This window comes from Perna viridis, chromosome 14, assembly GCF_037379345.1.
Source record: "Perna viridis isolate PV_CMFRI_1.1 ecotype Kerala chromosome 14, ASM3737934v1, whole genome shotgun sequence".
In the NCBI taxonomy this organism is placed as follows: Eukaryota; Metazoa; Mollusca; class Bivalvia; order Mytilida; family Mytilidae; genus Perna; species Perna viridis.
Window position 1 is genome coordinate 20,531,941 of NC_142458.1, and position 68,341 is coordinate 20,600,281.

At 32.9% G+C, this 68,341-nt stretch overlaps 3 protein-coding genes across 15 annotated transcripts; 1 reads left to right on the forward strand and 2 right to left on the reverse strand.

Annotated features, from left to right (window-relative positions):
- Window positions 1-1,998: 1,998 nt before the first annotated feature.
- On the reverse strand, window positions 1,999-17,205 carry LOC148598576 (uncharacterized). Of its 10 annotated transcripts, none has more exons than XM_088561083.1 (5): window positions 11,453-11,615; window positions 9,588-9,727; window positions 8,982-9,025; window positions 8,387-8,702; window positions 1,999-7,277 (listed from the first exon to the last, which is right to left on the reverse strand). In XM_088561083.1, the coding sequence occupies exons 4-5, from the start codon at window positions 8,669-8,671 to the stop codon at window positions 5,883-5,885; spliced, it is 1,680 nt and encodes a 559-aa protein (XP_088417209.1). In that variant the 5' UTR covers window positions 8,672-8,702; window positions 8,982-9,025; window positions 9,588-9,727; window positions 11,453-11,615; the 3' UTR covers window positions 1,999-5,882. The 10 variants fall into 10 exon arrangements, with proteins under 10 accessions (XP_088417209.1, XP_088417213.1, XP_088417211.1 ...); XM_088561087.1 differs by having other exon boundaries at window positions 8,976-9,025; XM_088561085.1 differs by having other exon boundaries at window positions 11,549-11,587.
- On the reverse strand, window positions 14,817-32,839 carry LOC148598577 (uncharacterized). Its single transcript, XM_088560238.1, has 10 exons — window positions 32,804-32,839; window positions 30,062-31,439; window positions 29,481-29,763; window positions 29,099-29,251; window positions 28,544-28,737; window positions 17,754-17,968; window positions 16,529-17,615; window positions 15,981-16,260; window positions 15,584-15,736; window positions 14,817-15,253 (listed from the first exon to the last, which is right to left on the reverse strand). Exons 2-10 carry the CDS (start codon window positions 31,424-31,426, stop codon window positions 15,057-15,059), a joined length of 3,927 nt encoding a protein of 1,308 aa, XP_088416364.1. The 5' UTR covers window positions 31,427-31,439; window positions 32,804-32,839; the 3' UTR covers window positions 14,817-15,056.
- Window positions 32,840-41,973: 9,134 nt separating this feature from the next.
- Window positions 41,974-54,304, forward strand: LOC148598578 (monocarboxylate transporter 12-like). Of its 4 annotated transcripts, none has more exons than XM_088561078.1 (8): window positions 41,974-42,027; window positions 43,636-43,722; window positions 44,346-44,410; window positions 47,101-47,293; window positions 47,879-48,022; window positions 48,715-48,861; window positions 50,025-51,179; window positions 52,192-54,304. In XM_088561078.1, the coding sequence occupies exons 4-8, from the start codon at window positions 47,167-47,169 to the stop codon at window positions 52,323-52,325; spliced, it is 1,707 nt and encodes a 568-aa protein (XP_088417204.1). In that variant the 5' UTR covers window positions 41,974-42,027; window positions 43,636-43,722; window positions 44,346-44,410; window positions 47,101-47,166; the 3' UTR covers window positions 52,326-54,304. The 4 variants fall into 4 exon arrangements, with proteins under 4 accessions (XP_088417204.1, XP_088417206.1, XP_088417203.1 ...); XM_088561080.1 differs by having other exon boundaries at window positions 44,346-44,406; window positions 47,785-48,022; XM_088561077.1 differs by having other exon boundaries at window positions 44,346-44,406.
- Window positions 54,305-68,341: the final 14,037 nt, after the last annotated feature.

Below are 68,341 nucleotides of genomic sequence, written 5' to 3' on the forward strand. Positions count from 1 at the left end.
ATTTTTTTTATTTATAATAATGAATGTATTCTCCCAATTTTTGCAAACTTTTGATTTACGATTAAGGGCTATGAGACTTTATATTCATAACTATAGGCTCTAAAGAACCAGAATTACTCACCTGGAGAATTAAAATTATTTCGTCATATCATTTGGAAATGGAAGAGGCCCCTGATATCATTCCTATAACCCAGTGAGCAACAAAAACATTGGATCAACAGTTTCACAAAAATTGGTGGCAGCATTTTTGAGCTATTGTGCAAAGTGCTAACGAAGGACGGACGGACAGACGATTACCTCAATACCATAATATGGGCTTAGAAAAAGGTAAGAGGCATCTGAATTTTGATTTAAAACTGCAGACAGGGATTTTCACGAGAAACCATGAAAAAATTAATTTTCAAAACCGGATGCCAATGACCTCTAAAATTTACCTCAATATGAACAAGAGGCTCCCAGGAGCCTGAATCGCTCACCTAGTAAATTTTCACTATTCAATGGCAATAACTCTTACAAGGAGTCGTCTGAGAACTTCTATCCCTGGAGACTTTTTTAGGCCTTACAATAAGGATCACTTCAGCAATTGAAAGAATTTGGCTACACCTAAAGGTTTAATAGGGAAAAACTACTGTCAGACCCCTATGTTCTATTTTTAGTAACGGCAGCCATATTTTTTGACAGATGAATAATCCCCACTTCAGTTCTATGCAGGATACCCTAAAAAACATTCATACCAAGTTTGGTTCCAATTGGTCAAATAGTGTCAGAGGAGATTTTTGAAAGAAATAACATTAAAAATAGCAAAAATTGTTGAAATAGGGCAATAACTCCAACATGGCTTAACAGATTACAATGAAAATTTGACTACAGATAGATCTCATCATGCTAAAAACTATGACCCCTATGTCAGAATTTAGTTAAACCTAATGGTTTTGGAGATATATGTGAAAAACTATAGTCTGACCTCTAGGTTTTATTTTTAGTAACGGCGGTCATGTTTTTGACGGATCAAAAATCCCCACAACAGTTCTATGCAGGATACCCTAAAAAACATTCATACCAAGTTTGGTTCCAATTGGTCAAATAGTGTCAGAGGAGAAGATTTTTGAAAGAAATAACATTAAAAATAGCAAAAATTGTTGAAATAGGGCAATAACTCCAACATGGCTTAACAGATTACAATGAAAATTTGACTCCAGATAGATCTCATCATGCTAAACACTATGACCCCTATGTCAGAATTTAGTTAAACCTAATGGTTTTGGAGATATATGTGAAAAACTACTGTCTGACCCCTATGTTCTATTTTTAATAATGGTGGTCATGTTTTTCGACAAATCAAACATCCCCACATCAATTCTATGCAGGATACCCCAAAGAACATTCATACCAAATTTGGTTTCAATTGGTCTAGTAGTGTCAGAGGAGAAGATATTGAAAGAAATAACATAGAAATGGCAAAAATTGTTGTAAAAACTCCAACATGGCTTATATTAATACCAAGTTTGGTTCTAATTTTTCAAGTAGTTTCAGAGGAGAAGAGTTTTGTACAATTGTTAACGAACACGACGATGACAGATGATGATGGACACCAAGTGATGGCAACAGCTCACATGGCCTTTGGCCAGGTGAGCTACAGGTAAAAATGCCACTTTTTAGCTAATTTACACTGTAAAAAGATATTTCTGGCATTATAATTTTAGAAATCAATGTTCTTTTTTCACATACCTGCCCATTTCAGGCACGTACATGTAATTCTCAATTTGGAGGTAACAGTACCTTTTTCTTGGTTTCATAATGCAAGAAATTGAAATAGTTACATATCAAATGATACAAAATTTGAGCAGTATTTGTTTTGCAATTACTTGAAGAGTTAAATTTAAGGGTCTTTTTATGGAAAATTCAAAAATTCAATTTTGAACTTTTTTCCCCTTCAATTTTTACAATGAAAACTGCCTCTATGTAAAGCCTGTATTACATAAAGCAAGACCATGTAAATAGAAATAGTAAAGTGAGAGCTTTATTAATGTAAAACCACAAAATACCAATACACATCTACATGTACATGTATGTAACATGACATAACAAACACTAAATCCATACAATAAAACTTTGTTTAAAAATGGTTGGTTTTCAGGCTTTAACCTTTCTATAAATTTCCTGTATGACCCTAATAATTGTGTATTGTGAAGGTACTTTTAATTGTGTACAAGTTTTCGTGGTTTAAGAAAGATTTATCAGTTAGTCGATTCTTGAATTTGTGCATTTGACAACTCTACTAAAAAACAAATGGGAAATTTCTTTTTCATTTGGAACCAAATCTCGTGGTTAACCGAACCCACGAAAACCACGTCAATTGGTACCCCATGAACAATAGTACTTTCACATTGCTGCCATTATTAGGCCTAACATAAAAAGCTGTTATAGCAGTGGAATATCCAAAAAAGGGAAATTCCAAGGATAACAACCCCTTTCATTGGCATTTTTCCTGAATTTCATACAAATTTGCAGATATTGGGAACAATACTAGCACACAATTTTTCAGGAACCCCTCCTCCTTTTCAGAATCTTTGGACTGACTATCAATATGGCAAAGGTTATTCTATATATTGGACATTGTTAGATTATTAAATTATTCAAAAAGATTTTTGATAGAACACCTATCAACCTTCATAACCAAATTTTCACAAAACACTGAATAAATATTGATATCTGCTAACATTGAAAAAAAATTCCCCAAAACATGTTTGTGACAGTAAGATCGATGACCCCCTTCTCATGGGAAATTTTTATTTTGTGTATAATCTGGGAAAAAATAATAATAAAAAAGAAAAAAACTTAAAAACCCATTTTTTTTCAAAATTTGCTCTTGACTAGATCCACATTTAACAATTTTAGTGGAACCAACATTCTATTCTACTGGTACAGTATCAACACTATTAATATAAACCTACATGTACAGCAATTTCCACAAAAATAAGCAGTTTTAAGGAGGTAGAGCTCGAGTAAGGGACTTCACTTGAAATTAGTGATATGTTTGTATCATATTCAATTTCCCCAAATCCTTTCAAGCTTTCCTTTGAAACAGAATTAAATCAGTCCAAGTCACTTTGATGCTTGCAAGAGATAGATGTAAATGGTGAATACAAACGTTCCAATGATTTGTAAGAGTTATGTACCTAACCCTAGGTTTACCTCCTTAAAGTACAAAAAATCTACCATAGTCCATAGCATAAAATAATAAATTTAAAACTGAACATGCAAAATGATCTAAATATAGTTAACAAAATATATCAAGGATACATATGTACACCTACATCCTAAATAAAAAAAATAACAACGAAAAATGTGAAGTAATTAAAAACACTAATTTACTATAAAGATGCTTGTACATGTAAAATTAAAAATTAATAATGCTAAGTAAATGCACTGTACATGTATGTCATTTCATCAAAGTTGAAAGTACATGTATAGAGATTTAATTCTATTAATAAACACTACAAAATATGAAATATTCCCGCTATAATTACACTACAATTTGTGCATTAATCAATTTTCTTGTTCATTTTATACAATATTATGCAAAGATATGCATTTAGAACACAAATACAGGGTTCAAATTAGTGATTGATGGATGTAAAAAAAACTCCATTTCTGACCTAGGAAAAGTAAAAAATAACCTAATCACAAAAATTATTATTAAACCCTGCAATAAATTCCCATATAAGGTTTTAAAAAAGGAGACAAGAAAATGTTAAATAAGCTCTAAAATTAATTATTTACCTGTCAGTGAAACCACTGAGTAATGAAGGCAAAAACATCAAACATGAAAATGAGTCAAAGATTTTAAATACCGTACCAGTCAACAAATATTTTCATAATATGCAGCATTAAAAGATAAATGAACATTGCGGGGTTTATTGAAAGGATACAACATATACTGGTATTGTACACTTAGTTTACTTATAACAAGCTTTTCAGAGCACTGCATGATAAAACCACAGTGGTCAAACCCTGAATATTTGGGCCGATTAAGTAAGAACATAATATTAGTTTTTGACACACTTATGCATAAGGACTTACAACTCATTATGGACACAACAACTAGTTTCGACATTATAGTATATTGCACAAAATTTGAAATTCAAATAAAAATTTTCAAAATCAGACCAAAAATAAAAAAGTCCATTTTTTATGGGGTGTGGTCCCTTTGACCCCTTATAACTTGAAAACCATAAGAAAAATCTGCAATTTGATTGAAACATACATGCAGGAATTTTCATAAAGAATCCAATAAAAAATATTGAAATCAGACCAAAAATAAAGAAGTCAATTTTTTTGGGATGTGACCCCTTGACCCCTTATATCTCGAAAACAAAAGGAATATCTGAAATCTGAATGAAAATTCATAGAGATTCCAATAAAAAAATTTGAAATTGAACCAAAAATGAAATCACTGATTTTTTAGGGTATGGTCTCTTTGACCCTTTTTGGCTTATTTTTCTTAAACGGTAGGGCCACAGCTACAAAGTCCAAATTACATGTAAATATGAACCTCCCTTTTGTGGTAAGTAAAGTCATATGAAAATTTGAAAACAATTGGTCAACCACAACTTAAGTTACCACATGAAAACCAAGTGTCTACAGACGATGACGACAACAGCGCCATACCAATAGGACAGCAAAATTTTTGTGGTGGTACAAAAATTAAGCATCATACTAACATGTATGATGAATAACACTGTTTTAAATTCAAATAGAACTATAGATAGAATGGTCAAAAGTTTGGGAAAAATACTTTTCAACATTTTGGGAAAAGTCTCCAGGGGAAACAGCTGATATTTGGCTGCAATAAAAGGGTACCAAAATAACTGCTGCCCATTCGGACTTCTAATTTTGGATGTTTTAAAAAACTTGCCCATATGACCGATTTGACAAATTTTCTTATTTCTACCCCAATGTACATATATAAGCACATGTACATGTATTATGGATTCTACAAGGACAACACAAACATTTTTGAAAATGAAAAAGTGGCTTAGTAATCAACTACAACATGATAAAGCAGCAGTCCATGAAGACCTCCCCGGGTTTTCCCATAATGCATTATGAGTGGAAATAAATGAATATGAACATGTACATGTAAGAAGAGTTATAAATGTACAGTGCCTATCAGAAAGCATCCTAAAATTATGACCTCATGGGTCAATGACCCTCCTGTAAATTCCTCAATTAGTCAAGGACATAATAATTAAATATGAAAAGGAGCACACTTTTGTCATCAAAGATTTTATTTTTTATTTGGGCCTAGAATTTACAGCCAATTTGACTCATACAGTATCATGGGTAATTTCTAATTTTTAGGGCCATATTGACTCATTTGAATATTAATTACATCCATCAATATCAACCTGGATGGAAGGTTTGTCAACCCACCCCATCAAAATAATCCTGCCAATCACATATTTCATATAAAATGTCTATCAAAAGCTTCTGTAGTATTATACAAGCAGTGATGAAGCTTAAAAAGCTTATAAAAATATATATATATATATATATATACATTTTATGAGCCCAGGAACCCAACTTTAATTGAACCCATACCCATTAACAGCATTATTCTACCAAAAAAATCTACAATGGAAAGCTTCAACATCAAAACAATCACATTTAATGTAACTAGTGAGGTTATATGAGTTATTTTAATCATTAAATAACATTTTTAATTTATAGAAAGAACTCATTAAAACATTCTGTGTATTTAACCAGGAAAGGTGGAGGGTTTGTGTATCAACTCCCACTATAATTGAGTTGGATGGCATTCTATTACATTTTGTACCCAATGTCTTCCAGAATTTAACAGTTGGAAAGAATAAAAGATTTTATTCTTTCTTTCTTTTTTTCTTTCCTTTCTCCTCACAATTAGTCCTTAGATGAGTCAATAGATTACTGCTCTGACGGAAACCCTTCCCACATATGTCACATTCAAACGGCTTTTCATCTGAATGTGTTCTCATGTGTTTCGTCATATCTCCCTTCTGTTTAAATCCTTTCCCACACTCATCACATTTGTAAGGTTTATCGCCTGTATGTGTTCTCATGTGTACTACTAGATTGTAATTCCTATTGAAATCTTTCCCGCATTTTTCACATTTGAAAGGTTTGGAATCAGTATGTGTTATAGCATGTGCTTTTAAGTGGGATGGGTCTTTGAAGGTTTTGTCACACTTACTGCATTGGTATGGCCTCTCGTTAAAATGTATATGCATGTGTATTTTCAGGTGACTTTTGCTATCACTTGTTTTCCCGCATATTGTACACGGATATTTCTTTTTGTTAAATTTTGTCGACTCATCCAGCGGTTCTCCAGTGTGAAATGCAATGTGACGCTTCAAATAAATATTCTTTGAGAATTTCATCGGACATAATGTACATGCATAAGGCTTTTCACCCGTGTGTATTCTAGTATGTCTTTTTAAATCTGATCTCATATGAAACATCTTCCCACATTCTGTACATGCAAATTCTCTTTTGTTGGAATGTTTAAAGATAACATGATTTCTTAATGTTAATTCCAATTTGAAGCAATCTCCACAATATGTGCATTGAAATGGTCTCTCATCTGAGTGGACAGTTTTATGTTTTTGTAAATTACTCAGCTGAGGAAACCCTCGACCACAAACATCACAGATATATGGTCTTTCTCCGTTATGTTTTCGCATATGTATTCTAAGGGAATCAGCTACTGAAAAACTTTTGTCGCATAACGTACATTTGTGTGGTCTTTCACCAGCATGTGCTTCCATATGCCGTTTGAGAGAAATTTCGACTTTGAAATGTTTACAACATATTTCACATTTGTACAAGTTGTCAGATGAATGTATTTTCAAATGCCTCCTGAAGTTACTTTTATTTCCATATGTCTTACCACATACCTCACATGTACATGCAGTATGGACTTCCTTATGAAATATCAGGTCCTCTTCCATTGTAAACTGTTTATTGCATCTTTTGCAATCAAAAGTTGTCTCCCCTGAATTTGTCTCTGACCCCAGCTTTGGCTGACTTTTCTTCCCTCTTTTACCTAACTTCCCAACCCTACAAGTCTTCTTATTAGTAGAAGACCTCTTGCCCCTCTGTTGGACACTATTTTTATCATTAGTTGCATCTGTGAATAATGAAGATAAACTTAAGTTGTTCAACTTTGGTGTACATTCCACCACCTGCATACATGTATCATTACTTGGTTCCTCAGCTTCTTGCTTAATTTTATTTGGCTGTAAAAAATTGTGAAAAACAACATTTAAATAAAAATGCCCAAATAAGAATATAAAATTAATAGGATAATTCATTGGAAAGAGTGAATAACCAATATATGATTACAAGGGCTGAAGAATGCCCAGATTTAAAGAGTGTGTGAAACTTGTTCTGGACACAAGTTAAATCTTAATGCATTCTTCAAGCTGAGAACTCTGACCTTTTTCGATTGGTGGATAATGAATTAACATTCTATGGCAAATATTTTGTGCATTTCAGGACAAGAACTATTGACCAATCAAACACCCTGCTTTGTACTAGTATTACACACTAAGGCTGGATCTTTATTGTGCTAGCACACAGAAGCAACAGTCTACAGGTCACCTTACTTTGATACATTAAACTGACTCCAACCAGTCGTCACTCTATCCCATAAATACTGCATGCTAGGCATAGAAGCAGTGACTTTTCAGTTTTTAATTTTTGGTGTGACTTGGCCTGGGATTGAACACAGAACCAAACACGACCCCTAGATCAGTCTGACCTCACTGGCAAACTTAGGGCCATGGGTCCTGCTTATAAAGGATTAGTTTACAGGACCCATGTCTAAAAGAATTAAGATTTCTGTTACATTACTGTTTTACATTACGAAATGTATCTTTTGATCATACAACTGAACATTTTTTTTTTACTTTCAGTGTAGGCAGTGTTTTTCAACATCTGGAAGTCACATATGCCTTCTCTCATTCTAAGCCAAATAAAATAATAAATTGTATGCATGGAACTGTTAAAATGTCTTTAAGATGGTACATGTACATGCACATCTACATTAACTTGCATTTGTTCAATGTATTTTTTTTATAATTTTAATGGAGAAACCAAACTTCATTTAGTGAAGTCTCTATTTAAAAATATACTAAATTATTACATCTTCATTCTCAATAGTTAAATTTAAGATTTTATCAGGCCCACTTTTACTTCCATGTTAAGAACCTAAATTTAAAAATTCTCAAGCAGAGAAAACAATCAATTTACATGTACATGTACATGTATGTTTCCCCTAGGACAGAATTTTTTTTATCTATCCATTCTGTCAAATGGATTATGTGATCCAATTATTGTCTTTTACCTCTAAAGCATCAAGATCCTGCTCTCTACCATCAGACTGATTTTCCGACATGGTGCAATTCTGTGTCTTATTGTCACATACATGTAATATACCATTAGAATCTGGTTCAACTTCTACCTTGATAGAAATTAAACCAGTACTGCCTTGGTCCTCTGGATCCCTGTTATGTTCAGCCATATCAGGAACAAGCGAAAGAGTTTCTACATTTATATTGGGTTGGTCTTCTTGGTTATTGGTTAAACATGTTGAAACTGGAACACCTTTACCCTGTGAATTGGTCGGCATCTTACAAGTTCAGCATAAATGGTGTATACATCTGAAAATATAAAAATAGGAGATGTGGTATGATAACCAATTCAACTGTCATCCACCAAATACCAAAAAGTAACATTAAGAATATGTATGTATTAAACTTATTTTTCATGTGACATTGCCCAGGTACTATGTATGTATACTTGTATATGATACAAGTTGTTTTTGTGGTACATTGTACATCTATACAAATACATGTACATATAGATATTAAAAATATGGTTCAAAGTAACCATATCAAATATAGTACATGTAGTAGAATATTTGTATTCATTACCCTTACTTGTACATGTATCCACAGGGAAATCTACACACCAAGTAATGTGGCTGCAAAAAAGAAAAAATCATGATAATGCACATTTTTTAAGTAAAATAAAGTCACACAGATGGGATTTTGAATTTTATTGACAATAATAATTGAGTATGAATATAAATGTAATAAACCTTGAAACTCAGATTTTGAAATTGTGGTCAGGAGTTAGGACCGTAGAACCACAAGCTTTTAAGGAGGTAGAACTAGGGTAAAGGACACAACTCTTACAAATCATTGGACTGTTTGCATTTACCATTTTACATCAATCTCATGTATGCATCAAAGTAACTTGGAAAGCTTGAAAGGCTTTGGTGAAATTGAATATGATACTAACATATCACTGACCTTTAAGAGTTATGTCCCTTACCCTATGTCTACACCTTTAAATGGATATCTTTTATCGATTACATTCTTATTACATTGTATATTCTGATTGAAAATGCTCCTTTTTGTGTGTGTCTATTATTTGTTATCATATAGATATAGCAAGATCGAAGGGGTTTTGAACAAAACAGTGATGATACATTTTATGTAACTTATATTTTTGCTAGAATTGGAAGTCACATGTACATGTACCTTCTCTCAGTCTCAGTCCAACACAACCTTTGAAAACAGAATATTTGTGTAACCTGGATGCCAGGGTAATATTTAGGTTCCACAAGTTTCCCTCAAATAAAACCTCCGGTCACCACTGACGCCTTCTGTCTTTTGATTGGCTGCGTGAATATGACTTTATTTTATTTACTTCATACGTTCTAATATTCAAATTTAAAAAAGTAACGTTTAAATATTTCTTTCAAATTACTTATAATACCTTTCGATACAAATCCAAAATAAATAAGTTAACTGATATAATTTCATCTTGGTTTTTACTTTATTTCATAAGCAGCAAGTTACTCATGTATTGTGCATATTCATCATTGATGACCCGAGTCTATACTTTTGCGATCTTCGGGTCGCTTATGATATTGACCAGGGAACCAGATTATGTAATCAGCGTAGTTTTGAAACACTATATCCATCACTTTGGGTTGGGAAATCATTTATCTTACTTCGGATCATTTTTGAGCTATTTCTTTTACCAACTGGGAAACAAAATAAAAGAAATAGCCTGATTTTTTATGTTATTTTAGGCCACACATAAAATAATGTTTGCTTCGCCTTACCCAACCTGGCTTCGGGTAGGTACATGTTCATTGAAAGCTGGAAAATTATTTCATCCCCAAAACTACATATAATTCTGTAAAAACCATGATCAAAGATTAGAGAAATGTTGATTTGAGTTTTTATTTTAAAATCTGTCAGAGAATTTGGGTAGAGCCAATTTTTAAAGCAGGGCCTAATCTAGACATCAATGACAAGGAGAGGTTTTTGTAAATTCTGTTTGAAAAATAACAATATTGACATTTTTGTCTAGGTAATTTATTACAAAAACTTCTCCCTCTCAAAGATAAATGGGAGAAGTGAGCACAAACAGGGATAAGTTTTTGTCCATTTCTCCCTCTAGATTAATCCCTGAAAGGTTGATAGGGTAGAGGAAAACCAACTTAATTTTAATTTTGACCAAAAGCAAACAATTACACTGGCATGTATGTAAAAAGAAGCAATTAACCCCAGGTAGGCATGTCACTCAGACTTACATTGTTCATGTATACACATATATTCCTGACTCAAGGCCATCCACTTTGTCACCCCACCTTCTTCTTAAATCCCTAATGATTAAAGTGACTTTTGGGCAATTAGGGGATATAAATGGATTTACACTGCAACCATTCTATTTCAGCAGTCAAAATGCATTGACCATATATTTACAAGTGATAAACAGTCACTAACTGAATATAACTTTCTGTTGTGACATTTTTCTGTATGCTGATGCCGGATGCATATTGACAGTCTTTTTTTAATGGAAGTTTTGCAAGATCATTTTGCATAAGAGACTCTGTTTTTTCGACATTGTGAATCTCCTAACGTGTGAAATTGCGCAAGATGAAAGTGGGTTGAGCTTGTTACGTATGTAATGAAATGGTGCATGTAGCAGACACATAATTTTATGTTATGTCTGACATACCATGTCTGCTACTGTTCTGTTACAAAAGTAACAAGCCTTATTGACTCTTGTCTCGCCCAATTTCACATGTAAAACAATATCTCTTAATTTCCAATTTCTTGTTTGGCACATCTGACCTACATTAGAGTCAATACTTCAATAGCCCCACCCCTCACTGGCCTCAGGCTTAGCCAACATTACTATCAAAATAAAATATAGAGAAGGGTTGAAAGGTCAGTGGTAATTTGGAATACCTATTATGGATATTGTAAATTTTCTAGGGAGTTTGAGGATTAATTGCCTTTACAATGGTTATCCAAATGATCTCCCAATGCGAACAATGGACCGAATCAGAATTCTTGTAAACAAAGGTGCGCTGTTAAAGTGAACTTACAAAATACGTCTTGACCGACCATTAATTACGCTATGAACAATAGCAATATTTGGTGATATGTATACTTCATATAATTAGAAGAATGGAAATGTTTACCGCAAGAAAATGTCAGAATTTCGATCGAATTTCCTGATTTACAACTGAGCGAAGATAAGACAGGGGATTACCGCGCTCTTTTTATGCTATTATTGACAGTCAACTCGGTCCAACTGATTGTCGTTCCATGTTCCTCCATGGCTATAATGGTCATTATGTTGATTAATATCTTTATGATTTATTGACATCTGTGGGGAAGAAGTAAAACGACAACATTATTAGCAGTAAACAGTAAAGAAGTTTTAATTATTTATCAAAAATAAAAATACTTTTTAAATATGTCGGTAACTTTTTAATTTATATATTGGTATGTTGCTTGTCAGTGGCGGATCCGACAGGAGGATTCCAGAGGATGGTACACCCTCTAATTGGTAAATTATAATGTTGATTTTGTGTAAAATTTAGGCAAAATGAGCGAATGATAGCGTGAACTCAAATTATAAATTTCTGGACCGAATTTCTCTGTTAGTGACTTGATAAATACAATAAATGCGAGAAATTTTAACACGTTTATTTTAAAATTATTGCACATACAGGTACCTAAAATAAATATAACCAATGCAGTGTACAATTGGAACTTATAAGGTCTATATATATATACCCCTAAAATAAATATAACCAATGCAGTGTACAATTGGAACTTATAAGGTCTATATATATATACCCCTAAAATAAATATAACCAATGCAGTGTAAAATTGGAACCTATAAGGTCTATATATATAATGTAATAAAATATTTATATTACCGACACATATACATACAGGGACTGGTCACTCCTGACAAAGTCTATATAATGTATAAAAATAACTGTGCCTCCCCGGTTTTTATACTGGTTAAACTTAAAGAGTAATCAAGGGAATCAAGGTTATAGCGGTAATCAAAAGAATGCAATCCAGGGACAAAGGCCAGAGATGGAAAACAGACATACACAACAAAGAACATAAAGTAACTAAAATCATACATACAAAGTAACAAAAGCAAATGAGCAACTCGGACTCCACTAAAAACTGGGAGCAAGGACCAGGTGCACCGGTAGGGTAACTGTACTCTGCTTTTCTAGAAACACCCGCCGGGTTGCTCATAAAAAGTTAAGTCCGGGGTAGACAAACGAGGAAAGGAAAACTATGACCCGTTGAATAAATCAGTTTTCATGGTGCAGATGGATACATCATAACGATCCACGAGTTCATGATGACGACGATAAAACTTCTGTAGTGATGACTTCAATCTTGTAGCAACATAACCCTGTTCCAGAAACCTATTTGTTAGAGTTCTAGCGCGATACAAAAAGTCTGCGTAGTTTCGGCAAGCTCTGGCATAACGTATGAGTTGTGAAAGCCTATAAGATTTACATTTGACTTTTGAGTGCACACAGGGGGAAAGAACAATCATTCAGGATTTTAGTCATATAAGTTATAAAAATGACAAATTGATAATGACAAAGTTATGATTAACATAACGGGGATGGGTGTGTTCTTAAAACAATAAAATATAATAAAAAAAAGTCAAAATTTACCTCTTAAAACCAATAATTACTGTTTGTTTATCAGTAATTTCCGCAGGGAAAGTTAAGAAATTGGCCATATTCTAACTGTTCAATAAGTATTTCAAACTCATTACTACATATATGTTCATGTCATAAAAAATAACGTTTTAAAGAAGTTTCTTTAATCTTTTAATTAGTATAGTTCATATGTTTAAACAAACAAGACAAAACAAAACAAAAGAAGACAATTTTATTAATAACCTCAGACACAATAGGTGTACATGCAAGAGGACAGTAAGAAGACACAATGATTAACAGTTTACAGGGGTATAGTTTATGAAACTGAAAATTTTGATATTTCATTCTCATTTATTTCATTTAGTCAGCACATTATTGCTCTACGAAGCATGCACATTTATTAAAAATAGCCGTTGCCATTCAGCAGATTTTTCTCTTTTATTTGATATTAATTTTATTTTAATAAATGCAATGGTTTTCACAAATATTGAATGACCAACCATCCTATATGAACCTTTAAAAAATTGATTGTTTTTGCTTATTTGTCTAAGAAGACCCATTTTTGAACGTATTAAACAGAAATTTTAGAAAATTGGCCAATAAACAGTCAAATAGCTGGGTAAACAATAAACAAACACTATTTCCTGCTCAAAATTCTACTTCCACCTCCCCGTGGTGAGCAGGTGACACTGACTAACGGAAGAGGTAATAAGTATTTTTCTCAGGTAAATGTCGCTGAATTTAAAAAATAAAAAGTCGCTCAATTTATATGTGTTTTGTCGCTGAAAAGATCATGTCGCTCAAATTAAAAAAATGCAAAATGTCGCTCAATTCATCATCTCCCAAATAGCTAAGTCAGTGTTCTACATATAAAATTACAATGACTTCTCCATCTAATATACACTCCCTGATGCATATCATAATACATTTACATTGTATGTATAATAATTCTGATAATACCAGCATCTAATCCAAGTAGGATTGCAATGCATGGGACACTTGTAAGCATAAAACTGCTTATAGGTATAATAAAAAAGAAGCCAGGGATGAAAAAAACCCATTTTCCCTGTTCCCTGGAAATTAACAGTAGAATAACAGGGAAAAGCATTACGGGAATTAATATGATCTTTAGTAACGCATGAAATTAGCAAAGCATGTATAACCACACATTCTTTCAATAAGTAGGGCAAATAACTGCACTGGATTGATTGATTATGTGTATCGTATTGTTCGACGTCACGCGCCCTTTTACTTTCTTGACCCATCCGTTCAAACAGCAAGTGTATCTATAGCTTTCTTTTTTTCAATAAAGTATTTTACCTTTTTGTCTTTTTGTTTGTAAATGTATATATATAACATGCCTTTTACCCGAATATATGTTATTACTATTATCATAATTATTATGTACATAAGTCGTACAGAAGACCGTAAACAAGTTGATATAGTAAGTTACAACATATTTAATTCATTCAGTTTGAAATTAATCTGAAGTACAAATGTGAAACAACACTTGATTAAAGCATTAGTTTTATAGGAGAAGTACTTGAATCGGTGGTAAGCGGAGTCAGACGACTTGCTAATAATGATAAATTCAGAGTACACGCTGTGAATAAACTTCATTATATAAAAAAAACACAAATATCCACAAAAATATCGCTATGGCGCCTGTTATATAATAACATTACAACATTTAGTACAAGAATATAAAACACAGCCAATAAAGAATGATCCAAACGATCAGGGTTCAAAACAAAAGTAAAACTAGTAAAACAATTGTATTTATAAAGACAATCATTTTTGTTTACACACACCTTTTTTGTAAAGAGGTATTCTAATGAAATAACACAGATACTGTCCGTGACCAACTATGACTATAGAAAATTGAAAAACAAACGAATAAAAAGAAACTAAAACAAAAAATAACAACATAACTTAAAACAAAACAAAATAAACAAGTAAGTTAGTAGCATTTATTTATTTTCAAATGATTTTTGCGGGTCAATTATGCCAGGTATGTTTTAACAGTTCCTTTAACACGGGCCCGACACACTGGACATTTTCGCATGGCAGGCGCACAATCTTTACAACACACAATGTGTCCACATGGTAGGAAGGCTATTGTGGCGTCTAAATCCAAACATACCTTGCACAGTCTTTGATCTTTAAGCTGCCTGTTTTCTTCAAGTAAAAGTTCGGTCTCTGAAAGTAAGAAAAGGGAGACTGTGATTAAAAATGAAGAAGATGTCAGCTTCCTACCATCATTACGGAATTAACTTTAAAAGAATAAGACCATTTAAATGCTTATACTGGTAGTGACGCTAACGTAACCAATGTTTATCAAGTAAGTCAGATGCATTCATCAAAACTGACATATAATAGGTAAAAATATTTTCCACTTGATTGTTATGTCAATAAACAAACATGATTGAAAATTAAGTTGATTCATACCTATTTTGGCAAATTTCTGTGCAAGAGATCTTCCTCCTTTTTAAAACAATTGCTATGAAGAGTTTTATACATAATACTTACCATCTAAAATAGATGCAGTATCATTGTGTGACGAACTCTCGGCTACACATGTGGTGTTTGCAGATGCTCCTACGCTTGGCAAATTTGACTGAACCAAAATGTCATCACCTAACAGGACGTGCATAATATCTGTAGCAGATATTCCACTTTCATCTAAAGAAGAAAACCTACCGATTTCAGTATATTATTTAATTGTTAGTTGTATGTCCCTGCAGCTATACATTTAATGTTCATAAATTTAAAAGAATTCATGTTAGAATTTTCATAATTTAAGTAGTTTTTATATCTAAATAGAGACCATTATTTCATCATACTTACATATATCAAGTAAATATAAAATGGATTATATGAATTATGGAAATTTTCTAGCACAAAAATGTCAATGACGTAATCTTACCTTTACCAAATTGACGGAGTTTGTCAAGGGCCTCCATTACTTCCCCATCTTTGTATCCCATTTCAAGTACACTCCTGGCGGCAACAGTCTGTAAAATTTCCGGACTGCTGCCAACTTCCTTTGCACAGATAGACGTGTTACTGTTACCAGAAATGGTCGAATTAGCAAGTAGGTTGTCATTGTGGCTTATTTCTGATCTGCTATGAGAGCTTTCAGATGACAGAGTATTGTTTGTAGACACTGTTTGACCATTGCATGAAGCTACCGACTTCTCCTGATCCTGTAACAAAATAAATAGAAATGAATACAATTCAGATATTCAATGACAGCAGCATCCACAATAAATGAACGCTTTCAATGCATCCATTTAATGACATATTTTAACCGGAGAGTCAACGTTATTTTGTGGAGAGAATGGCATTTCAACAGGAAGAAAAAAATATTTGTACAAAAAAAAAGTTTACATCTGTTTGCAGATGCATAATATTATCAAATTAACACTACTCTCCATTAATCATTACTGTTTTATCTGTAGTACATTAACTTACCATTATTTCTTTGTGTTTCCTTTGTACAACATCGATGAATTTGTCCCCTTTGTTCTGCAGTAAAAAAGAACATTTGGGAAACCACCTTGCATGCTCCACCCAAGGATCATCTCCAGCCTCCCAGTTCCTAAGTCCTCCTCCACAGGAAAAACATCTGGTATAATCATTATAACCAGCAAACAGAAAACCAGCTTCTGACATCTGTTGTGCTGTCTGATCCAAATACGATGGCCATCCTTTGTAGGAACTAATTCGTGCTTGCATTGGAGCGTAGTTTGGGTACTTGGGTTTGTCGATAAAAATCCCTAGACCGGCCGGGGACTCTTGGTCCGAAGTCTGATGTAGAGCGGCCGGGGTCTCTTGGTTCAAAGACTGATGTATTTGACTGGATATTTCTGACTGACCATGCTGGTTCCCTCTAGAGATACTGCTACTTCTCATGTTATCCGATATGCATGTGCCCTGCAACGTTTCCGCCTCTAAAATATTACCATTACAACCTTTGGATTCTCTGGTCAATGAACCTGAATAGGAATCTTGAAAATGATACATTATAGCTCTTGCACTTACCTCTAAAGAAGTAGCTGCTGAAATGCCGGCTATATTTCCTGCATTTGTTGCTTCTCTCTGTGGCTCTGGCACATCTGCCTCTATTACAAAAGGACACGATGGATTCAACATTCTGTGTACAGACATCGGGTCGTCGCCAGATTCCCACTTGTCATAAACAACCCCACAAGAATAACATTTAGTAGTTTTGTTTTCACCATTGTTAGGCTTGTAGAAACCAGCACTGGCTAGACGACTCAAACTTATGTTTATTCCTGGCGAAAAGTCACTCAATGATGATAATCTATTCAACAAAGATTCAAATGCTGGGTAAACTGTTGCTTCCGTATTCAGAACTCCCATGAATTCAGATAAATTGCTTATGCGTCGAGGGGCCATTTTCTCAATTTCCCTTGTATTCATATTCATAGTCTGTGATGCTTTAGAGACTTCACCTTTACTGAATCCTTTTTTAATATAATGTTCCTGTACTCGAGATTCAATCTTTTTAGCAGCTTCCTCTATTTCTTTTTTAAATCTAATCAGTTTCTGTTTGTTTTTTAATTTCTCTACATATGTTCGAAGTTCTACAGAACTCGAAATTTTCAAACAAACTAATAACTCTTCTATTTCATTTTTCATGCATTGTATTTTTTCAGATAAACTGTAAGCTGACCTCTCGCATTTTCTTTCAGTATTGTTACATTCTAAAGGTCGTTTTAACATCATATCTTCAGTTATATTCGTCTTTTGTTTTAAATGCAAATTTTCACTATTAGATCTGTTGTATGTCACCGTATTCCTAGATAAACGTTTCACTACTGTTACAGAATCCGTCATTGCAAACGTTGCTTTTCTATTATATGCCATTTTGTTAACTTTACAACAATACTGAAAAAGAAAACACAATAAGTGATACCTGCTGCATATGAAACTTTATATATATCTAAATTCTCATGCGGTTCACGAAGGTTTAATGGCCTTTATCCTTCAATTATAATACAACATCTGAATGAAATTCCCAAGGAATATATATATATAGCGCTTGAAAATTTCTATTTTTATTTTCTGTCTACCTAGCATTTACTGAAAATTGAATATCAGTTATTGTTGATCGAATTTACTTCTAATATAACAAATGCAAATACATATTTGATCTTAAGTAGCATGCATATATATCAAATAAACACTCATTAAAGACGTATGTTATAAAATTACATTTGTTAAGACTTTATACAATTGCATCACACACTCTTCATGAATTGTGTGTTTCACAACATATGTTCCCTATTAAAAATGATTACCGTGGCTGTGTATATTTAAAGTGTATTATAAATTATTATTATGTGGACAAATACGTGACACTTTTAATTAAATGAATTATAACTTTTATCATTATTATTATAACAATTATCATTGACATTGTTGTATACATCAACGTGATAGTTTGACGAATATATATATATAGGCGTATGATACAAAATCGTTTTTATATTTTCATACATTAATTTGTTCATTATAATTATCTTTGTGGTCATACTAATTGTCGCATGGTAGGTGAAACGCTTCATCCCGTTTTACGTCTCGTGTTATTTATTGTACAACATTGCTATTTTTAGGTAAAACATTCACTAACGCTTAGTCAGCAGTTTGTTGATTATAGTTCTCGTTAAAGAAAATTCTTTCTTGACAAACTGATGATAATTTATACCAGCTGCAAGGTAATTTTGTACCCCCAAGTCATAAAAAGACCCACTGGTTAAATATATTTATTGTACATTTTCAAAAACATAGAAATTCCCAAGAAACGAAAGTAAACAAATAACACGTGGAGTACGTATATATACCTACTCTACATATGAATTAAAATGAAGAAGCGTACATTATCCTATCGTCTCTGCCTCCTTTTAATTCTAACCTTAAATAATAATAATAATAATGATAAAAAAAAGATTTTAAAAACGTAAAACTAATACCATCTCGCTGTACATACACTATCAACAATGTTAAATAGATTTTGTTGATAGTTATATTCATATTCATGACGTCACAGATATATATAGCACATATATTTCATAATTAAATGAAATTACTCTACATAGTTGTGCGATAGCTATCGCTTTTATGAGGATCGAGCGATCGGAACTACCCGACTGTCCCGTTTATGGAACTCAAAATAATCTTTTTTTTTTCCATTTCTGTATACTACTAAGGCACCGACCATTTTAATACTGGGGGAGGGGCTGGGATTTTCAATGTTGCTAAATAATATTTTTCTGCTCGTCGTAAAATCATTTAATTTTTTTTCAATAGCCAATGAATTATAATTTTTTTCAGTAGTATGGCAGGTTTTTTTTGTCAGTCAGAATTTACGATAAACAATAAATTGAAAATATTATATGAATTATATAAATATCAAGAGAGGACATATGAAAGTAAAGACTCCAGATAATCATAAGATATTTTATTCCTGTAAAGACCAGACGAAATTAATTAATAGATTTACATCCCATCCAACTCCTAAAACATGACAATTTGTTAAAAAAAAAAAAGTGGGACGTGAATTTCAAAATCAGGGTTTTTTTTTTACTTTAGTTTCATTTTATTTAGGCACTATACATGTAGTATACAAATTTTTTAATTCTTGGTGACCAAAATAATGTTTCTTCTCTGAAACTGATGTGGCTATGGATTTAGAACATGTCTATACACCAAGAAGATAAAACGGCCAGCAAATATCTGGTAAGGAGTAAAAAATGAAAAATATAATCCTCCCAATCACCCCATATTTTGGTGAGAGTTGCATGAACTTTACATGGCCTAAACAAGACATGGCTTTGTCTGTAGCCAGGAATTGGTTAGGATCTGTTTCCTTTTTCTAAACCATAACAGAGCACGAGAATGTTTGGGACTCGTGCAGGCCAGAATTAACTTCTCCTATGATAGCGCGAGAAAGTCTGAGACTTGTGCAGGCCGGAAAGGTTCCCCTGCGATAGCACGAGAAAGCCTGGGACTTTTACAGGGAAGCAGATCAGGATACAACCTTGGCGTATTTCTTGTATGTTCATTGAAGGATGGTGAGAGTGTTGAATTGTGGATGACTTGGCATTTAGTGTTTTTGTAGAGTCCTTGGATAATCTATACTATCTGATAGGGATTCTACAATGTCTTAGTACCTTCCAAAGTACATTTCTGTTAACTATGGTAAGGCCTTCACTCTTATGAGGCTGACTTTATAGCTGATCTGATCAGAACGAAAGAATATTGTTTGGCTAGATCCTTCAATCTCAGATTCCGCTATATAGATGACGTATTATCTTTAAACAATACTAATTTCGGGGATTTGATACATCGAATCTACATAAAAGAACTTGAGATAAAGGATACTACAGACACTGTGAAGTCAGCCTCATATCTTGACCTACACTTAGAAATCGACGGTAAAGAAAAACTATTGACCAAACTTTACGACAAACGTGATGATTTTTCATTCAGAATTGTCAACTTTCCTTTCATCTGTGGCAACATCCCTTCGGCTCCTGCGTATGGAGTGTTCATATCACAACTCATACGTTATGCCAGAGCTGGCGGAAACTACGCAGACATTTTGTATCGCGCTAGAACTCTAACAAATAGGCTTCTGGAACAGGGTTATGTTGCTACAAGATTGAAGTCATCGCTACAAAGTTTTATGGTCGTCATCATGAACTCGTGGATCGTTATGGTGTATCCATCTGCACCATGAAAACTGATTTATTCAACGGGTCATAGACAAAGGGACAAAGACCAGACATGGAAAACAGACATACACAACAAAGAACATAAAGTAACTAAAATCATACATACAAAGTAACAAAAGCAAATGAGCAACTCGGACTCCACTAAAAACTGGAGCATGGAGCAGGTGCACCGATAAGGTAAGCGTCCTCTGCTTTTCTAGAAACACCCTCCAAGTTGCTCATAAAAAGTAAAGTCCGGGGTAGACAAACGAGAAAAGGAAAACTATGACCCGTTGAATAAATCAGTTTTCATGTAACAATGTTTTCAAGCTCATTTGTAGTCATCTTCCTCAATTCTTCTCTTAAATAATATTTTTCAAAAAAATAAGGAATGCTAGACATTAAACTGGAAAAGAAGTTCTTAGTATTAACAATTTGGCTTGTTTTATCAAAACTATAGATAAAAAATATTAAATCAATAAAAAAAGAAATGTCATGTATTGGTGCACAATTCAAAATGTCTAAACTCAGTATGTTATGACTTTTCATATCCATATCGGGTTCTACAATATGTAAACCTTTTAAGACACCCTCCAAAAAGAGTTTTTGAACAAATTCATAATTTCAAGCAACTTTTCTCTTTAAACTTGAAAAATTCTGAAACCTCCTAACCTCTTAAATTGTCTGTCTACAACATCTTGCCAAATCCCTTAGCAACAGTTTGTATTTCTTTCAACCCAACTAAGTTTTAAATATGTACTAAAAGACTCAGTGTGAATCATATTAAAACCACCATCACAAAATTTTCAAATCATAGTGTTTCTCTTAATCATTTCTGTCTTTCCATCCTATATGAAACTGTAAAAAAGTCGATTAATATCATTCATCATGGAAACGTTTTGGTTCGGAAAAGATGTAAGCATATGTACAATTTTTGGTAAAGCTTACGATTTCACAACTGTGCCCTTTCCTAAAAGAGATAGTTAACGATGCTGCCAACTTTTCAATAATTTTGAAATATCATGTAACTTTTTTTTAAAGTGTAGCTCTACCATATTCCCAAGACATAATTAAAACTTTCTGCAAAGAAATGTAAAATCTGTGCTTTTCCCATTACGATTGTAATCTTTACATAAAATATGATCAGAGTATTCTTTACTTCCCATGCAAACTGCTCTTGTTTTTGAATTATTAATTGTTAAGCCTGAATCTTTATGAAAAGCTTCAAATATAATACTACTACCGGATTAATCTTAATTGATAAAAATTCTTCTCCAATGATAAAAAGGATAACGTGACAGGTGATCCCCTTCATGACAGCCTCTCTCCAAATAGAAAAATAGATAAATGCCCATTGTAGACTACACAACTTCTTGAGTTTATATAGAATGACGTAAATCAACGACAAACAGGAGGTCCAAAATTGAAACTTTCTAGAGCTTTAATGATGAAGTTCCATTCAATGGAGTCAAAAGTTTTTTTCGAAGTTAATTAGGAAACGCAACCTTCTCACATCATTTTCTTCTCGATGATGCATAAGATCATAAAGTAACCTGGTATTTTCTCCAATCAATCGGTCTTTCATGAAGCTTTTTTGTGTATCACTAATTATGTGGGTTAGTACATTTTTAAGTCTATTTGTATGTATTGAGGAAACTATTTTCATATCTATATTAAGAAGACCGATGGGTCGCCAGTAACCTATGTTTCTCCTGTTTTTCACTTCCATAGGTATCCAAGTGATTACACACTGGTATTGAAATTCTGAGAAACTATTCACTTCATAGCCATACTTTAGAGAGCGATAAATAAGTACGCCAATATTTTGCCAGAAAAGAATATAGAATTCAGAAGTAAATACTTCAGAACCTCTACCCATTTGACATGTTCTTTAATACTTTACTACGCTCATCGAAAGTCATGTTTCCCTCACAAGATTCACTCATAGGCTGTGTAAGTTTAACGCTGTGATAGAACAAAGAGTTGTCATAAGAATTGTCCTATTTCGACCTTGAAGAATATACGTTTTTGTAAAAGCAGTTGTCCATTTAAAATCTCATCAGCAGTAGACAGATGATTTCCATGATCATAATTATTTCACAAACAGTTTTAGAAATAAAGTTTCCTTTTTTCAAGACTGAAAAATATTTAGAACACTTTCCACTATTTTCATAACTATTAGCTTTAGCCCTAAATATAATACCATCAACAATTTTTTCTCTGTGCTCAACAAGCTTCGTCGTCTTATCAGCAAATGTATTTTGAAGTTGGTCATTAGGGCTCTGATTATATTCATTCTCTCATGTAAAAAATATGATATTCTTGGTATGTATGGTCTACTTGGATACCTTTTAGACCACATCCTGGATGGCGACTTTCCTTCTTAACCTGTATGGAAATCGGTAGTTAATCGTGTGATAGATGAGAAGTAACATCTGATTGGAACGATCATATAAACAATGACTATGACTTTTCGAGATTTCGAAACATTCACCACATAATTCAATTAGCCCTTTTTCTGGAATAATTCAAAAACGTTTACAGAAATTAAGAGATCTTATATTATTACCAAATTTGGGCGTAAATTCCGTTTTCATCTAGCGGTACAGGTACTTACTGCAACATACCGTTCCAAGTTATTTATATCCATGCAAGCTTGAATGATCCACCGACTTGGCTTCTACAAAATGTCTGGTGGGATATTGTAATTGAGAATTATCCTCTGTAGTAGTTCATAATAGCTTGATAGTTATGATGATGAGACAAAATATCAAATTTTGCTCGGAAGGGTTCTAAATACAATCCTGGATAGTGACGAGTTGATAAAATGTACCATGTGCACATTGTTCATTGTACTGCCCAATATTCAAACGCGTTAAGATGAGCTGATACACTCTAAGATAGTAGAGGAGACATATGTGCCTCTGAAATTATGATGTGACTTGTATATGTAGGTCTATACATGGTTAATACCATTCTATTCATAATATTGTTCAAATATACATGTATTATAATGTGGCCAATAATATTGTTCATTGAATCTCTGTTAATTACGAATTGGCAATAATAATAATTTTGTCTATTGAAAAATAACATACATTTTCCATGTGCATATTGTTTATTGCGCGAAGTGCAATAAACAAAATATGCACATGGAAAATTTATGTTATTTTTCAATAGACAAAATTGTTATCATAGCCAATTTTCATAAATTAATTTTAAAACATATTTTTATCTTTAAACATGAGAAAAGTAGCTCTGAATTTAACTGAATATGGGCGTGTCATTATTTTTGTATCCATTGAGATATAACAAAATTATTTTAACCAATAAGATTACAGTATTTATCTCAAATTAATTTATGATGAAATAAAGATATGAATGAATGAATAGTATCAAAAGAGCTATTTGATTATTCAGCTGAATATCTAAGTCATGTGACGTCAATTTATTTGTATATCTATCTAAAGGTGTCAATTGACCATCAAAAGCATCCTTTATAATCCTGTATTGATATCCATAGATATTCAAATTACTTACAAGACACAGCTTTATTATGTATCCTGACATTAATTAAGAAAAATTAAAGGTGTTATGCGATTTCAGATAATAACTAGGTATAAGTCTTCTGCGTTTTTCAGTTATATTTGGAAGAGTGACTTGGACATACGGTTATGAAAGAATGCTACGTAACTGAGGCAAAACTTAAAATGAGACAGCTTATAATGAATGTTTAAGAGATTTTGGTCAAACGATTTATAAAGGAGAGCGTATCATGAAAACCCTGAAATAGTGCAGGTAAATGTTCTATCAAATGTTGCAGATCTGAAAAAATTGTCGTAAAGAGGACAAGGCCAAAGACTTGACAAAGTTTATGAAATGGCGGCCACGATTGAAATTTCAATATGTGGATACGCACCTATAAATACTAACCTTAAATTTGTCACACAAAAGCAGTCGTAAACGCATTGAAAGAGAAATGTCTGCGAGCGGGAGAGAAGGACCTAGTACAAAAACAAACCACTACGGAGTTCGCTATATGAAATAAAGGATAGGGCAAATAAATCATACATGCATGTAGCTACTAATAGAGATGAAAATCGGACATATTTGGAACAAAATAGCTTTAGGGGATTTTCACGGAAAACTGGTTTATGTCACCATGCGCGTTCCTACAACCAAGAGTCATGGTGTGGAAGTCCCCAAAAACCTAAAATCGAAATAAGAATTTCCATAAAGTAGAGATTAGTAATATAGAGTTTAATGAGAAAAAATAAACTAGGAAAGATCGGCGCCGCTGGCCACCTGTCGATCAATTATAAATGGTCTAAATAAAATTTTAAGTTGACCATAATGAATGAGTATAGGAGAGCCTAAGAGTGTAAGTACTTAGGGTAAGTCTTAAGTCTTACGTACATTTTCTAATTTGTTCAGTCTTCCTGAATTTTATTGAATACAAAGTTGAACGGATGTACGACTTCTATATTATTTTATTACGATCTACTGATACTTCACTGAGGATTCATTTATCTGGGAACACATGATGTGCATTCCTATTTTTGTAACTTTGAACTTCGAGAGCTACCTTTTAGTTCGGCTGGAATTTCTTGAAAAAGTATCACTTACCGTCTGTCTGTCTGTGTGCTAATTTGGTCAGTGTCATTTGTATTTGTCGTCCATAAACATATAAAGGCAGAGACCTGTAGTTCAATTAAAATATTAAGAGGCTTGTCGTCATCAAATCTTTTTTTTTGTTGTTACATTACTTTAACTATAACTAATATTAATTTTTGTTGGACACCAAGAAAGATGTTCTCCAAACCTTTCCGTTGTCGAGTTCTCTAAGTTTTTTTAAATGGCGGCCACGATTGAAATTTCAATATTTACAACTTCCGTTTTAAATTTCAGGGGTGAAAACGTCCGTATCACTCCGAAATGTGATATTATAGTATAACTACTGTTTAATTCATTTCTTTTATGTAAATGGTATATTTCCCCACTAGATTTGTTTCTTAATATTAACTGCCTAATTTTGAGAATTATGGCATTGTCCATCCTTGCTTGTGTTATCTAGGCTTTCCATTATTTGGTGATTTAGATGATAAAAATATATTTGTTTATTTGTAAAATTACTATAAACGATACGATATCGTATTATACGTGAAAATCGTCAACATTTGTAAAATAAGATGAAAATGAAACATATAATATATGGACCGAATAGTCCGCCATGCGAATCGAGTGGCCACTGTCATAAAGGTCCGATATTCGCAGATTTCTGTCAAGGTTTGCACAATTATACTTAAGATTTGCATTGTCACCCCTGTTGTATTACCTGTTTTGTGCATTGACTTTTTTATGGTAAAAGTTTCTAGCCCGTCTTTGGTTCGATATAAATTTTGAAATGATGAACGCAAAAGTAACACTATGTATCTCAAATAATAAATTAAAATGAAATGTAGGTCAAACTATCATTTTTGTTTTAAATTGTTAAGTAAAAAGGATTAAGTAGGTCAAATTATCAGTTTTGCTTTTCAGAGGTTTATTTTTCTGTTTGCTGGTTAAATGATCATTATTTACTTTCACTTTGAATGACAACATGAACATCAAATTAAGAACAACATCAAATATTAGTATAATGGAAACCAATTACAGCTTCATAAAATTATTTGGAAAATCGAATTCGAACGTCTCACCAGATGGAACAGCCATGGTAATGAAAGCCATCTAAGCACTTCTTGAACAGATACCTCCCTTAAGCATCCGCGTATGGTGTTTTCATCGCAACTCATATGCTATAGCTTGCCGTAAATACGTAAACTTGTTATATCGCACTAGACTGCTTACAATTAGGCTTCGCGAACAGGGTTATGTTGCTATAAGATTGAAGTCATCACTACAGACGTTTGATGATCGTCATCATGAACACGTGGATCGTTACAGCGTGACCATTTGTGCCAGCGCCATGAAAACTGATTTGTTCAACGTGTCATAGTTTTACTTACTCATTTGCCTTTCCTGCACTTGACCTTTTATGAGTTAACTCGGCGGGTGTTTCTAGAAAAGCAGAGGATGCTTACCCTGCCGTTGCACCTGTTTTAGTAATTTATCACAAATTATTGATAGGTTGCATTGTACTAAATATTTAGGCAAAAGCAAATTTCCTTTCCGAACAAAAAATCTGTTCTTGCAAATCTGTACATTTATTTTAAAATTTGATCTTTAAACTTCTGATTTTAGCAAAATATGGCTGTAGTAACATGTTTTTTTGGAGGAAGGCAACATGCATATATGTAGAATACTGTATAAAGAAGAATTAAGCAAAGTTTCAGGAATGTAATAATTGCATACTTAACATCTTGACTAAAATTATCTTGACAATTAATGTCCTACATATTGACTTTAGCAGAACTTTAATTTAAGTTCACATTAAACTCATCTATTTAATATCAACTTGACAGTTAAAATATGAAGTTAAATGCATTCTGAACTGATCGGCATTCCCCCTTGACAACAATGCAATATTAAGATCACAGTCAATTTCGGTACATTTCGGTTCTTATCCGAAAATGATAATATTTCTTCCGATCAAATACAAAGATATATCAAGGTCGCTTTATCGGACCATATCATCGAAATTAGCAAGCAAGCATGTATTACTATATAAAATTCTCGATTTGTATATACGTATTGACATGTTTGTAAAGGAAAATACTTTGATCAAACACTTCATTCAATGTAAGGATTTTGATACAACGGAATTGACCGAGTGTTGCCGAATAGTAGAATATTTCTACTGTTTCGCTTTTCGGATCTATCCTTCTTTATGTCATTATCTTTTTTTACGTTTGCTTGTGAGTGTGTTTCATTAAATGTTTGTCAAGGCTCATGCATTGTAATTATGTAAAATTGCAGAAAAACAAAGATGTATTGACAATGAAATAGTAATTGAATCTTTAATTGCATAACCTCATTGAAAACAAAAACATTTCCATGTTCAACTGTTGACAAGCTAATTTAGTGAACATATAAAATATATAAAACGTTATAAAGGCGTAAATAACACTTACTATCATGAGTAATATTGCCACATTGGTAAATAACAAAAATAGAAAAGTTAATTTTTTGTTACAATTTCAAATTTTCAAATACAACAATTACACTTTTAAACAAAAAGAACAACAACAAACATACAAACAAACAAACAAACATACATAATTGCCCACTTTAAAATATACAAACTCAAATACACACATTGTTTTGGCATTGCATTGGCAGGAGTAAAAACAATAATGTACGTAAATATGTTACTAAATAATAATAACCAACAACAAAATAAGGATAAAATTTAGCAACTATAGTTTGAATTACAATATTGGTTTCATCAAATGAAAAAAAAATATAAATTTAAAGTATGAATATTCAACAAAATCATAAATATATGGACGTGCATCATCGTCAAAAATTTCTAAATATTAATTATAAAGCACATGAGTATCTTAAAAATGTATATAAACACCAACTAAGTTAAAACAACTACAGTGTTGTCACCGTTGGTGACGCAGGTTAACAAAAAATAAAATAAAATAAAATAAAACAAATGAAAAAAAAATAATAACATTTACAATTTACAAAATAAAGATCTCCACTGGACTTAGTATACGTATAAAGATAAAAAACGGTAAAAATATGACTATGAAACTTAACAAAAAGCAAGACATTGCACATTTTGTTAGCAATTAATTTACGCAAGGTATGTTTTTATAGTGCCTTTAACATACGTTCGACACATTGGACATTTTCGCATAGCAGGGGCACAATCTATACAGCACACAATGTGTCCACATGGAAGGAAGGCTATAGTGGCGTCAAAATCCAAACATACTTTGCATAGTCTTTGATCTTTAAGCTGCTTGTTTTCCTCCAGTAGCAGTTTGGTGTCTGCAAAGAAGGACATACCATGTTTTATGATGATATTTAATTATGGAAAATTTGTTTTATATAGTATGAAGAATTCTGCAAACCTTTCTTACCTTCTTTTAACCTACTGAATGTTCTTTTTTTTCTATTTTTTAGTCTTGAAAATGAAAACTACATGTATATCCTGAATTTTAATTTTTCTCTTGCTTTAAGCCTTTTCGAAAAAAAACAAATTGCTCAAATTGGATTGTTCTATGGTTTTTGCCTTGCCGTTTTTTTGTTACATATTTAATCTCTGTTTCTTTGAACAAATATATAATTCTGTTTGAAATCAATGCTTGAATAACCTTTATGTCATACTGTTCGTCTGCATAAAACTTACTATCTAAATTAGGCACAACTTCAATTTGATTCGAACTCTCGGCAACAGATGTGGGGTTTGCCGATGCCCCTAAGGTTTCAGAATTTGACTCAACCTCTAAATCATCGCCCAAAAGAATCCGCATAATGTCTGTAGCGGTAATTCTGCTTTCGTCTAAAAATGAAAAAAAAATCATTTTCTTATGTTAACAAACAGAAGTGAATCTTGTAAATACACAGGGTTACAAAAGTATTGTAAGGATTTTACCTCTTATTGAATATTTTTTTTACATTAAAAGTTGCAAATAATGATGAAATAATATTTAACTAAGAAGAACAAGACAAATTAACTGTTATATAAAGATCCAATATCATTATACTCCATAATTCAAGGGAGCACTTACCTTTTCCAAGTTGACGGAGTTTCTCAAGAGCCCCCATTATTTCCTCAATTTTGTATCCCATTTCAAGTACACTCCTGACAGCAACGGTCTGTAAAATATCATATCTGCTACCAGTTTCCTTTGACCTGGTAGCGACATTTAAAGAACTGTTCTTCAAAGTGGTTAAATTATCAAGTCGGTTATTATTGTCACTTATTCTGGATCTGCTTTGAGAACTTTCGTTTGGTTGATTTTGGCTAGTAGGTGTCCTGCCATTGTTTGAAGCAACCGACTTCTCATTATCCTGTACCAAACGGAAATAATAATTCAATTCATATACATAATTAATGGCAACAATATCTAAAATATTCTATGGTCAATAGACCACTGATCTAAATGTTTATGAACCATTCTTATCATGACATATGTACACTTCTGTTTTTGTCAACACACAATAAAAACAATTTTGAAATATTTATGTTTCTCAATAAATTTTGCATTAAATTTAATTCCTAGTTGATTGCTTTTGTGTACTGTTGTCAAACAAGCATTACCCCTTTATGAATTTTCTACTTATTATTTGTTATTGTAGATAAACATACCATTATTTCTTTGTGTTTCCTCTGCACAGCATCAATAAACGTATCACTTTTATTCTGTCGTAAATATGAACATTTCGGAAACCACCTTGCATGCTCCACCCAAGGATCATCCCCAGCCTCCCAGTTCCTAAGTCCTCCTCCACAGGAAAAACATCTGGTATAATCATGATAACCAGCAAACAGAAAGCCAGCTTCTGACATCTGTTGTGCTGTCTGATCTAAATAAGACGGCCATCCTTTGTAAGATCTTATTCGTGATTGAATGGAAGCGTAGTTTGGATACTTGAGTTTGTCAGTAAAAATTCCAAGCGACTCGAAGTCTGAAGGCTGTTGTGCTTGGCTCGATGCTGTTGCCTGTCCATGATGGTCTTCTTCTGAGCTTATACTACTTTTGTTTTTATGCGATGTACCGTGCGTGAATTCCGTCTCCGAACTGTTCTGCTTGTTGGTGTTTACATTACAAATTCTTGGTTCATTCTTCAATAAACTTGAAGTTTGAAAATTGTTATTTGTGCCAGCTGCATTAATGTCCAAGTTGCAAGCTGTTAAGGCGCTTCCTATATTGCCCACTCCAGCTGGTTCCGTATAAGGTATTGAGTTACTTGACTGCACCTTTGAGGCATCTGCTTCTTTCACTACCGAGCATGTTGAATTCAACATCTTGTGTATCGCCATCGGGTCGTCACCAGATTTCCACTTGTCATACACAACACCACACGAATAGCATTTAGTAGTTTTCCCTTCACCAATGTCAGGTTTGTAGAAACCAGCACTTGCTAATTGACATAAACTTATGTTTACACCTGGAGAAAAGTCACTCAATGATGATAATCTATACAACAATAACTCAAACTTTGAGTAAACTATTGCAATGGTGTCTGGAACACTTCTTAATTCACACAATTTGCGAATGGTCAAATTTTCAGCCTTAATTGTATTTGTGAACAATGATGGTACAAGTCGTTCTTCGCTATCTCTTTTGTCCAATCCCGGGTAGAATTGTTCGTGTACTTTTGTTTCAATATCTTTTACAACTTCGTCTATTTCTTTTTTGAATTTTTTCAGTGCAAGTGTGGTTTTTAATTTCTCATTTCGCATTCGGAGTTCTTCAGGACTTGAGATGTTTAAAAGATTTAATAACTGGCAAAGATCCCTTTTCACACATTCTAAATCTCCTGTCCAATTGTTATTTGAATTATGCAATTGTTCAGAATCGTCAGCATTTGGCTTCAACGACTCATAGGTTGACGAGTCGGCATCTTTGTGCAATCGTACCTCCTCACTTAAAGATCTTTCATAACTTCTTATCGTCGAAGAAAAAGGTGGTGGGAATGTTGATGACAACTTGTCCTTTTTATACTTCATTTTGTCAGGGAAACTATTAAGAAACACATAAGAAAAATAATTTGCTGAACACTAAATTGGTTAGATCATTATCACTTTGTTAAATTAAATGAACCAACCCACGTGTGAATTGTTTATATAGATCCCTTTGTGACCTGAATTATTGTTGTTAGACTGGCACCGGATTATACTAATTTGCAATATGACGGATGCCGCTGACGGAATAAGACATGCTTAACTTTCCGGAGCTCCTGATGTCACTCTTCATTTTATGGGAGCTCATATAGCTAGTGCTTTAATTTTTGTGTTATTACTTGTTTTTCTTGCCTTCAATTTTTATATGTTATTTATTCCAGTTCCCTACATTGTCTATGTAGATCATCCTTGTTTTCTATTATCACAGTACTTCGATTTTGACGTAATTGAATTGTCCAAATATTGATGCTTCAGTATTTTTGCCAATATTTCGAGAGATAATAGTTTCATGGGAGCAAGAAAGTAATAAAATTTTGTCAGTCACATGATATCGCGGTTTTTACTCGACGATGCAAAAGTATCTTCGTGTGCCCGTGTAAAAATATTGCGTAATCAATATACAGATTCATACAACTGTTTAGAAAATTTTAAATTCATAAACAGCATATAAAAATATTGCAAATCCAATCTTATGGGTGTTTTCTTTCATAAACAAAGGCACACTATTTTTACCCCATTTCCATTTCACGAATGCATGGGACAAGAAAGTATGTGCGTAATATCGTATAGGTAATGGTTATTTTTAAATATGATTCAAGTTCAGTAAATTATTTATTCGTTTAATAATGCTATCTTTCCTAGTTTCATTGTTCATTTTATCTAAAACGTTTGAAATATTCTATAACTCTCATTTACAATGGGGGATCTAGAGAGGGTTCGAGAGTCGTAACACCCTTCTTGTCGTTTTTCTTTTTTTTTTAATTTGTTTTGCAAAATATGGACAAGAAAGTGGCATGGAACCCCCTTTTTGAATTTTTTTTGGATCCGCCACTTCAATTTACAAACTAGTTAGTCGTTAAAAATAATTATCAAAGAACAGAAAACAACCAATAATGATTTCTATTGTTCATTATCATAAATGTGTTTTACATGATTTGTAATAACCTGATTAATTAAGATGAAATGATGCTTCTTTTAAGTTATAGTTATATACCTTATTTATTCCCTGAAATTTGACAATCAATATCAATTAGCTTTTTGTCTTTCGTGAAATTAATTGTCAGATTATTTTAATTCGTTTAATGTAGCAGAATCATACTTTGAATATACATGATATTGAAATGAAGATAATAAAATGTGGTATGTATCAGAAACTTAAACGTTAAGCCGATAAAAATTTGAAATATAAAAAAAATATCTTACCATTAACCACTTCTCGTGATTTCTGGACATATCCATATACGCGTGTGTGTTGTGTTTATATTTATTGATAATTTATTTCCGGATTATTCACGATTCTTCCAAGTCATATCTAAATTTAAAATCTGACTATTTAAATATAGATTATGACAAATCATCATGGGAAACTACTTACAAATCTGCAGTTTTTTTCTTAACATATATTTATTATAAATTTCAAATAAGGCTCGTCTCGCCAACACAATTAAGTAATTTGTTATTTTCTTTACTAATTAATCACACAATTGTGTAACACAAGGCAGTGATCACAAAGAAAACGTTCATCCACGAAATATTGGAAAGCGATTAATTAAACATATTCTTATTCAGATTACCAAAAAGGTAGGTATTTACCGTATAATTACATACATACATATACAAATAATTTTAACTGGTCATGACCAGTTATCTCCTTGTTCGACCTGGGGCAGATCCAGGATGTTATATTAGGAGGGGGCGTACAGTTAAAATTTCGAGGTAATTTTTTATGTGAAATATTTGAAAAATTCTTCTAGAGTGGGTGAAATGTAGATATCTTTTATAGTAAAATTAGCGAGAAATTAATGTTTCAACCTAAAACCGTCTAAATTACCCCTGGCAACCGATTTGCACAATTTGCAAATTTTAGGGGGGCGCACGCCCGCCACGCTCCCGTCTGTATCCGCCCATGTCGACAAACGTCGTCAAAGCAATCCTCGTACTAAAGTGAAAAACCAAGTTGTTTACATTGTAATGTTAGGTAGCACTCGATATAAGAATCATGAAAAAAATGTGATTTATGATTGGAAATCCTACATATTTTATATTTTTGACATTTTGTTCACGGGACGATCCAGGATTTAGATTAGGGGGAGGGGGGGCGCAATGTTAAGTTTTGCAGAGCGGAGCGAGGCGAAAAAAGTTTTTGAGGTAATTTTTTAAAAATATTCTGAGAGTGGGTGCAATGTAGATATCTTTTTGTGGGAAATTACAGTTTTGCGAGAAATTACAGTTTCAATTTAAAACCGCTTTAATCTACCCCTGACAACCCATGCTTTGCAAATTTTAGGGGGCGCACGCCCGCCACGCCCTTGCCTAAATCCGCCCCTGTTGTTTAAAATTTTGTAGTAAACATAAATTAGCATGCAACTTTTCATATAACCCTTGTTCTTAAGAGGTAAAGATTATATTGAATGCACTGTAGAATACAAAATTAAGGAAGATAACTTTGTAAATGACACTAAAATACAATAGAGACTGTTTGTTTTTCAATGTGGATTATATTCTAAGAATAGACAGCTTTGAATGAAGAATTATACATGTCATTATATAGACCTATAAAGAGAGTAAACAACAAAAATAAAAATGTGTAGACACCCAAAATTCGAAACTGGTGCACATTTTTTACACTTCAACAAACTAATTGAAGGATAAACACATTAAATGAAAATTGTCAGAATATATTAATTTGCTTTTTAATCACAGCGTAATAGTCTTTCATATTAAGGTAAAATGCGGTCAGAAATTATAACCAAATACTCGAAATTCAAGCATATAACACCCATGTTATTAAACATAGATAAAACAATATTATTTAATTTTTAAATTAATTAAATTAACAAATTATATCGTACTTAATATCCATTTAAACTTAAAGTTAGGTAGTCTGTCAAAATATAAAATAATTTTACACCGGTAACATGGAAGATGTTTTAGGAATTTTATATCATATGAGACCAGAGTTCTCTTTGAACATTTTTTTGTTTAATGATTTTTTGATTTCTTATACAAATCTAATTGGCCGTGTTGATTCACCTAAAATAATCGTTTGTGGCTGGGTGATGCAAACATATTTATTCATGAGTAACCAAGGGAACCATGAATGATCCGAGTTGTTATCAAAAGAATATAGTCCAAGGAATATAGACAGCAAAAACAGACACACACAACACAAGAACATGAAATTACCAAAAATAACACGTACAAAGAAACAAAGTAAATGATCAAGCCGGACTCCACTAAAAACTGGGAGCATGGACCAGGTGCAACGGTTGGATAAGCGTCCTCTATCGTTCCCTCTTTAAAAAAAATTTGTTATTCGGTACCATAATACAATACCGTTCCTTTTTGCTTACTATAATCTAAGCATCCCCAAAACACAACACACTAACTTATAATATATGTTTAAAGATGTTAAAAAAATAAAATGACACCACAATAACGACACCAAAAACAAGAAATGTAAAATTTCGGCGCCACGGAACCATATATTATATAAGTGCTACCGAATTAAAATATCGTGTGGCCACCTGGTGACAATATTTAAAAAAAAAAGCGATCAGTATGAGTTTTTCATATAAAACAATAGATTGAATGTCCTCGATACCAAATAGTGTCGCTTTTAAAGTCGATTAAGATGCCTGAGTGAAGAATATTATTGACACACCAGTGTGACATATACACGCCTTATTAAGTTTTGTATGTATATGAATTGAACACAGTAGCTATGAGTCAATAGTTAAGAATAAAATATCTACTGTTAATTATCTGATTCAACATTAAGATGAATGAGCAAACATTTTTGAATCATTTAAAAGAGGAAACAATCATAAAGTTCAAACGTGTATGAATTGCCTATATTACGTCATTTCCCAATGTTATTATTATTGTTCATATTCTCGTGTATTCTATAATTATTCATCAATGATACCAATATCTATATTTAGAGTAGTTATATTTAACATTTTGTTATATTTCTCACTTAGGCGGCACTCATCTGAATGAAAAGTTTTATAGATTGTAGATCATGTTTACATATAAAACCATTATTTAGATATGATAACTAACATGTAATGATATATATTGCATCATTACATGGCTTTAATTACATTACAAACACATATGTTTAACTGACGAGATCCTAATATTTACAAAACTTGTACATTATGGAAGGGTATATCCGCCATAAATATGTTCATGCGTTTCTTTCCACTTTGTTACTTATTTGTTCTCTGTATTTACTCCCTTTGTTAATTGAAGATTTTTTAAATGTTAATTCGTGAAATGCATATTTTAGCACTGTAACTTGCTGTTTGTACGTATCTTCCTTTGCTTAATGTCATTTCTTTTTCTGTAACATCTTTCTTTTACATTTCTACAATTATTAATTTGTAAAATACTTCTTCTAACCCCGAAAATCGTAGTTTCCAAATATCTTTCTTAGTTGAAAGTCTTAAATCAGTGATTTATACAGGTTATATATACATTAAAACACGTTTCTTTTAAAATCGGCACGATCAACACTGTTTTTTTCTTTTTTGATTGAAAACGGCCATCTTTTTTTATAGATAAAAAATCCCAACTCTCATACATAAGGAACAATCATATCAACGTTCATACATTTCTATCCGGTATTTAGTTTCACTGTGAAAAAATTTTGAAAGTAATATTACGAAAATATAACATAAAAAGTGCATTTTTTTAAATCCAGGTGGGGTTGTTGTTCCTTTGACATATTCACCATATCCATTCTAATTATATTTACTACAAATTGAACATAGGTTAACGGAACTTCACGAAAATAACACCAAAGAAAGATATTTTCGTGTTTGACATTTTTTAGTCAGGAATTGGTTAAACCTGACGATTTAGGAAATAGTTGCCAAAAATTGATGCCTGACCTCTAGGTTATATTCAGAGTAACAGGGGCCATGTATTTTCGCGGATAAAAAATCCCAACGGTTATTTGTGGAGGATAATCACACCAACTTTCAATATTTTTTTATCCAGTACCTACATGAGGAAAATTTTTTGTAGAGTAACATCATTAAATATATAACCAATAACTCAAACGTGGGTAACATATTTTACGAACATTTTCCCACACAGAGATTCAAATATCTGTATGTCTGTATTAATGATTAATATTTCAAAAGGTCGTGAACAAACACTATCAATCACATTCGACCTACATAAGACAAATTAAAACAAAGTGTTCATCAAGAGATTAAACGATTCTAATTGTATCTAAGGACTATATTTTGTTAAATTTTCGATATAGATGAACACTGCAACATATAAACATATACCCAAACTAGCTGCTATACTTTGACCGACTGAACGAACGAACAGCTGACGAATTGAAATATAATAGAATTGACCAATTGATATCACCTATCAGAAGAAATGCTTATGTTTCCATCGTGCTGAAAACGAATATACAACGAACAAAGCTTTTAAAACGAATTTATCACGAACTCAGGACGAACATTAAAAGCAAAACGTAACGTATTGAACAACAACGCATTATTGATGAACTACTTACGATATGAACGAATTGCAAACTTGTTCTTAACCAAATAACTAATGCCAACCAAACGAATAACGAATTTAGTTGAATTAAAAAAGAGTTACATGCACATATGGTTATATTCGATTCAACATTTAGATCTAAAATAAAGTATGTGATTTTGCGCCGAATTCTAATGTATTATAATCTTTTATGTGTTTGTATTAATATCGATACACTTATTTTTATATTGAAAATTTCACATAAGAGTAAATAATGAAACTCATCTCCGATTATAATTTACTGTTGGCATTATAAACGTTGTCCTCTTCAATCATTAGACCATCTGCCTCTTCTAATAGTAACCGATTGGCCACTATGGGTGAACAAATTAAATTATCGTTGTCATCTAAAATATTGAAATAGTTTTTCTTGACATACACTTAAAAATCGATGGTAAAGGAAAAATATTGACCAAACTTTACGAAAAACGTGAAGACTTTTCATTCAGAATTGTCAACTTTCCTTTCATCTGTGGCAACATCCCTTCAGCTCCTGCGTATGGAGTGTTCATATCACAACTCATACGTTATGCCAGAGCTTGCCGAAACTACGCAGACTTTTTGTATCGCGCTAGAACTCTAACAAATAGGCTTCTGGAACAGGTTATGTTGCTACAAGATTGAAGTCATCACTATAGAAGTGTTATGGTCGTCATCATGAACTCGTGGATCGTTATGGTGTATCGATCAGCACCATGAAAACTGATTTATTCAACGGGTCATAGTTTTCCTTTCCTCGTTTGTCTACCCCGGACTTGACTTTTTATGAGTAACTCGGCGGGTGTTTCTAGAAAAGTAGAGGACGCTTACCCTACCGGTGCACCTGGTCCTTGCTCCCAGTTTTTAGTGGAGTCCGAGTTGCACATTTACTTTTGTTACTTTGTATGTATGATTTTAGTTACTTTATGTTCTTTGTTATGTATGTCTGTTTTCCATGTCTGGTCTTTGTCCCTGGATTACATTCTTTTGATTACCGCTATAACCTTGGTTCCCTTGGTTACTCTTTGATTACCGCTATAACTTTGGTTCCCTTGGTTACTCTTTTACAAAGGTAACTTAAAAGGGCATTGTTATTTCTACAATAAATTAAGAAAGTCGGATAATTGAATTTAAAACTAAAAAAAACCCAAACAAACAAAAAACAAAACAAAAAAAAAAAACATAACAAAACAAAGGCAAAATAAAGCAAGTTCGTGTATTCAAATTACTTAGACAAGACACAAAGCAACCTCTTAATGAAGAAAAAAAAAAAACATAGTATATACTAATATTTTAATATGAGGAAAAAACTTACAATAAGGTTTGATTTCTGACTTCTGACTTTAAGAGAGTGCAGCATATATGTGTAATTTTGATTTTTCATAGCTTTACTAACTCGTAATAGGGACTAACCCTATTCAAAAACATTTTAAAATATTATACAAAAAAAAAGCAAACACATGTATTGCCTTATTGATTATCGTCTATAATAACATTGAATTTTTTATTTATATTATTATTCATAATTTAAAAAAAAAATGACAAGTGCCTTAAAATATATTGCATGTAAAAAAGTGATGATACACTTAAATTACTTTAAAATAAAAAAAACCCTCATCCTTATAATATTCACCATAAATATAAACAGGTATACATGTATAAAGGTTAAAAAATTATAGGAGAACAAATCATCTATAAAAATTGACAAAACAGGATATCCACATTATGTACACTATGATTAGTAAGTACAAGTTAAGTATAGCATTTAAAAGTTTGTTCATTAACGGAAGGAAGTGTATTTCAAACGTTATTTACCAGGTAAGATAGGTATCAATATTGAATTTCAGAATGTAATGGTTATAAACTATATCATAAAGTTGTGAAGGTAGATCAACGAGACAATGTGGATACAAGCTGAATAATGATTGGACATGACTTCCAAGGGGCAGATCACTATATTCTTAAAAGGGAGTTTCAGGCATTTCTGGCCCATTTTTTAATAGTTTGCACAAAATTAACAAACTCATCCTACAAAAATGGTGTTATAAACCCTGGGACATACACCCTTTGAATATAAAACTGTCTAATTAGTTACATCCTAAATTAAAATATTAAAAATGTGTTTCCATAGATACGTCACTAGTTACTACAACACATTCATATCATCGAAAAGTATTTTTATTGATTCTACCATAAACGGATGCAAGGGGTCTGTCCCGCCAATTTTGATTAATTGCATAGATAAACACGGACCAAGTCCATTCTATGGCCAGAAAGAGTCCGTTCTATTTTGTTTTCGGAATTTCTGTATCGTCATTAACTGCAGATGTTAAGTGAGTTCAAAATCATAAAATTGTGACGGGGAAAGTAAGATATCTTCGTCATGACCACCTGATATGATCTTATCTTCAAAACAGATTTATGTTATGAGACCGGGAAAGCAGCAAACATTTTCAACTGTTTATCATATTTTCTCATACAAAACACATGTTAAATCTCGGAAAACCTGTTTATAGATATCATTTATCACAACTTTCTTCATACAGAATGCATTATTTGATTTTGTAATAAATCTTTCTATGTGTTAATTTCAGATAAAAAGAAATTATGTTTCAATACTGATCAAAAACATGCGTTTTCATATATTTCAAAACATCAATACAGCTTAATATAATCAAAACATGTACTCAATGCACATTAATGTAATCAATACACCTTAATTTACTCAAAACACGTACTCAATATACATTAATGTACTCAATATACCTTAATGTACTCGAAACAAGTACTCAATACACATTAATATACCTAATATACCTTAATGTACTCAAAACACGTACTTAATACACATTAATGTACTCAATAGACCTTAATGTACTCAATACACATTAATGTACTCAATATACATTAATGTACTCAAAACACATTAATTTACTCAATAGACCTTATTGTATTTAATACACCTAAAGAACTTAAATGCTTCAGAAGCTTTCCAGTGGTGTAGCTAGGGGGTTGGCCGGGGGTTCCGAACCCTCTTTCGTTGGAAAATTAATTTCATATCATGCTAAGTATAGGCAAACATGAGCTAATGATTGGATCCTGTAAACTCTCACCGCCTTTTCAAAATGTCCGCACACAGCTTTATATATTGTTAAGTATGGTATAGAACAGACATATAACTATTGCAATTTCTTAAATTGATGCCACACGAACACATGGACGGTTGTCACACGAATAAATATAATGAAAGCGCATTCCTTTATTGCTTATGGCTAAACTATTCAAAACAAAGAGAGAAAAAAAAAGTAAAATAAAGAAGATCAAATAAACTTATGTTCGGCTTTTAATCTTCAACTTTAGAATGCTTGTATCCGAAATCCCACTTAATATTTAAGTTGGTTTATCAAAAGTACTAGTGTTATTTAAAGGAATTAAAGAAAGTAAATTATTAGAACTGAATGACAATATGACGCCAATATAAATACCGATGTAAACCTTTGCATTAAAAATTTTTCGTACGTATTCATTATATCTGATCAAACCAACTTGTTTTCTTTTACCTTGTTTTTATCCCCTAACTGGACCGTTTTTCAAGAGCTTTAAAATTTATAAGCAATAGTTTATGAACTTTTCGAACAGTACGAAAAGTCTGTCAGATGAGCTTAAATTGCTGAAGAAGTAATTTCCAAATTGTAACTTTTCAGTTATACTGCCTGCTGGTGTCATTTTAAAATGTTTGTTCCAGTGAGTCTGCGTTCATCTCTATTCCATTTTCTGTTCACATTCAGGTTATTACAATTGTAAACAGCATGAGCATGTCTCTAGAGATGCACTGGATAAAAGTCCTACCAAAGTAGCTGTGGGCAAGGTTAAGTAGCTCACCCATTGTGATTGTGTGCATTTTGTCCCATTTCTTTTCAACTTTACTTTGAATTATGAATAACGTATCGCTTTAATATTTTCGATCATTTCTTCCTATGGAATAGGAATAGTAGTTATACTTTACATTAGATATTTTAACTGGATATCTTATTTCAATTTAAGAATGAAAATTGCTTTAAATTTACTGTTTTTACAATGTAGAATATGAGTCATTCTACTAGTATATTTAAGTCGAAGTAACAATGTCATATTTCGACTTACTTTTCTGAACGTATAACTAACAGATTTATATTTTTATATTTTTAATTCATTACTTTAAGTTCTCTTTTATGAGATGTTACATATAAGTACTAATAAAGAAAAATCGTTACTTAAATGACATAGTAAAACATGGAAAATTTAAACTTTAAAATCAGAAAATGAATAAAAAACTCTTTACATTCCCCATCAATAGAAATGTATTGAATAAAGGGTGATAACAAGTTACCGAACTAATACTCAAGACTATAGTCAAAAGGAAAAGCCTATAACAAATGGCAATATCTGTGTAAAAACAGGAAAGTTGGAAAACTTCGCGATGCACCAGACTTGGCACATTCATTTCCAATGAAAACGGTGGGTTAAAGCAGGTTTTATAATTTCATCATTAAAACCGCTTTAACCTTGGTTCGATTGAATACTCTTTTAAATGTTGACAGTATTTCTTACAGTTCGTTTCTGCCTGACTCTAAGGTTTTATTATACATTTAAATGACTAAGAAGTCGAAGACCCATTAATGTATTTCCAATTATATTTGTTGCAAGATCATTTCATCAAACGGTAATCCCTCATTTTTACAATTCAATAGCAAGGGAACCACAAACTACGTAGTATTGTACTAAATGCACGCTTACAAAAGGTGATCGCATAATTATGTCATGTTTTAATGTGGGTGGTGTAGGGTGATATTTATATCATATATATTCTTGTGTTGTAAACATGACTGTCCTAATGCAAGGTAAGAGAAATATTATCAACCTTTTTGTGTTCTTTCATTCTCATGCATGTACATTATGAAGAAAAAAGTCGAGGACTTCCGAAGTATCATGTATATCTGTACTTATTTCCTCATTCTTAAAAATACACCTAGTATGGAAAGCAAGAGTGGACACCTCGACGTTTCGTAATTTACTGTTTTCCACTTCTGGTCTTTGTCCCTGGATTACAATCTTTTGATTACCGCTATAACCTTGGTTCCCTGGATTACTCTTTCTACTAGTTAATTCATTATTTAATTTGTAACTTTTAAAATGAGATACATAGGCAATATTTTTCATGTGAAGTTCATGTTAATCAAGCTTCACGTGAAATTCATGTGAACTTCACATGAAATTCATGTGAACTTCACATGAAATTAACGTGATTTTCACGTGAAATTCACTTCACACGACTTTCATGTTATCAATTCACGTGAATTTCATGTGAAGACTCGATTCACCTGAATTTAACGTGAAATTTATCACGAAGTTTATTTGCTCAATTCAGGTGAAAATCATGTGAAATTCATGTGAAAATCACGTGAAATAATTTTTCCTATTTAGAAAGAGGTAATGCCTAGACATAACAGTCTTAAAATTAGTGATACTAGAGGATGCGGACACAGTACTAATTTGACGGATCCAAACAAAATGAGTAATCGTTGTAAAGGTTCTACGATGATTTACCATACATCAATGGTGTACTGTTTTGTTAAAATTGTTTTAGTGATTTTAAAGGAGTTGACCATTAACTTTTCAGGGGGACTTGGTTTTCTTTTAACTCAGAATTGTTTTTTTTTTGGCACACAGCGCATCAAATTATGTACTTTTTTAAAGCATGTATGCGAATAATTTAATTCTTATTTTATTCGTATTACTTATTTTTTTAACTATTCCTCACTAAATTATCTTTCCTCCAAAGTCAAGATCGAAATATTTTATGTATATACAACCATGTGATGAACTCCCAAACTGGGACTTGTTCGATCATAATTTTTTAATGGTTGAATTGGCGAGAAAAGTCGAAAGGGTTTTGTCCTATTATTCTGCGAAATGTTCTATTAGTTACAAAAAAAATACGCCCAATAATGCTTTCAATTAGGTTATCCAAGCGGTCTCTTGCTAACTCGAAAACCAATATTTTAATCTAGCTCAAAATCGAACTTGCATGTATTTTGTGCTTAACAACTGAACAAAGTTTGATTTATCGAATGGATAACGCCGGGAGACGAACGGATAGACAGACGGACACTCAACTGTATTCTTGTACATAATAAAAAGTTTAGGCTTCATTCACACTTAATCCGAACTGTGCATTTTGCTCGAACATAACTTTTCGTCATACAGTGTAATAAAAGAAAGACAACTACATGTATAAACTCCTTGAAACGTTCAAGATTCTCATATAAGCGTTCGTGCATTGTTTATCGTGCGTTTACAGAACGTTTTGCGTTCGTTTATGCGCACGATAAACGCACGATAGAAGCGTTCGTTTATTTTTGTATTTTATATATCTATATATTTTTTTGCTATTATAATTTATATAATTTCATTAATTTTCCTTTCTTTTTTTTTTCTTTCTTTACAAGTGTGGACACTGACTGGCATTACCCGAGGGGCAAGTATGGAGGCAAACTTGTATTGCCCGAAGAGCAAATTTGAATATACATACGTAGGTAAGTCATATACATATTACAATGCTTCTTCCATGAAGGTGAACTTGCATGGATGTGTTGAACTTGCCATGTCATGTTAACGATGGTCATTTCACTTTATACAGGTTAGCTTGATAAAATTCCGGACGCTCCGTTTTTTTGTTTTTTGTTTTTTGATAAACAGAAACCTACAGTGTGGTATCTGTCAGTTACATGGAAGGCCTTTATTTTAAAATGGTAGGGGCAATAAACTCAAAATCAAATTAGAGCATTTCTTTAGTAGTTAGTAAAATCATATCAAAATTTCATAACAATTGATCAACCATAACTATAAAGTCATCCTACGAAAACCAAGTGAATATGGACGACGACATGGACGCCGCTGTCAGCACCATACCAGTATACAATGTTTTGCGGGGATAATATTATATTAAATATATACATACATATATATATATAGGCTCATTCGGGTTTTGGAATGCTCCATTTTCAATTCCCGAAAAAGCCTGTCAATTACTCTTCCTGAGGACCAACTTAGTAATGTGTGATTTGCTAAGAATTTACATCTATAAGGTCTTTGTTTTTACATTAGTCCTAGTTAATCAGTTCTCTATATAATGTATACTATAGTACTTGTTTTGCAGCTGTATAAAATATATCCAGAGGCACTGCCAGTATCGTTTGGTATCAGAACCAACGTAACATGTATGTATGTACATTAAGCATTTCAAAACACTGTCATTGACTTTTCTTTAAAATCTCTATTTCATTAAATCCTGTAAATCTTCACAATTTAATAAAACTAGGTTATTTTTACGTGTGTAATATTAATGTCTTGATACTAAACGGAACCTTCATCTTTTTAACAGAAAAGCGATTCATCCATATGTGTCTATCTGCAAATATAAGAAAAGAAAAAGAATAGACATTTATTTTTAATACTTTACAAAAATAATCAAATATGTTTTTTTAACATACATGTAGTTGTATATCAATGCCTGCATTTGTTGATTGATTGTATGTACCGGTGTTACTCTACATCTGTAATCATATACAGTAAATCTAACTGTGTAATTCAAAATCAATGTCTATTGAATATTCTACGAAACACATCATCTGACATCACTATGGCTATAAAACTTTTTTAAAGAACATTGCATGTGCAATGTATTTTATCTTGCATGCACATATGTGTACAATATTATAATAAAATAAGCTCATACCACCGCCATCAAAACAAAAAAATATCTCAAGCGCCGAATCCCGAAAGAGATTTGGCCGTGGACTAAGTCTAAATTATTACAGTGTAGTTGTTTAGTCTTTGCATGTTTGGTTTTCAATGTATTCTGAGTTTGGTGTCACCATAATGACTTATTTCATTTCAAAATAAATCCCTATCTACCGACCCTACAAAATTTCAGAATGGTAATCGGAAACATAACTTTATTTCTTTCGGCCTTGGAGATTTCTCATCAATTGACTGGCATGTACCAATAAGTTTACTTACCTATCTGTCTTACATGCACTTGAAACTGTTGATTTTATCCCGAAACGTATTTTGCTGGGTCAAAAATTCAGCAAATGCTGTAAGCTGTCCAATATAAGCGTGCAGACCACAAACTGGATCACTAGGTCACGGTAGACATTAAATCTTTGACGAATTGAATGAATGAACGTGGTCACATGACTACTATAATTTCTCCGAATACACCATGACCCACATTGACGGGTATGACTATGCTCGGGGACTGTATAAACGCTTCGATGCTTTACACCGTCCGTGAGGGACCCCAAATGATAGCCAAGGGCGTTCAGAAATTCCTCAGTCCGGCATGAATTACAAATACCACAAATGAGTGCAAAGCGGGTCTAACAGTATTGAGTATATATGTTAGCACGAAAACAAAAATTCAACTGAGTGTAGGAATAGCCAGTTGATGGTCAGCATCTCTCATATCGTGCAAATGAAAGGCTAAAACTGTGTTTGGGGTTTTTGGTGGTTAATATCCACAAAGACAGTCGAATTATCAACTCTATCGTGCGTTTAAAGGCACATTAGGAGCGTTCGTTTATCGTGCGTTTTGTGAGCGTTTAGCATACGTTTGCGTATCGTGCGTACCAATGAGTTTTATGAGTATACCCCTACATAGGTGTACCTCGGTTAAACAGTAAAATCTCTAAAATTGACAAGCTCCTCCCAACCCCAAACAGCTACTTTGTTTCAAATAATGCAAACGAGTGAGAGACTGATTAATTACTCGATTTATGGTTTAATGTCCTATTATAGCAAATCTTCTATGTATTTAAGGAGGTAGACCCAGGGTAATGGACACAACTCTTGAAATCAGTGATATGTTTGTATCATATTCAGTTTCACCAAAGCCTATCAAGCTTTCATTTGACACAGAATGAAATCGATCCAAGTTATTTTGATGCTTACATGAGATGTAAAACGCTGAATACAAACGTTTCCATGATTTTTAAGAGTTGTGTCCCTTACCCTAGGTCTACCTCCTTAAGGACAAGAACTATTGATCAATCGAACAGTACTTGTTTACGTACCAATTCGATCCGCTGAAGGATGAGAATAATGGAATAAGACAACCATTTAACAAGCATCCAAGTCACGATTGTTAAACGTTTGACCAAATGCAGATATGCATCATTATAAGAAGAACTTGACAATATACAACAAAAATAATAATAAAATAAATAAATAAGCATGACCATCAAGTCCGCTCCAATTCGATTGAATATTTCAAGAATTTTTGGCGAATACTATCGAATGTATATGCAGACTAATATTACGGTACAAACTTCATAAGGCTCCTTGTGATAAACACCTTATTAAAATTCAGTTTTTATTTATTAAGGATTAGTATCATAAATAAATTATGAATTGGCTACCGTTTCAATGATACAGTCAACCGTCAAACGGTGTTTAGTTTAGAGACGTTCGTACTTTTACAATTACTTTGAAGCACGAACCATCCATATACGCACACATTTCATATTTACTAGAATGTAAATGGCCGTCAGAACGGGGGAGAGGGGGGGGGGTGTGGGTACGTTCGCACCCTTTTTTATCTTCAAAATTAAAGTCGGAAAGCGCTAGGATAACAATAGTATTCAATGTTCCTATTTTAAATCAATATCAACTACAATCCATTTAAAACTACGAAGTGCGACCACGTCAACAGCGGTGTGATTGTATAATTGATAACTGGATAACTGGGTTACTATCCGGTCATGCACCCTAATAGCTTGCATATCATTACATACATTGTAATTATACATTTCGGACAGTTTAGTTTTATTTATAGGAGCAAAGTAAGAGGGGGGCAGTCGTTTATTTTATGCATACCGAACAATACAAAGTTATTCTAATTTTGTTATCAGCATCCATATAAACATGTATAAACTAACGTAACTGTGAACGTGCGATTCGAAATACTATACACAACGATGAGAACGGACCTAAAAAATGATGATTCAGGGAGGAATGCTACAAAGGAGGAGGAGGATGGGAGTGAGGAGGTACCACGAGGCCGTAGCTATAAAGACCGTGGATGGGCTTGGATTATTTCCATCGGTAAGGCTTGAACATTACTGCTCATAGTTTTTAACATCGGGCTGGGTTGTACAAACTCAACTTATTTCTACATTGATATGAAGTATTTTTAGATCTTTATTTGTCTTTTGACTCCTATGGATTTTCAACCCTATCTATCGTAAAGACTTAACGTTTTGTGCAACCCAGTCTAGCGAATTTGAATTTACTATTATATAAACATACATGATAAATAGTTATTTTTTTTATTTTCTCTATGTGTAATTACTATTATCAGTGAAAGTTATGCATATACAAACCATGCATAGTGATTGCTTGCTTGCTTGATTTTTGTATTTCTTCCTGAAGATTTTGAAATATTGAGCATTTAGAAAATTGCGACCAAAACAAACATCATATGAAGAAAGTAAAATTAGACCAGTTGTACTCTTATGTGAGAAATGATAATAAAAACCCAAAGCATCAAACATCAACGGTAAATAACTTAAAGATTTTTTGTTATTGATTTTCAGATATTTGTCGAGTTATTCGAATGAAGAGAAAAAAAAAAAGACAAAAGTAGTGTCAATAAACTGTAAAAGGAGCATGACGTTTTCTGTTTTGTAGGTGCTACCATACATGTGATGCTTCTCGTTGGGACCGCCAAATCATTCGGTATGTTTTTTGTCGAGTTGTTGTCTTACCACGACACGAGTGCATCTGTTTTATCCGGGATGCTTGCTGCTCAGAATCTCGTCCTCAGTTTTTCATGTGAGTACAGTAACGTAAGCCTTAACCAGTATGTAACAACTTCCAGTCTTTCTTTGTATATTAAATATGCTATCCCGGATGTACATACATACATACATACCAACACGAATGTACACATAGTTTTCAACTTGGTAGCCCCGTGCAGGTCCGGGTGTCAAAAGAATAGGCCTGCAGCAGCGCTAAGCTTGTCGTAAAAGGCGACTACATAGTGCTCAGAACCCTAGCCGGGGGCTAGGGCGCTTTGCCCACAGAGCAACTGGGATGTGTGCCCCAGGTGGTTGAATGGGGTACCCCTGGCGTGTTACATGCTGGGGTTGTCAGGCTATAATACGGAAAACCTGACCGCAAACCATAGTGGTGCACCGTGTTGGGAAAGATGCCTCGTTCCTCGCACATTAAAGAACCCTACTGTGGTATTCTCCCGGAGTAGGAACCATAGGGCTCCGCCACAGGAGGCTAAATTGCCCGACCCTACCCACCTCTCCCTATTTCCAGTGGCTAACAAAATTTGTCGACCCCATTGTCCTTGTGTCCCATCCCTTTTTCATTTCATCATCGTTTCATGTTCATTTTGTCATCAATGTTAAACCCCAACAAACAAACAAACAAACATCAACTTGGTATATTTAAGCATTCATTTTGTAGATTTCTTCGATTATCTTTTAATGATTCCTTTTTTTTTTGTCTACTAGCTTTGATAATTTTGAACATCGGATCAAAGATTCTTGGTAATCGGAAGTTAATTCTGATTGGAGGCTTGCTAACAGGAAGTGGATACTTACTCAGTGCGTTTGCGCCGAACGTTATCGTCCTGATATTTGCACAAAGTGTCATTTATGGTAAAATCTTAGCAGTAAAAAATCATTGAAAACCTTTTTTTTTATAGAAAATTCGCATCGAAAGATGAGTTTTAGGTTTATACTAGTCATTAACGAAGGAAAAAATATTTTTTTACTGGAATATCAAACAAATATTTTAGATTTAATAAATGATTATGGGAATTTGACAGATTAAAAAGTACATTTTTTCTGGAAAGTTTTTCAGAGGTATTCCATGAAGATTTTATCTGGAAATAAATGAAGAAATAACGATGGCGAATCTAATTTCCTAAGCATAATGTTTTACAAATGACTTCATGCATGACCCGTTCAAAAGTTCAACAAGTGTAATTAATAGCCTAAGGATGTTTATGGCTTTGTCAATTTCTCAAGGTCGAAAAGCTAATGTTAAGAAAATGCGTACTTAAGAACTACTATTTTTTTAAAGTAAGCAGGTCGAATGCTTTAGTGAATCTAATAAAATATCACATGCTAATTCCAACAAAAAGCTGCATTAATATTTCAATTTTTATTACGTCTGGTCTTTAGAAATAGCTTTACTTAATTTATATAACTAAAAGGCTAAATAATATTGGGTAGATTTAATCTGTAGGCGATATAACTAAAATATACGTATATGAATGACCGAAATCATAAACTACCGACCAAGTAAACATTTGAAGAAAGTTAAATGACTGGCATTTATTTACTTTCCTTGTTTCATATCAGAGAAGAACAAAATATTGTTATTGGTTAAAACATGGTCATATGGTATTCATTAATGTTCATAATCACCTGAGCCGCTAGCGAGGGCATTATCAATTTTGAAAGCAATATCACGTTCAAAGGGCAGTCAATTGATCGATTATGCCCTCACATAAGCAACTGTTGTTTTTGTTTCATTGAAGAATCTAAAGAGGGCATCATCGTGTGATAATGACCGGGGCATTATCACATGATAATACCCTCCTGACATTTTAACGCACGGCAATGAATACCACTTGACCATGTTTTAATTAATAAGAATAGTTCATTTTTTTTTCTCAGTTAGAAATAGCAAATAATTGACTGCCCGGCTCGAGATATTAATAATATCATATTATCAATGTTACAGGGCAGTCAATTAATCACAATTTTGTCCCCTTCGTATGTAATCTGGTATATATTTTTTTTTCTTTTCATAGGTATTGGTTGTGCATGTACTACAGGACCTGTATTTATTGTCCTGAACACGTATTTTGAGAAGCATTTGGGATTTGCTAATAGTTTTGCCTACGTTGGCGGCAGTATCGGGAGCCTGATGATGCCAGTGATTATTCGGAACCTTTTGGATACGTACGGTCTTAAAGGCGCCCTGATGGTTGTGTCCGGACTAATGTTTAACAATGTTGCTGTAGGTGCAGTTATGCGCCCTTTCCCGTCAGAAAATGAAGATACAGATGAGACGATCGTTGAAGAAGACGGAGATTGCTACGATTCTTTACAATCGAAACAGCTACTGAATTATGAATTTTCTGTATCATTCGATGATGTTACGAATCTCAAGCATGAGCAAATGTTATATGAACAAGTGGAAAGGCAGGGTTTCATTAAAACCATTGCGCGGAATTTAGACAGAAATAAGAGTGTCTCAGACAGTGTTACAGTTGGTTATAAAGATGAAGTCTACCATCAGAATAAAAATCGGCATATTACGCGTAGAAATACGTCTTCAACGAAGGGAAGTAGATTAGATATTTATAGCAGTATGCAGACCCCTGAAACATTTTGTTCAGTTCACAGCATTAAGTCGCTGGAGATTCCACATAATAGAGATTCCATAAGCATTGACTCGGATTCAGAAACTAGCATTAAGAAAAAGATGAAAAAAATGTTTAATCTGAGAGTTTTACGAAACCACAAACTTCAACTCTACCTGTTTGTTGCCTTTTGTTCATTCTGCGGAAGCATATTAATTGTGACGTATATACCACCATTTGCGCGGGACCAAAACATTTCTAAAAACCAAGTAACTACACTGGTAACCATAGTCGGTGGATGTGATCTTTTTGCGCGTTTAACGCTCGCATGGATATCTGACTCAAAACGACTGAAGCGTCATCACATTATGGGGTTTTGTGTGGGAATAACGGGATTTGCCGCCATTTTCAATCCCCTCTATACTAGTTTCGAAACATTTGTTTTTTATGCAGTTATACATGGGCTGTTTGGAAGTGTATATTTTTCGATGTCTGTCCTGGTGCTCCGAGAGTGTATTGGCCTGGAGAACATGTCAATAGGAATGTCTCTTATGATAACCGTGCATGGTTTGTCGTCGGCCATTATAGCTCCATTGATAGGTATGTGTCATTACATATTTCCGGCCTAATCTGATCTTGAAGGAGAATAAAACGTTTCCATAAAAGCTTCAGTCTGGTCTGCACTCTTTATGTAAATTAGTATACGGATTTTTAAAATTCGTAATGCTCATGTCCCGGGATTGTTTCACAACTGGTATAGCAGAGCCTAGATGCTTGATAAATTAGGAAGCGGTTATATCATTTATCGGTCACAAATCGAATGATAATCGTTTGATAAGTTCTGTTAATTAACACTTACCGTTCAAACTTTCTTTGATGAGTACAAAATGATTTAATATGTCTGAAAAATATACTTCTTGTCCATTTCAAAATATATTAATGTGAGAAAAAATACTGTAATCTGATTGGTTAAAATAATTTTGTTATATTCCAAAGGATAAAAAAATATTGACACGCCCCTATTAAGTTCAAACATTTTTTTTTTGGTTATTTTAGCAAAACTTAAAAAAAAATATATCACCATTCATCCATTGAATAATCTTCGCTGACTCGCCGAAAATGGCAGAAAATGGGTTACTGAAACGATCAAGGAATTTTGCCTAAGTTACATTAAGTATTATTTGGCACAGGTTAACAACTTGAGTATGTCACCCTTACGTTTATTTTAGATATCCTTGATGTATTTATCTTTTTGCACATTACACAATCTTAAACGTTATATTTATTAAACCTGAATATGCAACAGTAGGATAGTGTCATTAAGTGAACACTCTAAAATCTCTAAAGGTTATTTTTATGTCATTTTCAAGGTCATTACTACAATCAAAACAATTTAATTTATTTTTTAATGTTAATTTTTAAGCTCAATGTCAACTTTCTGTTTTGTAATTAATTGATTATGGTTTTTTAATGTTTTACCGTAAAATTAATTGAAAAGATTTGACGCACAGGCGAAAATATCAAATGACAATTAAGGATAAAAATACTATGACCAGATGTTGACATCATAAATTATAATTATTCATTTATCATAGTGCATATTTTTTTCCAGGTTTTATTCGAGACTCCACAGGGACTTACGAATACTCTTTCTACATGATGGGAGCAGGAATGGTGCTAGGTTCGGTTGCTATATTCTGCATGCCGTGTGTAACAAGAATAGAAAATAATAAAAATAACAAGTAATATTGTTTAGGCGCAAACACGTAACAGACCAAAGCAGGCCACAACTTTACGCTATTATTTGATATTTCATGTCATGTGCACGTAATAAACTGATTTTTCATCTAAATTCAACAATATTGATTTTTTTCTGATTTGGTATTTTGTTTAAAGTGGCTTGCTTTCTGATTAAGTCAACTTTTTGAACGATGTTCATGCAATTCAAAGAGGTCATGAACTGTAAAGTTTTTTGTTTTTAATTTTCTGAATTTATAAAATTTTAGCGGCTATTAGAAAACCTGAAAGAAGACTAATCAATGTATCTTTTCTCGTCATGCTTTTTTGGTGCCAAATTTGATTTTAATCAAAGAAACGATCTTTGATGAACCATCCAAATATTTCTGCTGTGAGGAGAAAAAATATAAGAATATGATAAATGACGCAAAAAAAAACAATACAACGGTAAACTATTTTAGGAAACGTGATAAATTATGACAATCGTTTTGAAGATCGAACTTTCATTTCAATGACTAGTATAAACGCTTTTCAATATAAACTGGAATGACATTTGTATGCCCATGAAATCCTGAATTTCTAAATTTTGGATATTATTAGTGGTAGTTATTCCAATTTAGGTGCTTGAGAAACTTTTCATATATCTCAAAAAATATTTTCAAGGTTCAGAATGCTTCGGTTAAAATAACCGTTATGAAAGCTGTAAGCATGCAATCTACTTGACATGCGCGTAGGTAAACTCATTTTTTAAATGCTTTACCTCCTCCGCTGTGCTTGGTTTTAAAACCTGCTTTTATATTACACCGGAAAGAACTACGCCAATTTATAACGTATTGTTAAAATGATCAGAGATAATAACTTAGCGTAGTGATTTCCAGTAAATCGAGAAATAGTTATTAGGTCTTCCGTGGAGATTCATTCTCATTCTCTTTTTGGCGAAACATTTTGAAACATGACGTTTCATGGTTCTGACTGAAATTTGATACTGACAATCAGTCGCTCGCATGGTTAAATTCTGTTTATATTTTTCGGTATTTCTACTTTTTTTACGATCGCAAAAACTTTGTGGTCGTATAATGATATGGTGATGCGTTGTCATCTGTGTCGTTGTTGTTCGTAGATACTTGGTTTTAGTGCCATAATTTGAATATAACTTAATTGTTCTTTATAAAAGTTTACAACAACGTTTCAGACCATAAATATAGGTTGGTATTAAATTTGGTGGTTATGACCTTATTTATTTCTAAATTACGGTTACAAAAGAGTCAATATAAAGTATTTCATAGAAATTTATGATAAAACTTTGGGTAAGCAATGGAATGTCTATGATATTGTTTTCATACATTCTATACTACATATGTCAGACTTTTTAGATGATTGCTATGGTTTGAATAATGAGAGAGTGAGGGACCAAAAAGGATCAGAAACAAAAATTGTGCTGATAACTGGAACTTGAATTAAATTAATAGATCTCTATGGAATCGTACTTCAAAGTCACGAATACTCTTTCTACATGATAGGAGCAGAAAAAGGAAGGCCGGGATTCATTTGTGAATTTGAGTGGGGGAGAGACTTGAACCGTTACGGAAATAGTGGCCAAACTCATACAAAGAAGCATTTTCATAATGTCCTTAAGCATACAGTGCCAATGAGGGACCACATTGATTCTGGTCTAATTCTAATTTTTGTCAAATAGTTGATTACAATCAAACATCCGAGATGAATCAAGCTTAAATGATGTGTCCATACTGTTCAGAGCTCGGCCTCTGCGATGGTATCAAGCAATGCCCGCGAAGCATTTACTTCTTGTCTTTTTTAATTGTATCAGACAAATTAAATCTTCAAAAGTACAAATACAATCTGTAACAAAGAATACGTGACAATTTACTGGTGTCTTACGTAATTAGCAAAGTAATTTATTCCGGACAGTGAGTGTACCGAGGTCATCACATGGTTATGAATAAATCTATAGGATAATACTTATAAAACTATCTTCAGAGTTACACGTATATTTGACTTCTACACATCGTAAACTAATATTTCATTTCTGAAAAAAGTAATCACACTTCCTTTTTTAAAAAAAAATATATTAAAACGCAAAATAAGATTACAAAATTTTAATTTAAAATTTAAGTAGGTTTTAAAAAACCTTTGATATGTCAATACGATTTGAAAATTAGTACTTTTAATTATAATATTTTCTTAAGAAGCTTTTACAACGGAACATTGTAAGCACTTATACTGCACAGTCAAAACTCGATTGAATCTTTTCATCGTGTACGTTAGCATTTTTACAAGCTTTTTTATCCTTGATATAAGCTTACTTATTCTGCAATGATTCCGACCAAAAGTCTTATGGACAACCGAAAGCATCTTTCTAAACTAGTCTTTTTCTGCTAATTAGTACAGTACATCTGGAAAAAGACTCGTAACTTAAGAGTAGTGCTCATGCCTATCGAAAAGACGTAATTTAAGGAGGTAGACCTAGGGTAAGGGACATAACTTTTGGCCTAATCAAAGGAACAATGGTTATATCGGTAATCAAAAGAATGTAATCCAGGCACAAAGAGCAGACATGGAAAACAGACATACACAACAAAGTACATAAAGTAACTAAAATCATACAAACAAAGTAACAAAAGCAAATGACCGACTCGGACTCCACTAAAAACTGGGAGCATGGACCAGGTGCACCGATACGGTAAGCATCCTCTGCTTTCCTAGAAACACCCGCCGAGTTGCTCATAAAAAGTCAAGTCCGGGGTAGACAAACGAGGAAAGGAAAACTATGACACGTTGAGTAAATCAATTTTCATGGCGCAGATGGATACACCATAACGATCCACGAGTTCATGATGACGACCATAAAACTTATGATGACTTCAATCTTGTAGCAACATAACACCGTTCCAGAAGCCTATTTGTTCGAGTTTTAGCGCGATACAAAAAGTCTGCGTAGTTTCGAAAAACTCTGGCGTAACGTATGAGTTGTGATATGAACACTTCATACGCAGCTGCTGAAGGGATGTTGCCATAGATGAAAGAAAAGTTGACAATTCTGAATGAAAAGTCATCATGTTTGTCGTAAAGTTTGGTCAAACGTTTTTCTTTACCATCGATTTGTAAGTGTAGGTCAAGATATGAGGCTGACTTCACAGTATGTATAGTATCCTTTATCTCAATTTCTTATGGGTAGATGCGATGTATCGAATTCCCGAGATTAGGATTGTTTGAAGATAATACGTCATCTATATAGCGGAAACTGAGATTAAAGGATCTAGCCAAACGATATTCTTTCTTCCGGATCAGATCAGCTATAAAGTCAGCCTGGTAAGAGTGACGGAATAGATCAGCAAGTAAAGGAGCACAATTTGTTCTCATGGAAATGCTGACTGTTTGTTGAAAAAGACGTCCACCACACTGGACAAATGTGTTGTCGATTAAATATTCCAGCATTTTGTAAACATCTTCCTCTGTATATTGGGAAAATAAATTGAAATTATTTCTTACAAAGTATGAGGAATCTCTTCCAAGAACTATATATTTGTATCTAGGTGTACCATCTTTTCTGGAAAAACAACGATGTATAATGTTTTTAAGTCGGGATTTTAACTGAGTATGGGGAATAGAAGTATACAGTGTTGAATAATCATAGGTTTTAATGCTATTATATTCAGATAATGATCTTGAACTGATTGCCTCTAAAAGATCTTTCGAATTTGTCAGGATCCACGTTGAATTAATACCACTACGGGAGTAACAAGTGTTGTGGTAGGACTGCAAACCCTCTTTGACAGTTGTGAGTATAGAAAGTTTGGTGGTATATTTGCAGATCCAGCTATGAAACGTTGTTAGTATGGATTCTTGCGGAGTTTAGGAATCCAGTACACAGACGAGACGGTAATTACAATCATCGTCCTTGGTAGAGAGACCAAAAGAGGATAGCACATGTTTATGGTTTTCCACAATCTCTTCTTCAGAGAGAGTGGTAGCAGTATAGGTCATGTCACTGCTATTATTTTGTTATTTTATACTGTCTACCTATGCTAATAAACATTGGATGTAAAACGTTTTGCAGACGAAACAATGTTGTTTTGAGCTTTGTCGGCTGGTACGACAACATATTTGTCATGTAAAGTAGACAATGTTTTTGCTACATCGGAGTCTTTTAAAACTGATGTAGCCTTGGCACTCATTGACCTACTTAAAACTTTCATTCATTTCACAATTAAAGACCTCATGGCCTTTAACCACTCTGACAGAGAATCAATGTCTTCTTGTTCTCGTTTTATCCATTTTCTTGCTTAGTCCTCCACGGCATCCATAAGAACTTTAAATTTATAATTCCAATTTATGGAGCGTGGTTCACGGTACTTGGGATCTTTAGAAAGGATATTATCCAGAGATTCGTTTTTGATGATGATTAAATCTCCCATAACGACGTGTCCAGAAGGACCATATTTGAATGGAGAGTTTTTGCAAGAACAGTCAGATGGTGATACGTTTGTATCGTATTCAATTTCACCAAAGCCTATTAAGCTTTCATTTGACACAGAATGAAATCGATCCAAGTTACTTTGATGTTTAGATGAGATTGATGTAAAATGCTGAATACAAACTTTTCAATGATTTGTAAAAGTTGTGTCCCTTACCTTAGGTCTACCTCTTTAAGTGTAGTGCTCATGCTTTCTAAAATGTTTACAACTTTACACAGCCTATGATCTAGAGATATGATACATATTTAATCAGGAGGTTGCAAAAGGTTTGCGATAAAATGGTGAAAGCTAAGGCTGCTTTATGTTTGTTTCTTTGTTTCTGTGTTTTTTTCTTAGTTTGATATTTCTAAAACAATTTCATATTCTTGTTGTTTATACTAAAATGAACAGATGATGCACTCTTACACGGAAACAAAAAAAAATAGAAGTATCACTGAACACTATATAACCCTTTTTTAAGATTGAGTGGTTTGATATTAAAAATTTAACACACACAAAAAGAAAAAAAAAAAAAAAACTCGAGATATTGTGACAACTTAAGTGAGCATGTTTAAGCTAAATTTTACTACAAAGAGATAGAGAAATAAAGTCAAGAATAACATAAAAGAAATACTGTTATTTAGAAAAATATATAAAATACGAAATTGCAAGGAACCGCTAACACTATTTAAACACCATCTGATGGTATGAAAAAAGTCTTCATAATTTAATCGGTCTCTGAGATTTGGAGAAAATATTTTACTGTTAAAGATCACGATTTTTTTTGTTCAATGTTGCGCAAGTTAGTATCTGGCACGGGTTAACAACTTGAATATGTCACCTTTTCGTGCATTCTAGATTATTTTTGGTTATCTTTGTAGTACATTACACAGTCTTATATAAAGTTATATATATTAAACCTGGATATGTAACAATCAGGTTAGGTGAACATGTAACAATTAGTACGCGAAAATCTGTTTGAGGTTCTTCCATGTCATTTTCTAGGACATTACTGTCAGATCATTTCTATTTCTTATTGATAAATTGATATCTTTATGCTTGGCATCGTAAAAAAAATTCTACCTACTTTATTTTACAAAATGATACGATGTTTAAGGTTCTAGATATTGACACAGTTATAAATTGGCAGTTATTAAATGTTCAAACGGTTACAAATATTGATATTTCTGTTTAAATCAATCAATAATGCTTCGTTGTATTCTTCATTTTGTCTCAAATAATTGAAAATCGGAAAAGGTCGAGAAAATATGAAATGAAAGAGATTGAGACACTTAGACACATATCAATTTTATCACTGTGATTATTTTGTAACTTTTATTTGAGACCCTACAGAATCTTACGAGTACTGCAAATGTATTATTTTATTTTTTCGCCGTTTCTTTCAAAAGACCATATTCGGTTGTATCAATGTTTGCGGTTTAAAAAAAATCATTAGTGCTATATGGTGTTTAAATTCATTTCGAGGTTACTATTATTCGTGGCTTTCTGTCCACCACGAAAATAGCGAAAATAAGTACACTGCGAAATTTAATACGTTTGCAGTGCTCTTTCTACATAATGGGACCAGAACAGGATCGGTGCTAGAATCTATATTCATGTTTTGCATGCTGTGTGTAGAAAGAATAGAAAACATGTTGAAACAACAAGTACAATTCTTTACATGCAAACTCATAATTGACAAAACAGGCGCTGTGACTATTATGTGCCCAAATTTGATACTACCATTTCATATTACAATTTTCTTTCCCAATACGGGGGTTTTTTGGTTGACGTCAGAATATCGAGGTAGAACAACTATGTGCATAATATGCACCGAATTCAAGAAATGCATGTTTTTGTTTTATTTTCTTCATTTAAGTTTGGCGATTTGTTTTAAAAACTCAGAGGTGGACTAGTCAATGGTCATATCCTCATGAAGCTTTTTTTTGTGCCAAGATCTCATATATCATCTTATATTTCGTTCTTTTGAAAAATTAACTTTTAATAAAATAATTGACTTTTCAACATTATATTGCCCCACGATAAATTGAAACTGATACCCCATCTAAACATTATCTATAAATTATCTAACTGCATGAATGAAAATTTTACAGATTTGTTGTTTAAGGCTACGATTTTGTGTTTTACTATGACAAAACATAAACTAGAAATTAAAGAAACTACAAACAAAGCTTCATCTGCGTCATTTTTAGATCTTCACACCAAATTCGACATCAGTAGTCATCTTAGTACAAAAATATATGACAAACGAGACCATCTGTATAGTGCAACCTAATAGAAGCATGAGGTTTGGCGCGCTATAAAGCATGGTTTAACCCACTTTTTATTTTAGAAATGTTTGTATCAAGTCAGGACCATTGCAGTTGTTTGCAACTTTCCGGTTTTTACCCTGATATTGCCATTTGATATACAGACTTTCCTTTTGACTTTTGCCTATATTTGATCAGTTTTGTAATGTTGTTATTACCCTTCATTCACTGCGGATGGGTTAGGTATAGTTTTCAACGCTTTTTATTCTCTGGTGTGTTCAGTTCTATACCCTGCCCCTTAATACAGTTTCGACACTACTGGTGCACATGGTCCATGCTCCCAGTTTTTAGTGAAGTCCGAGTTTACTCATTTACTTTTTTGTTTGTTATTTTATGTTCTTTCTGTATATGTTTGCTGATTGTTGATTTAAAGGAAAATGTTGCTCATGCATTAACTATTTACCATTCTGTGTTTCATTGTTCGTTTGCCTACAATTTTCAATACTTTATAAGATACTATGGCTTGCTTGCCATTTGTCTGGTTTTGTAACTTTTGTGAAGAAGAAGATGTAAAAGTCATTTTATTATGGCATTTAGGGTACCAGGATGTCATTTCATAGAGTATTTATCGCGACCGAAATTTCATGTTTTTACGTTTCGACTAAAGATAGTTGATTTTAATCGCAAATTCAGAGCTAGAATCATGTACATAGTACAACATGCACATTGTTGTCTGTACAATATCTATTACTTTCATTTTCAATCTAAAGTTAAGTAAAGTTTTGTTCTTTTATTATGTTAGTTTATTTTTTTTTGTTCTCCACATACGGGATTCGATCCAGCGTCTTTAAGGTTTGAAGTTCGTTGTCTAAAACAATCCATTGGTTTGACTTGTGTTTTATACGCATTTTTACAGGTGATGTGTAATTGTTAGACATTTTAAGCATTTTAACTAAAAAGTATAGAATATTTATTTAGCAACAAGGCTCGTCGAGCTTAGGGAAGATCTGTTGTTTTCATCCGTATCATTTATGGGTCAGGAAATAAAATTTGAAAAATGCTATTCGAATATTGATGTACATTATTTTCTGCTACAGATTAAAAAAAAACCATTAAAGTGTAGTGATTTCCAACGAAAAATAAAAATTAGATATGAATTCACTTCTTCAAAAAATGCCTAGAGTAAAAATATTGAATAATATTATAAGTACTGTTACTATTTTCAACACCTTAGCGTGTACGCGAAAAAAAAAGAAACGCGTTTAAGATATCTGTATGAAGAACAAGTTACAAAATATCCATGGATCTGAATACTGCTTTATCTTGAAATATATCATAATGAATTGAATTAATTGATCAGTATGGACAAAATTTGTCGACGTTTGTCTCTGCAGTTCGTATCCCTAGTTTGGTTATGACTTTCTTACCTTTGTCCAAAATAAAGTAGACTATCAGCTTTCTTTTCAGCCATGGTAGTATTTGTTAAAAGTGATGTTTTGACACATTTGCTGCACAGTTTTAGCAGTCGGCAATACCAAAAATGTTATTACGCCCCATTAGAGGGACATTGAACGCTAAAAAGTTAAAACAATTCTCACCAAGAATATCAGAGAGTAACTTAGTAGTATATGTTATATATCAGTGATTCGTAGATAAAGAAGGTAGACCTAAGATAAGGGACACTCTAACAATTCATTGGAACGTTTGTATTCTGCAGTTTTCTTCAACCGCATGTAACCATTAAAGTAACTTAGATTTATTTTATTTTACAAACATATCACTGATTTTAAGAGTTATGTCCCTTACCCTCATTAAGTCTCTGTTTCAGGGCGAGACATTTTGAAATATAGTTACTTATCTTTCATAGTTCGGATTGAAAAACGTCACACGGTAAACAAGTGGCTGGTAATGTTTAACTTTTTGTAAATTTTGGTTCTTATTTAAATTTTTATTTTTGTCTTCTTTTTTGTTGTACATTGTCATGCTTTGTACACAAATAAAACACTTAAAAGTGCACATAAAATCTGTTACAAAAGTACAAGTAACATTTTACTGAAAGCTTAATTATAAAATATATTACTTATTCAAGACAGTGAATGGGCCGTGATTACGAACAAATCTTCATGATAATACTAAATTATCTTAAAAGTTCAGTTCTATTTTAAACTTTGTATTCCTTATCAATCTTTTATATAAAAGAAGCCAGTTCATTGCATGTTTCTTCGAGTTCATCACGAATACATTCAGCAACAAAATGTTCTGTGATTACTACGTTTTAAAATTGTCATATTAAAAAAAACAAAAGAAAAAACGCTTTAATATAACCTACTATACAGCCTTAAATCTTTACTTTTGTCCCTTATTCTTCCGCACATCTTTCAGAAATTACCAGTACACAAGTAATAGAAATCCTTGAGATTAGAATGTGCTTTGACAAAGGTTGTACATGTAAGTCTACCTAAAACACTTCAACAGCACTCAGATGCAAAAAATATCATCGGAGATGTGGTATGACTATTTAATATGAAAAACACGTTAAAACCAATATGCACTGAATTTTATTAAGTCCATATTGAAAGCCTGACCAAATGTTCATTTCTTTGATTTCGATCAGAGTTGGAAAAAAATCAGTAATCCATTGATTAATATAGAAAAAATGTAATACATGTACTGAATTTTAACATGATAATGATTGAGTTTTTTTTTTTTACAAATGAGCATTGTGATGAACACTTAATGCTGCAAATATCCGCAGCAGCTTGAATTATCTCCCTTTCACCATATACTTTATATTTTTTCAAAACGTTTTAATCCTTGATCAAGACCAAGAGCATTTCTCAAGGAATCTTTCCTCAAAAAGGGATATCCTCCCAATTCAAAAAAGGGTTATCCTCCCCATTCAAAATCCTCATTATCCATTCACTGTTCCCAGCTCCCCATTCCTCAACCTCCCCCAATATACCATAGACTGGGAAATTTTCCCATACAAGTAATTCTTTGTCATAATTGGTTTAAAGATCATGGAAGTTAATTTCCTTTCATATGGTCAGCAGGATGATTCTTTCTGTAAATCATTTCTTTCCAACTGAGTTGAGAAATTGGAAAAAATACATGACTCGCACTTCCGAAAGAATATAGTATCACGAGTGCCGAAGAGCGCCTAGATTTAACGAGTGGGCGGAACTTGTTCCGCGCACGAGTAAAATTCTCAAGCGTTCTTGGCACGAGTGATCCTATTTTAGTTATTCACGATAATCAAACGATTATCTTATGTATTATATAGATTTCAATGATGTAGAAATGGAATAGGCAATAAATTTTAGATTTCAGCTGGCAGAGGTCTATACCGTCATTATTTAAAGTGTCATTTAAAAGTAAATCAATTTAATGAAAATATGTTCTCTGTGTCAGATGTTTATAAAATAAAGTATTGTCTGTTTATTGAAAATATTGCAGATAACATACAAAAGTGTACGGTTTATCGTAGTCGATCGTACATACCATTGGTCATTGTCTTGATAATAAAATTGTCGGAGAATTATTTTTGACAATCATCATACGGCTTTATGCTTTAAACAATGACTAACTTTGTTTTTACATCAAATGAACGTCCTTAATTTTCCTGTAATGTTAAACCAGAAGTTTTACACTTTTGTAATATTCGTATGTCGCTAGAAATGAAATTAAGAAGCAAAGGTTGCCTACACCGAGGTTTTGCGTCATCTTATTTCCAATGTTAAATGTACTTTATACTGCTCAAAATATATCTTTCATGTCTTCAAACACTTTATCAATTCATGTTATGTAACCAATTATTTTTGGGTAACTTCATCAGGATGATGAAGTAAATTTATTAAAATTTATTAAAACGCATTCATGATTTTCATTCAGAACGTGACATAATTTTACTCAGGTTAAGAAAGGTACATTCCTTTACCCTTGCCAATAGCGAAACAGGTCAATACTATATAAATATCTCAAATTTGGGACATGTGACCAGTTATATAATTTCAAAAGACGTGTTTTTCATAATTTTTTTTCGGTTAGTAAATTAGATTTTCATGTAAATGAGATGATGTAAAAACTGAAAATAAAACTTTTCAAAATACTTAGGCTCAATTAATTTAAAAAATGAAGGTATCTACTTAAATATAGTTTATCAACTGGGTATCCAACCGGTACTCGTCAGCTGAAATAAAATATACTCAATAGTTTATCATATGTCAAGCCCACAACCGTATAAGTACTTCAACCTCCATTGGACTACTGGAAGCAATTTAAAAATTTAGAACCAAAAACACATCAACTTTGCCTAATAACATAAAAATAGTCAGTGATATAGTCAGATATATCAACAGTAGGTCAAACATGTTTTATGACATGTACTAATTGCACGGACGTCATTATAATGCCACAACTACTCGTCAATTAACAAAAAAGCTGCAGAACATTTGATGTTTGTTTTCGGACATATTTACATATGTCCACAATGTCTACACCCAAAAAATAACTTAATATTCTCACATGTAATAATCTATGTAATAGTGAATACATCCACTCAACAGAAAGTTGTTTCTTGGGTGCAGACAGCATTCCATTGCAAAATATTTGACCATAAAAGTACACAATAGATAAAATATCTGAAATGTGGTGAAGGAGTAATCAAAGAAACCAGTATTCTAGCGGAAATCAAAAGAATGTGATGCATGAACAAAGACCAGACAGGGAAAGCAGACACACACAACAAGAAAACATTAAATAATCAAGATAATACGTACAAAGTAACAAAACTAAATGAACAACTCAAACATCATAAAAACTAAAAGCATTGACCAGGTTCACTGGTAGGGGAGCATCCTTTGCTTTTCTAGAAACACCCACTGAGTTGCTCATAAAAAGTCAAGTCTGGGATAAACGAAAGAAGTAAGGAAAACTATGACACATTAAATAAAAGATGCAGATGGATACACCAAGACGATCAACGATTTTTTTTAACAGAAAAAAGGGAAGATGGGAAAATATGTTTAAACTTACTAATAAAAGGGAGGGAGCGTCAGAAACGTTCTATAAATGAAGGTGATCTAACAATTAGATGTCTTAAATTCGATGTACATTTAACCAAAATTATTCATAGACTTTCAATTTCACGGACCTTAATCTTTATAAAATTCACTTACATGCACATGGAATACAAAATATGTTCATGCACCAGGGTAGGATATTTTTGTTTCTCTTTGATTAAGATAAGATTTACATAATTAAACTAATTGGAAGTAAAAAACAATCGTGTGTGTAATTTGTAGTTACCGTGACTATTCAATACATTGGTCATATAAGCTGCTTATTGTTTGTTTCCTTAAAAATGACTTTTTATCAAAATTTAAAAAAAGAAAAAAACACACACAAAAACTTATTCATTCGTTCCAACACTTGATCTTTCCTTCAAAATTTGTGTATCAAAAGAAAAGGGGAACAATCGTTCCAGAAACGTTAGTCTTTTCTTTCAACATAAATTTAATCAAATCTAAAATAGGAAATACATGTACTTAAATACATTTGTACCAATAGGATAAATATTTCAAATGCATAAAAGATGTAGCTGTGAATGCACGCTCTGAATAAGAACAAGCTTAAATGGAACTTCCTACTGTTTTTGATGTCGTGTCTACTGTGCTCTTTAGTTGTACATATGTAAAAGCAGTATTCCCTTTCAACAATATTGAATTCAATTCTCGTTAAATAATATACATTACAATGTAAGGCTTATGTCCTTATCTTAATACTACATGGCGTGAACGGAATTTTTTAAATATTGAAAAAGGTCACAAATTTTCAAGTGTTTTTTTTTATTTTACGAAATGTCCAACTGCAAGACATTCGCTATACATCTTTTGGTATATAGTAATATTTATCAAATACTTTTATTTCACCATAAACTCTCAATCATTATTAGTGGAGCAGATAACCACGGAATTTCGCCAGAATATTTCAAAAAATGATACAAGCACCAATTTTTGCACAGTTATACCTTATTGCATGCTTGTTGAAATAAAATCGTGAGCCACCTCGATTTTATATTTTTAAAGATGTCCGCCAACTTTTAAGTATGGCGGTCAAAGCCAGTCTTCAATGTCCTCAAGAAAGGTCTTTAAGTCAAGTTTAACTCATTATTCAAATGATTTCCGGTATTGTAATGGTACAGATATATTGAAGATATCTAAATATAGTCGCTTAGTCGCTTGACGTTGTTTTTTCGTTTGCGCATGCGCCAGTTTTGCCGAAAAAAGTTCAAAATTTGTAAACCAATTACGGGATGGCTCCATAAAATTTTCTATCTACTCGCTCTTTTTTGCAAACTTGAGATCACATTGATTTTAAACCATGTACATGCAAAAAAATCGTATTTAAGATATGACAATACGTAAGTACCTTTTTAGTTTCCGAAATATTTAAAAGAGTAATCAAGGGAACCAAGGTTATAGCCGTAATTAAAAGAATGCAATCCAGGGACAAAGACCAGACATGGAAAACAGACATACACAACAAAGAACATAAAGTAACTAAAATCATACATTATAAAAAGTAACAAAAGCAAATGAGCAACTCGGGCTCCTGTAATAACTGGAATCATGGACCAGGTGCACCGGTAGGGTCAAAACACATTTAAGCAGATATTAAGATAATGACAGATCAGTGGTTGCTTTCACAAACCGTTGGTGGTCGGAAGTGTAACCGTCACGATGGAATAATGAATGGCTTTATTGCTATGTTGTGATAGTAATATTTCTTTTCATGCATACAACTGTGTACCCCGATAAAATCTTCAGGTTTGACTTTTTACATAACATTCCAGACGACTGCCGTTCGAGGTTAAAAATTGTTGGAAATAAATCAGACATTTGTATAACCTGGTCAAGACAATACTCAAATTTAAGTTTTCTTGATGGTTTTCCAAGCCAATGACAATACATAGTCGGTAAAGAAATATATCCCAGAAACTTTTGTGTAGAAAGGTCACGATAAGATTGCTATTTTGTTCAGCCAATGAAAGAAAAATACTGTTTTAATTTAACTATTGAAATTACCTTTTGTGGCTACAATTATTTTGCCATTTTCTCGTATATGATGTCATGCACTCAATACAGTTAATGCTTGCTTTACTTGGTTGCATTATGATTACTTCCATTATTTATAAATTTCCAGAATATTTTTGAAATGTGGTAATATCATTTTATACGGTGATATCCATTTAATAACGCTGTTACATATTACTGTATAACGTTCTAACCTTTAAATGTCAGGAAGATAGTTGTTTTTGGCATGCTTTGATAAAAAATAACGGTTTTAGACTTTTTTCGGAATCTGACTTCTCTGTTCTATAATTTTGTTCAGTTTTGTAATGAGAATTAAACATTAATTTCATATTTTTTCATTATTATGTCATATACGAATGAGTTGCATACACTACCAGGGCACATATTGTGCAATTTATGTCCGTGACACTCGACATTGGGTTTAGTACCAGTTCTGAAAAAAATCTCCCAAGTACAACTTGATTCCCCCTAAGTCAGATTAATGTGTCGTGTCCGGATTAACGAGGTTGCCAAAGCGGGTAAGTCGAACAAAGAAGAACTTGGGGTATGTCCTTCAGATGGTGTTCGCACGGAAATAAAATGGTGCTAAATGAACGATTGGACTGGGTGTAAGAATAAATTCCATCGAACCTAGTCGAATCCCATACAATATGCTGTATCCAAGAATTAAAGGTGGTAAAAGGATAATCCCTCGGTATATTGAAAGTCTCAGATTGTTTCTACGATTCATAACATTTAATCTGATTTGGAAAGTTTAGGACAGGTCGTCTCAAACACAGTTATATACAATTCATTGCAGCTTGTTATAACTGTTAATAAATGTTTTAAGATTTTTCATTTTTTGAAATGTCCTCAAAAATGAGATTGTCAATATTTCCCGAGGAGAAAAGGGAGACTAATCGGACCATTTGTCAGGTAGACAAGGATGAGACATTGATGTCCCGAACTGATCCATCAGATAGAATAAAATTGGGATATACTCTCCTGGGAAAACATATTCTCGAGTTCAAAAGATTGAATGAGATGCCATTACCATTAAATATAAGGCGAATATACAATGGCCAGTGTATCGAAACAACTTTAAATAGCATATATAACTCAATAGTATATTGTTCAGTAACATAAAATAAGAAATGATCATGAAATGGCAATGCAACTAAACTACAGGCTTAACCGCTGTGCTTTAGCCTTGCAAGATCAAAACCATTTTTGCAAAATGTCGTTGCACAGGAGTTAAAGTACCACTAAAAATGCCTTACCCCCTTATACAATCGCGAAAGGAATGCTTTCAACGAGAGTGATTTTTTTCTGATAAGAAAAATGAGGACCACACTGACGAACTGGTATTTGCAGAACTTGTTGCTCATATAGTAGAATCTCAAAGGTGCAAATCCTGCTGGTGTTGTCTTTAAACTTGCTGATCTTTGGTCATTGTATGAGAAAGAATGCAAGATTTTCCTCCATCCTCAGAAGATGTCAACTGAATCCGCCTGAAAAACAGATAAAAGCTTACCGAAAAAAGGAAGGAGGTAATAATTGTGCTCGAGAAGGATGTTAGTCAGGCGATGCTCACTGTTAGCGATTATACCAATGCTATGTATCTGAGAAAGGCAGCTGAGATCGCGCAAAAGGATACGAGTCAAACAATATTGGCACTTTTGATGAAGTATCCATGACTAAAATCGTTACAACGTCTCTTCTCAAACTGAAAAAGCAGTTTCTGATTCTGACCTAGCCAGTTTTGAATTAGTACTGTAAAACTTTCATAAAAAGCAGCTAATGAAAGCAGTCGTCAAAAACATTCTACAGACCGTTAGCCTCCTTTTGCGGTTTATGTTGGACTCCTTTTTGCAAAGGAAGCGTAATATAATTGATTTGTTATTTCAACATGGTATTTGCATATCGTATGATCGTGTTATAGAAATTTCTACTTCATTAGGTGATGCTGTGATTCGAACATATTTAGACGATGTTTTCTGGCGTTCAGTTTTGCAAAAAAGGTGTCTTCACGACTTCAGCTATTGATAATATCGATCATAATCCCTCATCGAGAACTGCTTTGACATTGTTCCGTAAAACAGGGGTTTCCCTTTTTCAATACCCAAATGAAATGTCTACTATTGAAAATATTACTCTCTCTCTCTCTTCTCGCATAGAAATCTTCTTAAATATTACACTTAAATTTG

Coding starts and splice junctions, on each gene's coding strand:
- LOC148598578 (XM_088561078.1), top strand. CDS start 47,167: ATGAGAACGGACCTAAAAAATGATGATTCAGGGAGGAATGCTACAAAG. Junction 47,294..47,878: donor GGCTTGGATTATTTCCATCG/GTAAGGCTTGAA, acceptor TCTGTTTTGTAG/GTGCTACCATACATGTGATG. Junction 48,023..48,714: donor TCTCGTCCTCAGTTTTTCAT/GTGAGTACAGTA, acceptor TTTGTCTACTAG/CTTTGATAATTTTGAACATC.
- LOC148598576 (XM_088561091.1), bottom strand. CDS start 8,671: ATGCCGACCAATTCACAGGGTAAAGGTGTTCCAGTTTCAACATGTTTA. Junction 7,278..8,386: donor AGGATCTTGATGCTTTAGAG/GTAAAAGACAAT, acceptor AATTTTTTACAG/CCAAATAAAATTAAGCAAGA.
- LOC148598577 (XM_088560238.1), bottom strand. CDS start 31,426: ATGAAGTATAAAAAGGACAAGTTGTCATCAACATTCCCACCACCTTTT. Junction 29,764..30,061: donor GGAAACACAAAGAAATAATG/GTATGTTTATCT, acceptor CGTTTGGTACAG/GATAATGAGAAGTCGGTTGC. Junction 28,738..29,098: donor AGTTGTGCCTAATTTAGATA/GTAAGTTTTATG, acceptor CCTTCTTTGCAG/ACACCAAACTGCTACTGGAG.